Raw genomic sequence first — 72,089 nt, forward strand, 5'->3', positions numbered from 1 at the left:
CTCCTGTCTGTGAGGGCTCGTCTTTTAATTTGTATGAGGGAGACTTGCTCGAGTCACCGACTCAATATTCTTACCATTTTGGTTATGAGATCGAGTGGGGAGTGGGGAACATAACTTCACGAGATGGAATTCACTCCTCCCCGACTTTCGATGAGTAAATGAGTGTTCTCTTAAATGCTGACTCCGAGACTTGAACAAGGGGCCTCACCTTCTCACTAGCCCGAGAGGGGCTTTGAGTTATTGGTTCGATCATATCCGGGTTGTTAATTAGATTAGCAATGGTATTTAAGGAGTAAGATGTAACTCAAGGGTAAAACGATAATTTGACCCATCTTGAGTTACGAGCACTCGTGAAGGGTTGACTTGCCATTAATGGTCGTATATCCGTGGACACAAAAACATTCTGTAGTGAGAAGAGTGCAGCTGCGGGTCTTTAGTGAAGTGACTCGTAGTTAACGAATGTTGATTATCTCGATTAATTAGTTGGACCGATTAATCTCGCATCGTTGGAGCTTCTGATCTATAGGTCCATTAGGTCCCCTTGCTAGCTCACAACGGGTAAAACGAGGATCATGAATTATGAAATATTTTGAAATGTTCAAATTATATAAGGGATTGTATATAATGTATGTTGATACATTATATATAAATATATATTAATTTTGAATAAGTTTTAAAAATTAATACTATATATTATGAGAGATATTTGAATAAGATTCAAATAATAATATAAATTGGATTGATATTAAAACTATAGGTTAAAATTAATGTACATACGATGTACATTAGATCTATAGGTTATACAAGAGGGAATCATTTGAATATGATTTAAATATATGGCTTAATTAAATATGTGATATTTAATTAAATGTTAAATAATTATTTGTTAATTATTTAATATTTATATTTCATTAATTAATTATTAATTAAAATTTATTAATTATTAATTTGATTAACAATTATTTACTAAATTAATTATATTAATTTTAATTGATTAATATTATTAATTATTAACTGCCTTGCATTTAGTAGGGAGTGGGGAGTTGTGACGTGGGTAACTCCCCACGTCATTTGCCAATTAAATGCAGAAGTTGTTCTACAGTCTCTCTTCTTCTTCCCTGCAAAAAGAAAACACAGAATAGTTCTTGTTGCCTTTTCCTCTCTCTCTCAATTCCCTTGGTTTTGGAATTCATAAACGAAAGCTTCCACAAGCGAGATCGTCGTTCCTAGAGGATAGCAGGAAGATCGGTGGTGGTGTTCATTATTAATTAAGGGAGAATCTTGAAGAAAAGTCTTCAAATGTGAGTTATTCTTTCCCTTGTATTTTCCTTTTGTTTAAGGTTTTGTTCATCAAAATTTAAGAACAAAGATCCCTGTTTCCGCTGCGGGATTTACATCCTTTCAAACCATCCCCTTCGTCTTATGGGTTACTTGGGAAAGAGAAAAACAGGGAGCCCCAAAGAAGAAACTGAGGACTGCGGGGTGAAGTAAAGGGTTTGGCCGCCCAAATGACCGCCCAAATCGGGAGGCTTGCTGAGGTCATCTTGAACAACTGGTTTGGAAAGTAAACTCACCTCTTAGGGGAAAACGGAGGCGTCGAGGAAAATATCGATAGCGAACCTCAAGATAAGTTTAGGCTTGACCTGGATGGCAAAAATCCTGCCAAGAAAGTTGAAACCTCAATTGCCACCAAGACCTTTGCGACGGGCTGAATGCCAAGCGTTTAAGCACGCGACTTCGGGTCTAAATGTTGAATCCTAGATGAGCACGGGAACATCTAGTCACCTGAGTGTATCTCACACTAAGGTAGGTGTGGATGACATAGATAGGGTTAAGAAGGAACTCTTCAACCAGATCTGAAACGAGCTCAGAATTGACACTAAGGAACTCGGATCACACTATGAAACGTTCAGGCTAGAGTAGAAGTCTTTCATTGATGATATAATCATGGTTGAGCTCCCAAAGGGTTTAAAAGGACTAAAATAGATAAGTATGACGGGACCGCGGACCTCATCGACCACGCCACATCTTACCTTGACGCCATGAGGGGAGCCGGATATAGCAATGTGGAATAGTGTCACGAGTTCCCAGGGACACTGATTGGACCAGCACGACAGTGGTTCTAGGGCTTGCCCCTACACTCCATTACGACCTTTCGAGACCTAGCACGATAGTTCGTGGACCCGTTCTACTACTCTTACGTCAATTGACGACTTGAGATGCACCTCATGTCCGTGAAAGAATCAAGCAAAGACCTGCGAGCCTACGTAGCTCGGTTTACGACAAATGCCTACACGCGAGGAATTGCAACGACAATATCACCCGTTGGGCACTAACGACTGGGATAAAAGACAAGCGACTAATCCGATCACTGGGGGAGTTTGTGATGAACATCACGACAGAACTCATGTCCTGCATAGAGCCCGATTAGGTTCAAGAAGTATACTCCGATGTGCATTCTACTCCATCAGATATTGGCTTAGATAGATGGAACCCCAGTCGATAACTTGCTGCTGTGGCCCGAGAAAATGAAGCAGGGCTCCCACAAGCGAGACCGCAACAATTATCGTATGTTCCACTAAGATCACGGTCACGAAATAGAAGAATGGCACGACCTAAAAAATCAGGTCGAGTCTCTAATCCAAAGGTGTAACTTGAAGGAAATCGTGAAAGGACGTAAATCCCACAGCGGAAACAGGGATCTTTGTTCTTTAATTTTGAGGAACAAAACCACAAAACAAAAGGAAAATACAGGGGAATTGGGTATTTATTACCTTTGATGAACAGTTCTTTAACTAACCCAATTAACATCATCAAATGATCTTCCTTACTATCCTCTGGGTACCGAGTACTGTTTGTGGGAGCAAAGATTGGAAGCCAAAAAGGGATTAAAGATGGATCCTGAGTAGAGAAAATTACAAGCTTTTTTATTGTTTTCTTCTGTTTTTTATGTAGAACCTTTATGCAAAAACCAACTTGACGTGGGGAGTTACCCCACGTCAACATAAAACCACCCACTCCCAAGTAAGGGAGTGATTAATATTAATTTTAATTAATATTAATAATTAATAATTAATATATATATATAATTAATTATATATATATATTAATTAAATAAATAAATAATTAACACTTAATTATTCATTTCCAAAATAGTATCATATTCTAAAGCATTCTCTCATATAACCTATAGTTTTAATGTACATTTTATGTACATTAGTTTTAACCTATAGTTTTAATATGAATCCTATTCATATTGATTCTTATTTGAATCTCATTCAAATAATTTCTCTCATAATATATAGTTTCAATTTAGAATGAACCATATATTATAATGTATCAATATACACATAATCCCTTGAGGAATTTGAACATTTCAAAATTTTCCAAAAACTTGATCCTCATTTTACCCGTTCTGAGCTAGAAAGGGGACCTAATTGACATGCAGATCAGAAGCTCCAACGATGCGATATTAATCGGTCAAACCCATTGACTGAGTTAATCAACATTTGTTAACTACGGGTCACTCCACTAAAGACCCGTAGTTGAACTTTTCTCACTGCAGAATATTTTCGTGTCTAAGGATATACGACCATTAATGGCAAGTTAATCCTTCATGAGTGCTCGTAACTCAAGTTGGATCAAATTACCGTTTTACCCCTGAGTTACATCTTACTCCTTAAATACCACTGCTTCTCTAATGAAAAACTCGGTTATGGTCCGACCAATAACCGGAAGTCTCTCTCAGGCCAGTGAGAGAGTGGGGCCCCTTGTTCAAGTCCTGGAGTAAGCACTAAAGGGAACACTTATCTACTCCCCTAAATTCGGGGAGAAGCGAATTCCATCTTGTGTAGTTATGTTTCCAACTCCCTACTCGGTATTGCCCCCAAAATGGTGGGAATGTTGAGTCGGCAACTCAGGCCACTCTAACCCATACAGATCAAAGAACGAGCCCTCATGGGCAGGAGTCCAAAACTCACTCAAGATTGAAAATGAGTTACCTGGTCATCCTATGAAACAACCATCTGTTAGTCAACGACGTTACATCTAAAGATCGGCTATTTCGTGGTCTGGTCTTATACAAACTCATTGTATAGGATACCTCCACTCGCATGTCTCCACACGAACGACCTGGATTGGGTGTCTGTAACATTTACAAAGTGGGCCATATCCATAGTGTTGCCAAGATAAGGTACCCAACCTTATCCATATATTATAGACCCTTTAGGTTATTCCCGAGACATTATCCACTTGAATATCGATGGTATATCAAATATATATACCCGTATATATACTGTACCGGTTACATGACAATAACCTTAGATTTTTAGTTTATTGGATTTAGGCAATGCATTGCTATGAATTCAACAACAAATTGACTGAATAAAACTTTATTGAATATAAATTTGTTTTTACATAAATACAAACAACATGTTTAGGGCAACACACCAAAAAAAATCGTAGGTCAGGGGACCACCTTAGGTCGGAGAACTAAACGATACAACGAAAAGAGCAACCAAAAGCTGAAGTCTCCAAAGAAAGACGACCATCCACAAGCCACCCTAACGATATGTGGAGGACCGTTTGGGGGTTACTTGGGTAATAAAAGGAAAGCCCTTGCTAAAAATGCTAGGCATGGGCCAACCACTCGAGTGGTCCTTCTCGTGGGAGCAAGTGAGTCGAGCCCCCTAATGACCTTCTCAGACATAGAAGCTGCCTCGCAGCATTAACCACATAATGACGTCCTTGTCATTATAGTTAACATCGATCACGTCCCAACTCACCGGGCCTGGTCTGTAAAGGCCCAGATTTCTGGTTCGTTTCACGAAGTAACGGTCCTATAATGCTAACTGAACCCTCCCATTTAAAGTGACGAAAAAGTAATGTTCTTCTAATGCAACATACAAAATGGAGGTACACAATAATAGAATATCCAGGAGATAATACCCGCCTCAGTGGTCAGGAATCCAATCAAGAATATAATCATTTTGTCTCGTAATCCCAAACACATCAGTAATTCGAATAGTAAAAACAAATACCCATAAAGCAATAAGAGAAAGTGTTATTGGCATTAGCCCAATGTCTAATTCCCCTTTTTATTTCATAGTAGTGAGATTTTAACGATGTCCGCATTGCACGACATCATTCCCTAGCCTAACCGACACAGCTAGTGATCCCGCCTCAGTCAGACCTCCTCCACGTCATCACCACGGTTGGCCCGATTCACACCTGAAACAATAAGGTAGATGAGGGGGTGAGTACATAAATACTTCGTAAGTAGCCAACCCTAACTAAACATCACAACATGCTCGTAATCACAACCACATCAAAAGAACAATAGCAGAACAAACAGATAGGCAGCACGGGATAATAATAATGGATTAACAATTACATACAAGCAACCCAACGCCAAGACTTCCGAGACCCCAACCACACGACCCACTAGCATTGCCCATACTTGAACTAACACACTCACTCCCACACTATGTTAGTACTCCAAGTCTAACTTTTCGAGGCGTAACGGCTCTTGACATTTATTCCCAAGATACCGACCTTCCTCTACAACGCTTGGTGTTCGACCCTGCCATTTATCCCCAAGGTCTATAACTGTTACTCTTAAGCACCCCTTTACGTTAGTCCTCCGAGTCTAATTCCTCGAGTCGTTTTGGCCCTTGACATTTATTCCCAAGGCCCCAATACTTCTCTTCAGCAACTTTGAGGTTCGACCTTGCCATTATTCCCAAGGTCTAGAACTGTGCACCAATCCTTGACATTTATTCCCAAGGTACCGATGACTACTCGGCGTATTGGTTCTTGACATTTATTCCCAAGACCCCAATACTCCTCCATAGAAACTTGACGTTCGGCCTTGCCATTTATTCCCAAGGCACCCCACTCAAAGCTTTGAATAACCATACGACTAGTAAGCATTTTCAGTTCAGACACCCGACAGATTAACGAACCACTAACCCGACCCATCGCTCGTGACAATTCCCACTAATCTTCCAAAGACAACCTATAAATAAGTCTTCCACATTTCAATTCACAGCTCAATTTTACCAGCATGCTTTCCTTCGTACCAAACAATACACTAACTCAGCAGCTTCCAATAAAATAATATAAAAACTATATGACATGCTATCAACATATGCATTTCGTCTCCGACACGTTTACAACGTCATGGTTTAGCTACTTCCAACTACAATAATCAAGACCGACCAAACACAACCAACAACAAGAAATCATGCATTCTCATAATGTCTAGCAATGAATCAACAACACACGTAACACAACGATAATTACTGAGAGTTCACAACCACGACTAACAATTTTCCTAATGCACGAAATAAACTATTCTAATTAAAAATCATCATCAAAACCATTCAACTAATTAAAAATCAGCACCAAAACCATACAACTAAATAAAAATTAGCACGAAACCCATTCAACTAATTAAAAATCAGCACCAAACCATTTCGTTAACACAAAGTAACCCACGCACTCGCCCCCTGGTGCTACTTACACACTGCTATGCTCCTATATCCTGTGTCAACTCACCACCTAAACAACAATAGACAATGAAGTAATTAATACAAAATTTCCAGCCGTCTAAATTCATTCTAAGGGATATTACAATGTTCATTACCGCAAAAATCGACTTCGTCTAGGTGTGGGTAACTCAGGCCTAACTCGAATGGTTGTAGGTTGCGTAAATCGAGCCTCTAATAGTTATGGGTAGGTGCCGGGATCGGAAACTGCTGTTGTCCAGACTATTTTAGCAGTAAAAATTCACCAAAACGATGCTCACGACGCTGCGTGCCGCAAGAACCCGCGCCACGACCCGCTGCTATCGGATTTCGCGCACCACCCTGCTGCTGCCCCGACGCGCCGTGCACCTCCACCTCCGCCTTTGCCTACGACCCCTCGCACGGCTCTGCTACCGTGCTCCGCGTTTTCCGCGAATTGCTTGCTGCCCGTCACCCCCTCGCCGACACCTGTCTCGTTGCTGCCCGACGCCGCTGCCTGGAGTCTTCCGCCCTCCCTGCCTGCCGTTGCCTTCCGCTGCCTCGCCTCCGCTTCTACCTACAAAACGTCGGTGGTCGCCGTCCGTCGAGTGTTTTTCGGGGGGTTGATGCGCAGGTAGAAGAAAGAAAACGAAAACTAAAATGGGGGAGGGAGAGAAGAGATTCGCGAATGGGAGAGATTGTTGGGGGCTAGGGTTTTCTCTTACCTTCCTTTTGTTTTTACAAGAAGGGGCCCACTTGGGCTAGGTCCTTCTCTTCCCCTTTGTTTTAAAACAAGAAAGGCCCACTTACTTAGATACTTAATTTGGGCCCAACGGACCAGAACAATTATAGAGAAAACAATTTCCTCGTTCACACAAAATTGGATACGTAAGTACACTTCAACATTCATAACAATTACCACAGCAGCTTGAAATAAAATGAAATGAACAATGAAATTAAATAAATAAAAAAAAGAATTTCTAAGAAAAGAGGCCAGGGGACTCGAGATAAACTAATCTGAGTAACGCGGGGCGTTACATGGTCATGGAAGAAGCTCGACGAACGTCCCGTCTTTATGAGTATTAATTGACGTTGGGGTGGGATTCGACGAATTTGAGGAGATGCCTCACATCTGTTAAGAACCCTTGAGAGTTAGATCTAAAAACTTGCTAACAAACAAGACCCATAGAACTCAATCTAAAAAACATCGAAAAACGATTAAGGATCAACCCAAGGAAAGTAAAAAAATCGGATTACCTTGTTGATAAAATATCTCAAGGCAAGAAAACTTGTTCTTTGTTTGAGATCCAAATCACTCCACAAACAAAACAGATCAAGTCTCACTTGAATGATCCTAAACATGCAAGCTATCACTAGATTGCAAACTACATTAGCTCTTCTCTAAAAGAAAGGATACCCTAGCTTAGGGCAGCACCTGAGATTTGTATGGATGTGGTTAAAGTCTAAGCATAGAAAAGTTATTGTGTTGCCTTAAGATGCTGGAGGGCTCCAACATAGTGACTTTGGCACAACTCCAGCATCCCTACCGCAATCTTCTGCAGCACTTCGACACAACATCTTCATATCTGCAAAAGCATTCCAGAATAGTAGAGATTTAGCTAGAACTTGCCCAACATTAGTACACTAAGGATTTTGTACAGTATAAATGAATTATTCACTCAACTCCTCACTTTACATGCTATTTTGACAGTGACCCTCACAATCGATGTAGCTACACCTGTTCCTGCATCTGTGCCTACCCCACAACCAGAAGAGAAAGCCGAACCAAAGTTCATATGAGAATGGTAAGAAAGCCGACAAAGGTAAACAAGTAGAGCTTGCACTATTTCGCAAGTAGGTAATTTTAAAGTTCCTCCAACTTTTCCTCAAAGGTTATTTAAAAAGAATAAGGATAGTCACGTTGAAAAATTCTTTGAAATATTGAAAGAGTTGCATATAAACATCCTGTTGATAGATGCTTTATAACAAATGCCTAATTACACTAAGTTTTTAAAAGATATCATTTCTCGAAGTAAGAAATTAGGTGAGCATGAAACAGTGGCCTTAAAAAACTGCAGTAGTGATGCTCTAGGAAATCCATTGCATGTCAAATATAAGAACTAAGGTAGTTTCACTATCCCTTGTTCAATAGGTGGTAAGAATTTACGAAGAGCATTGTGTGACTTAGGAGCTAGTATAAATCTTAGGCCTCTTTTTGTTTTTAAAGAGTTAAACATAGGAGAAGCTCACCCCACTACTGTAACTTTGCAATTAGTTGGTAGGTCCATAAAGAAACCAGAGGGAAAATAGAGGATGTTCTTGTTAAAGTTGGTCAATTTATTTATCCTATGTATTTTATTATTTTGGATTGTGAAGCAGATATTGAGGTGTCGATCTCGTATCGTTGGAGCTTCTGATTTGTAGGTCAGTTAGGTCCCCTTGCTAGCTCATAAGGATAGTTAAGAACATTTAGTCCTGAAAATAATTTGAATTGTTCAAATTCGTTAAAGAGAATTTAAGTTAATTGTATGAGATGCAATTAATATAATGTATGTTGATACATTATGATATAAAGTTAATTTTGAATTGGATTCAAAATTAAACTATATGTTATGAAACAGATGGATATTTGAATTTGATTTTAATATGGTTCATTAATTTAAGTTTAATTTAATTAAATATAAGTTAATTAAAGAAATGAGTTATATTAATTGGTTAAATTAAATTAGATTAGATTAAATTAAATTAAATTAATTTTTTTTGTAATGAATTAAATTTGATATAATTATCTCTTTATTTAATTAAATTGTTTTAATTAAATTAATTGTTTAATTGAATTGTTAAATTAAATAAAGTGGGGAAGCTGTAACTTCCCCTTCACCATTTCTTCCTTTCAAGGGGAGGTTTTCTCTTTTTGTTTTTTTTTTGGTTGAATGAGTTTTTAAACCTCAAACACAAAACCTCTTCTCAATCTCTTAATCTCCCTCTTAAGAAGGTTCCCACAAATCATGTTCTTAACATCCAGAGGATAGTAAGGAAGACGTTTTGGTAGCGTTGATCTACGGTGAAGAACGATCTTCAAAGGTAGATTATCCTTCTTTGCAGTGCTTATGTTTTTTCTTTGTTGAATTTCTAAAACAAAATCGAATCACAAGCATTATTGCGCTTCCACTGCTGGATTCGATACTTCCAATTGGTATCAGAGCAAATTTTTGCTTCCGATATTGTTTTGAATTAAAAAGAAAAGTATGGTGGGTATTTTTCTCTACATTTGATGTATGGAGTTTTCGAAATAGATGTTTTTGATTTTTGGCATTAGATTACAGTTTTCCGTTGATTCGACCAATGTAAGGGCCCATTTTGGGTATTTAAATATATAAATCGAGTCTGTAAGTCCGTGTTGTTCGTGGCAAGAAGTTGTTGTGAAAGAGTATCAGAAAAATTAAGCAAAACTGAAGCTGCACGTTGATGACTCTCCATAAGAGAGTGTTTTGTGGTATAATTTGGGCAATTTTGATGCGTAAATGTGAGAGTCCTTATCAAAAGACCATGAAAAATAGAAAAAAATCATTTAGTTACGTCACTGAGCTATTAGAATTCTCAATTCCCTAATTTTGAATGAATTATGCTTAATTATGGATGTTTTGTATAGGAATTGGAGAATTTGTTAAGGACAAGCCAAGTGCTTCAAAGGCTGTGAAATTGTTGCTGGAACATGGCAAGAAGATGCATTTATGCTGGAGCCTGAAGCCACTCAGGATGCTCTAGAGCGTGTGACTGCGCAGTAATTGATTTGCACTAGTTTTACATGTCCGTACAACCTCCTAGTGGTGCCCTAATTTTTAAAGACCCGATATAAATAGAAGAACAGTGCCCAGTCGCCACAGAGAGCCTCAGAATAGAAAATCCATTTGAGCATCGATAGTAGAGAACATTCCTCACCCATTTCGAGGAGAAGCCGACGCTAGGCTGCGAAAATCTTCACTGCTGCTGAAGATTCCTTACTCAATGTGCTACATTTCTTCTCTACCCATTCTTCTTTTTCTTTTGTTATGAACTAAACCCCACCTTCGGGGGGATGAACTACTGTAGTTCTTGTTTATTTATGTTTTAGTAACTCATATATATTTATGCTGATTTAATAGAGGTGTTTTTATTCTTTCATCGTACTGATTTCGTTTGGCCAACATTATTTGAAAGCTATGCTCACTTAAGGCTTAAGAAAGTCCTTGTTTGCGTGTTTGCCTCTATTGCATAAGATTTTCTCTCTTTGAAGTAGAATGGTGAGTACTTAGGGATGACACTCACCCTTTCATGCCTATAAATTGTTCGTATTGCTTGTTCAGTCTACAACAGGAGTTGGGGTTAAACAAGCTTGGGTATCTCGGGAGAGAGCCATGTCGGTTTTGGCATTCAACATTTGGGTTTACTAGAGCATATCTAGACGTGAGTGAGAGCATTAGAGTGACTCCCCCTCGATTTACCTTCATTTCGCATTATTTCGCATTTTCTATCTGTTTACTATTTTCATATGCTCTAGAACAGAATCGTAGAATATTTATATGTTTCTTCATTTACTGTTTTTATCATTTACGGTTACAGCATCCAGACCACTCTAAACAAATTATTTTTCTTTTTCTTTTTGGTGTTTTAATTTGCTATTTCTAGTAAAACTGTAGTCCCTATGGAGACGACCTTGTTTTCATACTACAACGAATAGTTTCGGTGTATACTTGTACCAATTTGATCCTAGTTGTGAGGAAGCGAACAAGACTTTGATGTTCAACTCGTAAGGACAGCGCCTAACCGCTGCCAGAATCCGAGAGGTCCCGAGAAGAATAAGGTACAGTGCCTAGACGTTGAGAAAGAGTCTGCTGCAGAGGAGCCACACCTAGGCACTGATCAGCGGCGCTTAGGCATTGGGCACGGGCATCTAGGCGCTGAGCTTCGGTGCTGAGGCGTCGAGAAACTGTATATTATGAGACATTATTTGAACGAGATTCAAATAACAATAAATATGAATAGGATTCAAATTAAAACTACAGGTTAAAATAATGTGCATAAGCTGTACATTAAAACTATAGGTTATACGAAAAAATGCTTTAGAAGAATATGATCTATTTTGGTAATGAATAATTCCGTGTTAATTATTTATTTAATATATATATGTATAATTAACTAATTGTTAATTATATTAATATAATTAATTTTAATTTTAATAATATTAATATAAACACTCCCCTACTTAATTGCAGGGGCGTGGGAGTTTAGTTATGAGTGGGGTATGCTTTGTTTTAGTTTATAGAATGGTTTTGTAAACATAAGAGAAGCACTCCCCCTGCATTTATTTTTTTAAAAAAAAGGATCGCTCTCTCTCAAATATTTCCTTTTGTTTTTCCAAATCAAAGTTCCCACAAGTAAGTTCTTCGTTCCCATAGGATAGACAGAAGATCGATGGTGGTATTGAACGATATCATTGCTGTGATTTCTTGAAGAAAGTCTACAAAAGTGAATTTTTTCCTCTGTTTTTCCTCTTTAACGTGGTGTGTTTTTTCTCCTTAAAATTTAAGAACATGTTTGTCATTTTCGCTGTGGGATTAACGTCCCTTCAATTGGTATTAGAGCAAAGTTTATGTTCTGAATTTTTTTTTGGATTAAAATGATACATTTTGGTGGGTAATTCTACATTTTTGGAATGTGGGTATTGTGAGTTGGATGTTTTCGGATTTGGCACATAAATAGTGTTTTTCTTGTTGATTCGATCATGTAAGGACCCGTTGTTTTGGACATTTTTTTCTGTAGCGAGTCTGTAAGTTCGGATCGCTCGAAAGGTGTTCATGGCTTCAGATTGGGCGATTCTCTGTAGAAAATGACGAAGAAGACAAAGCAGTCCGCGACGGTAGCACCATGCCGTTGCGTAAAAAAAAACCAGAAAGCATCGCGCGTTGTGCTGCAGTTTCTACTTTTTGCTATAGCAGTGCCGTGGCGCTTCCCGAGTGTTTTCGAGTTGTTGGTTCACGGTTCAATGGATGTTTCAGGCATTTTTCAGTTTTTTTATTTTTGCTTTTTTAGGATGCCAAAATTCTGTCCAACTTTGCTAATTAATTCTTTTATGCATTTTGAATGTATATTTGAATTAAATGTATATTGCATATTGTATGCCATATAGTTTTAAAATCCCACCTTAGGATACATGCATCATATGTTTATTTTATATATTATATGTATGTATGTTCATGCATCATATTGTTATAATTGTTATAATGTATGGATGCTTGTTTCAATTTTCATAATAGATTAATATAAGTGTTATATTAATGAGATGAAAATAAAGTTGCATTGAGCATGACAATACTTTAGTTAATATAATTGTTATATTAAAGTATGTCGTCAATGCATGATTATAGGTTTAATTTCTTGAATTTTGTAAGAGTTATAACATTTTGGTAGATAGAAATTAAAATCTATAATACAGAGTTGCATGCAAACATAGGGTCTAAGTTGATTAATTTTAAATAGGTTCAAAATTAATTAGACCTTAAGTTGTATCTTCTAATATGATTAGAGGTAGTCTTTTATTTTGTTTTAAGTTTAAAATGAAAATAATAAAAGACTAAATATAAAATATTTCCTATAAGGAAACCATGTATAAGGAAGGTTCTTGATAGGTTGAGGTATTTAAGCTGACCATAAGGGAACACCTCTACCTGGGAACCGACGTGGGCGATTGAATTAGTCAATATTTTATAAGCATGTAATAATGTCATTAGTTGATTAAACTAAAACCTTAGTGTACAACTACCAATATAAATAGTTATATTGGGCCGACTAAAAATTCACTTAGCTGAAATTTACCTAAGTAATATACCATAGTCTTAGAATACTAAGTGGTAGCAAAAGAAAATGTGTAATATACTACGTATATTTTTTATATACAAGGTATACATAATATATTTTTTCCCTTCACGTTTCTCTTTAATGCTCACATTGTGAGTTCCATGGTTGGCCTAGTGTCGCCCTGGGTGCGGCCTCCCTACGGAAGGTGTTTGTGGTTCAATATTGAGGTCAATGGAGATAGTATTCATAGTAAGTGGGAGAAGAACGTGTGACAACCCATCCCACGGTCTCCACCATTAGTTTGCATCGTGAGATTTCATACATCACCTATGGGTCGTCCTGGAGCGATCATCCCTACGGATGGTCCATTGTATGGAATCAAAACCAAGGCAAAGTCTAGAAATGGATAATGATTTCTTAGGTTTTGTTCCAATATTTTCCTTCCCTACTACGGAATTATTGGAGCGAACCTTCGAGGTCTGAAAATTGTAGGTCACACTGATGGAAATTGTTAAGCTAGTTAACAATTTTCTGACCAAATAAACGATGACTAATGACTAGAAAAATAAGAGTTAATCCGGTGTAAGATTTAGTTGACAACATCTCACTTCAGTGAAGAAGTAGCTGTCTATCCTACAGTAGTTGTTGTTTTAAATCACTGAAATGTTGTTGCAAAAACAATTTTGTTAGGGTGCTTGATTACTTTTGCTAAAATTTTTTTGGGTTTAAAGGATAATGCATGAAACTGATAAATGTTTGTTTTATTTTCAGCATGTCAACTTACATTATTGCACTTTTAGCTGCTAAAAAACTTAACAACGCGAATGACAAACAATGAAAATCAAACCTAAACAATATACTTGTGATAGATGATCTTAAGTTTGTCTTGCAAGAGGATTGTTCTCCAGCTCTTGTGCCTAACGCCACTGTGGAGGTGTGCAACGCCTATAATCGGTGGATCAAGGCCAATGATAAGGCCAAGGTCTACATCTCGGTGAGCATATCTGATTGGCTTGCTAAGAAGCACGGGGACATGGTCACTAGCAAGGATATCATGGAATCGTTGCAGAGCATGTTTGGACAACAATCCACATAGGTTCGACATGAAGCCCTTAAGTTCATCTACAACTCCAGCATGAAAAAGGGCTCATCAGTGCAAGAACACGTTTTGAACTCGATGAAGACAAGATGACTAAAAGACCTTTACTAGAAAAGGTTATAGAGCCAAAGTGCCTTTATAACTTATACATTCAGACCTTTGTGGTTCGATGAATGTTAAAGCTCGAGGAGGGTATGAATACTTCATCTCTTTTATAGATGATTATTCAAGGTATGATTATCTATACCTAATGCAACACAAGTCTGAAGCCCTTGAAAAGTTAAAGGAGTATAAGACCAAAGTTGAAAATCAATTACGTAAAACCATTTAAACTCTTCGATCCGATCAGGATGGAGAGTATATGGATTTGAGATTCCAGGATTATATGATAGAACATGGAATCACGTCCCAAATCTCAGCCCCTGGTACACCTCAATAGAACGGTGTATCAGAAAGGAGAAACAGAACCTTGTTAGACATGGTTCGATCAATTGGCTATGCTCAATTGCCTAACTTATTTTGGGGCTACGCAGTCGAGACATTGGTTTATATTTTGAATGTAGTTCCATCAAAGAGTGTTTCTGAAACAACCTTTGAACTATGGAAGCGTCGTAAAGCTAGTTTAAGACACTTTCACATTTGGGGATGTTCGGCACACGTGCTCGTGACTAACCCAAAGAAATTGGAGCCTCGTTCAAAAGTATGCCTATTCGTAGGTTACCCTAAAAAGACGAGATGTTGCCTCTTCTTCGATCCTAAAGAAAACAGAGGGTTTGTATCGACAAACGCCACCTTTTTGGAAGATGACCACATTCGAGATCATAAACCATGAAGTAAGGTAGTGATAAACAAGATTTTCGAAGAGGTTACAAACACGTCAACAAGAGTTGTTGATCAAGCTAACACTTCAACAAGAGTTGTTGATGAAGCCAGTACATAACGTTAGTCACATCCACCTTAAGAATTGAGGGTGCCTCAATGTAGTGAGAATATTGTGTCACAATCTGACCGTTATGTGGATTTAACTAAAACCCAACTTTTCATATCCGATGACGCCATTAAGGATCCATTGACCTACAAACAGATAATGGAAGATGCTGACAAGGACAAATGGGTCAAAGGCACAGACCTTGAAATGGAGTCTATGTACTTCAATTCCGTTTGGGAACTTGTGGATCAACCCGAAGCGGTAAAACCTATAGGGTGCAAATGGATCTATTAAGAGACAATGAGACGCCGAAAGAAAGGTACAGACCTATAAGGCGAGGCTTGTGGCGAAAGGATACACAGAAAGGGAAGGGGTGACTATGAAGAAACCTTATCCCTTGTAGTTATGCTCAAGTTCATAAGAATACTTTTGTCTATTGTCACATATTATGACTATGCGATTTGGCAAATGGATGTCAAGACTACCTTTCCGAATGACATTCTTGAAGAAAGTATTTATATGTCTCTACCCGAATGGTTCATATCACAAGGTCAAGAGCAAAAGGTTTGCAAGCTTAAACGGTCCATATATGAATTGAAACAAGCATCTCGATCTTGAAACATAAGGTTTGATACTATGATCAAATCTTATGGTTTTGACCAAAACATTGATAAGCATTGTGTATACAAGAAGATCGTCAACAACACTGTAGCCTTTTTGGTGTTGTATGTGGATACTATCCTACTCATTGGAAATGATGTAGGATCCCTCACTGACATAAAAAAGTGGCTAGCCACTGAGTTCCAAATGAAGGATTTGGGAGAAGCTCAGTATGTTCTTGGCATCCAAATTCTAAGGGATTGCAAGAACAAAACGTTAGCCCTGTCTCAAGCAACTTATATCGACAAGATGCTTGTTCGATATTAGATGCAGAATTCAAAGAAAGGTTTATTGCCCTTCAGGCATGAAATTCATCTATCTAAGGAACAATGTCCTAAGACACCTCAAGAAGTTGAGGATATGAGACGATACCCTATGCTTCAGCAGTGGACAGTCTGATGTACGCTATGTCGTGCACTAGGCCTGACATTTACTATGCAGTAGGGATAGTCAGTAGGTATCAATCCAACCCAGGATATGATCACTAGACTGTTGTTAAGGGAATCCTCAAGTATATAAGGAGAACGAAGAACTATAAGCTCGTGTATGGCACTAAGGATTTGATCCTTGCAGGATACACTGACTCTAACTTCTAAACAGACAAGGATTCAAGAAAATCAACGTCGGGGTTAGTATTCACTCTTAACGGAGGAGCGGTAGTTTGGCGAAGCATCAAATAAGGATGCATCGCAGACTCCACCATGGAGGCTGAGTATGTTGCAGCTTGTGAAGTAGCAAAAGAGACAGTTTGGCTTAGAAAGTTCTTAACGGATTTGGAAGTCGTTCCAAACAATTGAAGAAAAGTTCTTCAAAGGTAAACATTTTTCCCCTGTATTTTATCTTTGAACCTTTGATTTTGTGTCTCAAAATTGATGAACAAAGACCCGCTTCCTCTCTTGGATTCACATCCCATCAATTACAATCCTAGAAAGTAATTATCAACTCATTTTCATTTATGGGTCGGAGGGCTTATGTCTAGGACCATATTTTATGCGCTTATGTCTAATTCACATCTCATATTGGTTTCGTATTATTTTACCTAACTCACCATTCTCAGAGTAAGCTTTAGTGCATAAATCAATTTTTAGGTTGAAATGGGTTGAGACTCTCTAAACAAACCCTCATTGACTTAGACTCGCGCTTTTGACTTGATTCAAACATGTTGGAAATGACTCCCTTGCCCTTCATTAAGTGAAACGCACGTTTGGAAGACGTTGACAACAAAAAAGGGCCAAGCGCTTTTTCCTGCAAAATATATTTTTATTTTTTTCTTCCAACTTTGATCGCATTTTTCTCACATTTTTCCTAAACTACCATATATTACAAATTATCCATAAATGTTCTATGAATGTTCTATTTTAAGAATACGTAAGTCTTTTTAGCTAATATTTATGGGAAATGGTTCATTTTTATGGTCAAACAGTCCTACTGACACACATTTCTGTAGTAAAAAGTCAATCCTAACAAACAGCAAGGTGTATCTCGTCACGAGATACTTCAACATCCATATGGAAGAGGGTACCTGTTCGCTTCCTCACAAATAAGAGAAAATTAGTGCAAGTATACACTAAATAATCAATTGTAGTATATAAACAAGGTCATTTCCACAAGGATTGCAGCTCTGCTTTGAACTAACTAATCATAATACCAAAAAGCAAAAGTAAAAATAGTTTGATTGGAATATTGTGGGAACAATGAAAATAAATTTATAAATAGTAAATGGACATCTGTAGAAATATTTTGATACAATGCTGGAGCATCCATAATAAAGAGAAGAAATAGATTGTGAAGAATAAACGATTCTAAAGTAATCGAGGAGGATTGCCTAGATGCTTTCACCGTTTGCTAACTATCCTCTAGCAAACCAAAAATACTGAATGTCCAAACCGTCATGGTTTTCTCCCGAGATACCCAAACATGCTTAAACCCAACTCCCATTGTAATGAAAGCAAGCACTAAAAGCATTTTATAGGCGCAATAGGGTGAGTCTCGTCCTTGAATACTCACCATCTTACTTCAAAGAGTGGATTCTAAAGCTAATAGAAGAGAACACAAGATGCAAGGACTCTCCCGAGCCTCAAGCAAGCTAATCACACCAATAAAGTTGGCCAAACAAAATTATTGAGATGGAAAAATTAAAACACTTCTATTAAAATAGTAAGTAAGATAACTCAACCATCGTTAACAAAAATGGCTACACCGAGCTCATCCCCCCCGAAGGTGGGGTTTAGTTCATAACGAAAGAAAGGAAAAGAATGGGTAAACGAGAAATTGGCTTCATCAGTGAAGTAAACAGCTTAGAAATGGAAGCTTCCTCAGCAGCAGAGAAATGGAAGCTTCCTCACAGCAAAATGATGACGTCAAGGAGAATCAGCCCATGTTCTTCAACTTCTTCTTCGAATAGAAAAAGTAGGGAATGTTCTCTAATTTCAATGCCCAAATTGATTCTCCATTCTAGGGCTCTCCCTGGCGGATGGGCACTATTCTTCTATTGATATCGGGCCCTTAAAATTATGACAGCACCTGGAAATTGTATAGACACGATAAAAACTGGTGCAAATCAATTACTGCATAGTCATTTATGCTAAAGCATTCAGCAGACACTAGGTTCCAGCATAGAAACTCTTTGATGCAGGCTCCAGCATCATCAACAGCAGACTTTGCCGCACTCAGCTTAGCCAACCCAAATTCTACAATTCCTGTCCAATTAATCAGAAAATAAGCTCAACTTTATCCAAATTAAGGATATTGAGAAATCTAAACAACTCAGACTCCTACTTAGCTAAATGCTTTTCTTTTCTTACTAATTAACCAATGACCCTTACGTTTACAAACAAAAAATACCCAATTCATGCCACAAAACATTCTCTTATGGGGAGACCCTTAGTGAACTCCCACATTAATGAAGTCACTGATCTGATGAACAAGTTGGAATCGATGAAGATTACATTCTTAGAGGAGGTGAAGGCTATAAAACTACTGTCCTCTTTGCCTGATAGTTAGGATACAATGAAGATGGCGATGTCAAATTCATTGGGGGATAAGAGTCTAAATTTTTCAGATATTTGTAACACTGCAATTGCTGAGGAGGTTCGCAGAAAAAGGAGGAAAGAATGTTGCATCCACTTCCGAAGTGGAGAACAATTTGGAATCAATATTAATAGCTCAAAGCAAGGGCAAAGGGAATATGAGTTATAAGAAAAAGCAGCAGTATAATAGCCAGAGAAGTGGGAGTATTACTGGAGATGTGAAGTGTTTTTACTGCCACAAGAAGGGAGACATTAAGAGGTTTTACAGGAAGCTTAAGGAGGACCAACAGAAGGGTGATTCTGCTAATGTTGCATAAATTTTAGAAAAGTTTCTAGTCTATTGAGAGCGACGCAGTAGATCGATCATCAGAGTGGGTTGTGGACACTACAGCATCAGCACATGTATCTTTAGACAGAAAGTGGTTCACATCTTTTACTAGTCAACACGATGAGGTAAAGATGGGAAACGGGAATGTCTCAAAGATCAGAGGAATTGGGGATCTCCACTTGAAGACCGATAGGGGAAAAATAGTTAGTGTTGCGAACTATCAAGTATGGTCCGAGTTTCAGAATGAATTTGTTATCGGCTGGAAAACTGGATGACAATGGTTGCAGGAGTGAGTTTGCAGAGGGTAGCTAGAAACTTCTGAGGGGATCAAAGGTAGTTGCAACGGGCCACAAAGAAGCTTCAATATATTTGTTGAAATTTGAGGTTGTCAAGGGATCTGAGAGACAGGATGCACAAGGTTGCAGATGCATGGTTTAGGGCGAGACTTGAAAGAATCAGCAGCATTGACAACAAAGATAGAAGATGTAAATCTGCCATAAGTTCAAGTACAATAGCTGGGATGTAAAGGAAGGGAAAGGGGAACAGCTTAATGAGGCGTTCAACAGGTCGTCAGTTTCTTGCCCCAATTGTCGAGCGATTTGGCGAGTTGATGAAGTCACGTAGACCAAAGAGTTCATCGAGGAAACAGACTACAGTTGGTGCTGAGGTCGAGGGCAATATCTCTAAAGTGGCAACAGACTTGGGTGAGAGTGTCAAGTCATCAAATGGGACATTTTTCTTCATGAGTCGTTGGGTGCGAGTGATGAAAGAAGCAATAGGGACCACTTAGATCAAGTGGGAGCATGTAGTTGTGTCTCTACAGACTGGAAGACAAGACCATGTGGAGTTGCTCAGTCTCGAAGCAATCATGTATGGAACTTGGATAGGGTCCAGCAAATGAGAGTCAGTTACTTTTGGTGCTGTCATAACTGAGTTGTGGCAGGGTTGTCAAGATGATGGGCCACTGTTGGTACAATGGGAGGCAAAGAATTGTTCTTTGACTCCACGTGGAAGATTGTTGGGATTGGTGGAGCCAAACCACAATCGGAGGATCGAGGAATTGGATGAAGAAAGAATGAAAAAATGCATGGGAGCTGTATGGGCACGCTGGAAAGGGGACAGCATTGAGACACTACATCAGAGCGTCTCAACGTTGCTGAATAGGGAGGAACACGCTGTAGAAGTCAAAGCATTGAGACGTTGAGGATAGCGTCTTAACGCTACTGTTAGGGAAGCTCGCACGTTGAACGATACGTTCATGCGTTGAGACACCGTCTCAACGCTGCAATGCCGGTCTATAAATAAAGTTCAATTTGTTTAGGGTTCTTCAGCCGTGAAATTACCAATTTTAGCTGAAAATCCAAGGGGATTTATGGCAGTTTGAAGGCAGTCGCTCGAGGATGTTGGCAGAAGATTGGGGAGATCAAGATCGTCTTATTCGGGGTAAATAGTTCTTAATCATATTGTGTGTTTCTCATTCCTTACTTAAGTAATTGTGTTAGATTGCTTAGAAGCTAGAGGGCTTTTGTTGGGACCTTTAGAGGGTGAGTATCTTGGTGAGATATTGAGAGTGTTTTGCTTGTATCCAATTCTGATTATAGTTGAACCCGCATCTGAGCGAAAGACTAGACGTAGCCAATAAATTGTTGGGGTGAGCCAGTATAGATTCATGTGTATTTATCATTTTTCCATTAATCTCTTATTGTGTTGTGTGATTGATTTTGTTTATCTGGATATCTGTGGTAGGGGAAATTGTCATGAGTGCACTAAGTTCCCAACAATTTGGATATAATTTAAGGCACCTATATCCGACTAGGAGGTCGTGAGTTTGAAACTCTACCCTTATATTGTACTAAAAAAAAATATCGATTGGTAATTCAATCATATTTTAAAGTTGTTATATTAGTTTATATATCTTAAGCTTAATTTCAAAGTTGGAGGCCATCAAGTCCACATATTCCTATCGAGTAGTCTTGTTCTGCTCGGACTCATAATAACTAAAGATGTCATTGCTTCCTATCACAACCAAAAACATAGATCTAGAAAGGTGTGCTTGTGCTGCACTAGATCCCATCACTTTTACTAGATATTCATACACTGAAGAATACATCGCTATTTGTTGGCTCATTGTTTAGGATTTTGGAATGAAACTAAATGATAGAACGAGTATTCCGAGTATCGATCCTCATGTACAAATGAAGTATTTTTAATGAAAATTATGTTGATTGGTGACTTTGTAATTGATTCTGAGGTAACAAATAATAAGGATAATGTTGGTTTTGATATTTAAAGACTCAATGCAATAAACCGAGCCCAACTATTTCGAATTAGCTAAAAATACAACAATTTTTTCCAACTAGGCACCAGACGCTTCTCATAAATTGTCTTCGATTTTACTTCACCATCTTCTTATGTCTAAGTGATTTTGAAGATATAAGTCCATTCCTAATATGTCTATTAGAAAAAAGATATTAATTTAATAAAAATCAATCGTAACCTTAGGTCGAGGTCCTATGTCTAGGCTACCCGAGCGAAATCGTTATATCTAAAGTATTTCTCTCCAAAGTTAAATCATTAAAGTTGTGAAAATGTATCAACTCTTTTAGTATTGATGCTTGGTTAAAACACTAATTGGCCAAATCAAGTTTGAACTTATGAAAACAACCTTAAGTGATAAAAGAGCTTTTGCCTTGTTAGATTTTAAAAACTTTAGCTAACTATCCATAACTGGGCTTGAAAAAAATAAATTAAGCTAATGACAATAAAAGAAAAATAGAATTTAATGTTGATGGAAGTAGATGACAGGATTACAAGATGAATAAAATTAAAACAAGCTGAAAATGGTAGAGTTGTAACCCGAATGACCCTAACCCATTCTATTTCAAGATTGGAGAGCAACACTCGATCGATTCCACAAGATTGTGTGATTACAACTTCGTAATGAGAGAGAGAGAGAGATGAATATCAAAGAACTTGCTGGAATCTTAATTGAATAAAATCAAACTTACAATTCAAAAATAACAAGCTGGAAAGTAAATGATGAACTTGAAATAAGCAAAGTTTAAAACAATAACAACTCAAAACATTAAAAAGGAAATCTAAGAAAGCTAAGAGTAAAGTGTCAAATGATGAAATGATTACTTAAGTATGATTATTGAAGTGAGAGGAGCTACTGTATTTATAGAAACTTCAAGGCGGTTAGGAGGTTGAGACATTCATGGAGAGTCATCATCAATGCATGGAAAACACGTGGAGGGGCTTGGAGGAAGCTTCAAAACACACCAAAACTTGCATTTTACATTGCTGGGAAATTTACTTACCAATAATATTTTCCCCTTTCAGAGTTCGTCGGTGAAAAACACAATCAACCACAATAATAGAAGATATAGAGAAAAGAACAGAAACGACACAAGCAATTTATATTGGTTCACTTCAACTATGGGCTACGTTCAGTCTTCCGCGACAACGAGTTCTACTATGATATTGGGATAAATACAATAGACCTCACAAACGCTCTACAAAGCTCTCTAGATGCCACAACAATGGCCACATAGCTTCTAAGCACTACGACAATAACTATCTAGGAAGACAGAATGAAAAACTTCACTAACCTCACGAGAACGGATTGCCGACAATGCTTTACAAGCCAACATTCTTCTTTTCCTTCTCTGCCAAATAGCACCACCGCCGCCACTCCTACTTTTGTGCACCAACAAAAAATAGCCGCCACTCTCATTTTTTTTTGTTTCACTGATGGCTATAAAAACAAAACAAAGGAGGCTTCATTATATATATATATATATATATGGCAAACTTAGGTTTTAGGTTTGGGAATTTTTGTTCAAATTTCTTGACCCAATTACATTCCTTGTTTTGGCTCCAACTATTTTCCCAACAATTTCCCACTTGGAGACAAAACAACAATATCGCCACCCACTGTAACAGCAGTGTCCTTCATGACTCAGTGTTGTCTGCACCAACATATTCTAACTGATCAACATCCTCTTGGCACCAACCAAGACTCAACAATAACCCCTCACGTGCGAAATTATAGAAGATCTCCACTCTCACTGCACCGACAGTTTCACCAACCAAGACTCAACTCTCACTGCACCAACACTTTCTAACTTCTTCTTAGCACCAACTAAGGCTCCATCTGTGATTGCCCTAAGACTGAGCAATCCTACGTGGTCTTGTCTCCCATACGTAAGAGACACAGACACATGCTCCCACTCGAACTAAGTGGTCCCTGACGCTTTCTTCTTCACTCGTACCCAACGACTCTTTAAGGAAAGCTTTTTCTGTAACAACCGAAAAAAATATATAAATATATATATTTAAATATTTGTTTTTTAGTTGTTTTCTCAATGATAAACCTTTTTGTTTTAAAAATTATTTTTAATGATAATTTGTTTTTAGAATTAAAAAAATATATATGAAAGAAAGAGTTCTATTAAATCTTTATTTTTTTATGTTATCCTTTTTTAAAAAAATATTCGTTAGGGTTTGTTATAAAAGCCCTCAAACCCTAGGTTTTATTTTCTTAAACTGCTAGACCTAGTTTTCTCTTCAAGAGAAAAAGAAAAGAAAAGAAGAATAATTTTGGTTTCTCTCAAAGATCGGTAAGTTTTTCTTCCTCATTGTTTAGTTTTATTTTTTTTTATCTGTAGTTCTTTAATTCAGTTTATTGGGAAAAGTTTTGAGGTCTTTATTTTTATAATAAATGATTTTAATTACTTTTTACCCTAAATATTTTCCATAATTTTTTGTTTGAATCTTTTTGTTTATCAGACTGTTTTGGGGCTATTTTGAGACTCTTTTTTAAAAGTTTACCTATTTGTATCATATAAACTATAGTTTATTGTTCTGATTTTTACATGAAAAATAATATGTTTTTACCAAGTTTTAAAGGTTTTCTATACAGTTTTCAGATGTGATGTTTCTATAAAAATTAGTAAATTGTTAGTTGTTTTATGGAAAATTCTTGGAAGTTTTATTTTATAAAACAGAAAACTTTTCAGACTTAAAATCCCCAAATTTACAATTGTTTAGAAGGTTTTAAGCTTGTTTTGTTGAGAAACTTTTTGTAAATTTAGTTCGTATTGATTTATACCGATTCTTGTAATTTTAAAGTTTGTTATTGTTGATTTTAGAGGCTTTTTAACCCAGTTTCCAAATCTGGTTTTGTAGCCCCAAATCCGTACTTTCCTAATTATTTTGCATAAAAAAGTGTTTTGAATGGGAATATTGGGTAGATAAGATGTGGTTAGTAATTGGTTGAATTTTAAATTCTTGGATAGGATTTAAGGATTGATTTTGGATATTGGTTGTTTCTAGGTCTCTAAGTTGACAACTACAAAGGAAGAATTTAATTAGATTCGTAGAATTTCTAAAAGAGGTAAGTGATTTACCATATCACTTCGAAAAGTATTGTAAGTGACTTTTTATATCCCTTCGGAAAGTGTTGGAAGTGATTTACCATATCCCTTCGAAAAGTATTGTAAGTGATTTACCTTCTCGCTTCGAAAAGTATTGTAAGTGATTTACCATATCCCTTCTAAAACTAAAATTTATTTTGGATTTGATATGGAGATTTGAAATTAATTTTTTGCCTATGAAATTGAAGTTTTATTATGGATTTGTAAAGTAATTTGGCAATTGATATTATGTTTATTTGTAAAGTATTTGAAGTATTCTTATATGATTTGATAATGTTTTGTTTAGATTTATTTAAAGGTTTGAAATTGATATTTTGTTTATTTGTGAAATATTTGAAATCATGTTTTGGATGATTGATAAAGTTTGTTTGAAATTACTTAAATGTTTGAAATTAATTTAATATTGAAAGTAAGTATTTGTTTTGCATTTTATTTGAAAGATATTTTGATTGATTTGATAGGGCTGTCCGGATATGCCATATTTTTGTTTTGAGGAAAGTTTTGCTTATTTGGTGCAGTAGCCTAATTTGAAATTGATGGATTTCTATTCTGGCTTATTTGTGGGAAGACACCTTTGTGGTTTGGCATTCCTTGGGAATGAAGATTCCTGTGTGTGTTATTCACTCACATGGCCTCAAACTTAAGTAACTGTTCTGTTTGTTCTGGTCGATATTATTTCGACAACTTTGTTCTGGTCGATATTAATTCGACAACTCTGATAGAAGCTTCTGATTGTTTGCTGTTACCGACGGGTAACCACATATGTTGTGTAGGCTACCCAAATAATGCATAATGAATGTATGATTGTTTTGAATGTTTGAATGATTTAGTTTATTTGAAAGTTTGAAAGTTGTACTAGATGTTTTAGAAGGAATTTTAAAAGTTTTGGTCTGTTTGTGTTTTTGTTACAAATGTTTTGAAAGGAAAAAAAATGAATTTCAATGTTTGACATGAAAATTGCTTATTAAGTATTTTTGTACTCATTTTTCTGTTTACTAAATGTTTTCAGACGAAGGTTCAAGTGATTGCTCAGATAGTGATTGAGGAATAGCGTTCTGGCATGAGGAGTTGAAATATTTAGTATTTTCCATTGTTTTTTTAGCTTATGAGATCTTAGTTAGTTATGGTAGTTATTCTTTGGTTTTATTATAGTGTAGGTGTTTGTTTCAAAGTTGGACTTGTCCTTATCTTTTGGCATAGTATCAAATTAAATAAAGAAGTTTTTCCGTTAATATAGTGTTTATTTGTTTATGCGTCCGCATTTTGTCAGAATGACCGTATTAGAAAATACGGGTTGTTACAGTTGGTATCAAAGCGATGGTTTGAGGTCCTGTAGACTCTAGGATTCTTAAGTGTTTTGTTAGTGCTAAAGTTCATGCTAGAGCATTAGGTTTGATAGTTTTGGAATTTTGAGTTTCGAGAGTGTTTGTTTTCTATGTGATGGTTACTCACTATATCGTTATGATATAGTTATTTTATTTTGTTTTATTTTTTATGCTACTAAGGATTGGTTGACACATGCTTTGTAGAACAATGCCGCCACGAAGGGCTAATAATCGTAGAACTACAACTGTTTGAGGAATCGCAAGATAATATCCCAGGTGTTCCACAAAACCCAAGAACTAACAGGAATGCTCCAGCCACTGATGGAGTCAATCTTGTGGTGCAACAGTTCATAAAGCTCCATTCAGCCTCTTTTGATGGTACAAGCACAAATCCAATTGTTACTGAAGAATGGATCGAGAAAATCGAGAAGGCTTTTGACTTTATTGAATGCAATGATCGTCACAAAGTGGCTTGTGCTACATACATGAAGAGGAGCAAATAAATGATGGAATATAGCTCGCAGGACATGGAATGTCGCTGAAAATCCTATAGGCTAGGATAGGTTAAGGAAATTTTCTTTGAGAAGTTCTTTCCCCCAACTGCTAGACAGAAGAAGGAGGCAGAGTTATCAAGTTAGAGCAAGGAAGACTGCCCCTGATAGAGTATGAAAAGAAGCTCGAGGAGCTTTTTCATGATGCCCCTCATTTTGTGGACACTGATTGGAGGAAAGCAAGACAATTTGAAAGAGGTTTGAGACTAGAATTAAGGAAGCATGTTGCTGCCTTCAGATTGATGACTTATGCCGAGGTGTTGTAAACAGTTCAGATATTGTCACAGGATTTGGACAACACTAAGTCATTTTCCAAGGATGGTGGTTCAAAAAAAAAGTTCCATTGAGGACAAAGTTTGAGTCAACCTCATAAGAGGGTAGGCTCTAGCAGTAGTGGACAGCAGTCCGAGTGTAAGACATGTGGCAAGAACCATACTAAGACATGCTACAAAGCGATAGGAGCCTGCTTTCGTTGTGGAAAGACAGGACATTTCATCAACAATTGTCCACTGAGCCAAAAAGCAGATGACTCGAAAGCACAAGAGAAGAAATCAAGTAAGAAGGGCAAAGTCTTTGCGATCATTAAGTAAGAGGCTAATGATGAGCTTAATATTGTTTCAGGTACCATCCTCATAATTGGAATTACTGCTTTTGTATTGATTGATTCTAGTTCTACAAATTCTTTCATATCGGCTATATTTGTTAGAATGTTTAAATTGATACCTGTAGACTTGAGTTATATACTTAAAGTATCCGCTCCTTCTGGTAATGTGCTGCATACTGATAAAGTAGTTAAATCCTGTCAATTGAGTATTGCTGATCGAAACTTGATTGCTGATTGATAATTTTTGAGATGACTGATTTTGACGCAATTTTGGGTATCGATTGGTTGTCTGCAAATCATGCTAACATTATTTGCCATGAAAAAGAGGTCTTGTTCTCCCGTCCAGATCAACCAAAGTTTCATTTTAAGGGAGTACAAATATATCCTCTTCCAAAGACTATATCTGCACTTAAAGCATCTAAGTTAATTGAGAATGGTTGTTGAGGTTATCTAGCCAGTGTAGTTAACACAGGGAAGACATGTAAGCCAATTGAAGAGTTACCAGTAGTGCACTAGTTCACTGATGTTTTTCCAGAAGATTTTCTATGTTTGCCCCCTGATAGATAGATTGAATTCTCTATTGATTTGGTATCGGGAACTACACCATTGTCCAAAGCACCCTATAGAATGGCCCCTACCGAACTTCGAGAACTCAAGGAACAAATTCAAGAGTTGTTAGACAAAGGTTTTATTCGTCCCAATGTTTCACCTTGGGGTGCTACAGTCCTTTTTGTTAAAAAGAAGAATAGATTTCTTCGTTTGTGCATTGATTATAAGGAGCTCAATCGTGTGACTATAAAGAATAAATACCCACTCCCTGTGATTGAAGATTTATTTGACCAGCTTTAAGGCACTAGTATTTTCTCAAATATTGATTTGAGGTCGGGCTATCACCAGTTGAAGATTAAAGTTTGTGACATCCAAAATATTGCATTTAGAACATGTTATAGCCATTATGAGTTCTTTGTCATGCCTTTCGGATTGACTAATGCTCCAGCTGTCTTTATGGATTTGATGAATAGGGTATTCAATAATTTCTTGGATAAATTTATCATTGTCTTGATTGATGACATCTTAGTCTAATCCAAGACAAAACTCGAGCATGAGTTGCACTTTAGGCAAGTATTAGAAGTATTAAGGGAGAAAAAACTCTATGCTAAATTTAAGAAGTGCGAGTTTTGGCTTAAGAGCATTGCCTTTCTAGGACATGTGGTATCCAAAAAGGGGATCTCAGTGGATCAAAGCAAAATTGAGGTGGTTATAAATTGGCCACGACCCACCAATGTACGGGAAATTTGAAGTTTTCTTGGCTTGGCTGGCTATTATAGAAGGTTTGTAGACGGTTTTTCCAATATTTCATCTCCTTTGACTCATCTAACAAGAAAGAATGCAGATTTTTAGTGGTCAGAAGATTGTGAGCAAAGCTTTCAGGAATTGAAGAAAAGACTTGTTACTGCTCCAGTTTTAACTGTTCCTAGTGAGGACTTAGGTTTTGTGGTTTACAGTGATGTGTCATGAAATGGTCTAGGTTGTGTACTTATGCAAAACGGTAAAGTTATTGCCTATGCTTCACGACAACTCAAGAACCATGAACAAAATTACGTCACTCATGACTTGTAGTTAGTAGCAGTTGTGTTTGCTTTAAAAATTTGGAGGCATTACTTGTATGGTGCTGATTGTGAGATTTTCACCGACCACAAGAGCTTAAAATATTTCTTCACTAAGAAGGAATTGAATATGCGTCAACGATGTTGATTGGAGTTAGTTAAGGATTATATTTGCACTATTAGCTACCTTCCTGGTAAGTCTAATGTGGTGGCAGATGCCTTAAGTAGAAAGTCTTCAGGTTACTCAACAGCCTTACTCACAACTCAAGAGCATTTAATTAAAGATTTTGAGAAGTTGGCAATTGATGTGACTACAGAAAGTGTATCGTCGTTGTTAGCTAGCTTGGTGGTTGAACCATCTTTAATCAGCCGGATCAGGCAAGCTCAACTATCAGATCCAGCTCTGAAGAAAATTGTCGATAATGTTAGCAAATCTAAACGAGTTGACTTTTCAATGTCATGTGATGGAGTTTTATGGTTTAGTGATCGTCTTTTCGTACCAAATGACCTGATTATTAAGAATGAGATCATGCCTGAAGCTCATAATACTTCATACTCGATTCACTCTGGGAGTTCAAAAATGTACTAAGACCTCCGAAGAACTTATTGGTGGACAGGAATGAAGCGAGACATTGTCGACTTTGTTATTCATTGTCCAACATGCCAGCAGGTAAAGATTGAACATCAAAGACCATCAGGACCCCTCCAACCATTGGTTATACCTGAGTGGGAATGGGAGACTATCTCAATGGATTTTGTGACTGGATTACCTAAGACAGAGCATGGTTTTGAGACTGTGTGGGTCATTGTTGATCGTTTAACTAAATCAGCTCACTTTTGACCTGGTAAGTCTACTTACACGGCAAAAAAATGGGCTCAAATTTATGTCAAGGAAATAGTTCGACTGCATGGTATACCGGTCTCTATAGTATCAGATAGAGATCCCAAGTTTACCTCCAAGTTTTGGAGAAGTTTTCATAAGGCTCTAGGTACGAGACTTGACTTTAGTACTACTTTCCACCCGTAGTCTGATGGCCAAACAGAGAGGACAATTCAAACATTGGAAGACATGCTTCGAGCTTGTACGTTGGATTTTCAAGGGAGTTGGGAGAAGCATCTGCATTTAATTGAGTTTTCTTATAATAATAGCTATTAAGCAACCATTGGAATGACACCCTTCGAGGCTATTTATAGACGAAAATGTAGGTCACCGTCAATTGGAGTGAAGTTGGAGAGAAATTAATTTTAGGATCAGAATTAATGCAGAAGACAAACGAGTCAATTAGCTTAATCAAATAGAGAATGGAGACAGCCTAGAGTCGTCAAAAAAGTTATGCTGATGTTAGAAGAAAAGAATTGAACTTTGAGGTTGGAGACATGGTATTTTTCAAAGTTTCACCATTAAAAGGAATTTTAAGATTTGGAAGGAAAGGAAAGCTTAGTCCAAGATTTATTGGACCTTTTGAAATTTTAGAAAAGGTGGGTGTTGTAGCATATCGCTTGGCCTTACCACCTGCCTTAGATCGAATCCACTATACTTTCCATATTTCAATGCTTCGGAAGTATATTGCAGACGCATCACATGTGCTAAGCTACAAACCACTCCAAGTAAAAGAAAATCTAACATATGAAGAGGTTCCAGTTCAAATTTTGGACAAGAAGGATCGAATTTTATGCAATAAAACTATTCCTCTTGTAAAAGTTTTGTGGAGGAATCAATTATTGCAAGAAGCTACTTGGGAAACTGAAAAGGATATGATAGATAGATATCCTGAATTATTCGCTTAGCAATGTATGTAAATTTCGTGGACGAAATTTCTTTTTAGGTGGGGTGTTTGTAACAACCAAAAAAATATATATAAATATATATATATATTTAAATTATTTTTTTCTTAGTTTTTTTTCTCAAAGATAAACCTTTTTGTTTTAAAGATAATTTGTTTTTAGAATTAAAAAAGTATATATATAAAAGAAAGAGTTTTATTAAATCTTTATCTTTTTATGTCATCCTTTTGAAAAAATGATTCATTAGGGTTTGTTATAAAAGCCCTTAAACCCTAGGTTTTATTTTCTTAAATTGTTAGACCTAGTTTTCTCTCCAAGAGAAAAAGAAAAGAAAAGAAAAATAATTTTTGTATCTTCTCTCAAAGATCGGTAAGTTTTTCTTTCTCATTATTTAGTTGTATTTTTCTTGATCTGTAGTTCTTTAATTCAGTTTATTGGGAAAAGTTTTGAGGTTATTGTTTTTATAATAAAAGATTTTAATTACTTTTTACCCTAAATATTTTCCATAATTTTTTGTTTGAATTTTTTTGTTTATGAGACTGTTTTGGGGCTATTTTGAGACTCTTTTTGCATAAAAAGTTTACCTATTTGTATCCTACAAACTATAGTTTATTGTTCTGATTTTTACATGAAAAACTATATGTTTTTACCAAGTTTTACAGGTTTTCTATACAGTTTTCAGATCTGATTTTTCTATAAAAATCAGTAAATTGTTGATTTTTTAATAGAAAATTCTTGGAAGTTTTATTTTATAAAACATAAAATTTTCCAGATTTAAAATCCACAAATTTTCAATTGTTTAGAAGGTTTTTAAGCTTATTTTGTTGAGAAACTTTTTGTAAATTTAGTCCGTATTGATTTCTACCGATTCTTGTAATTTTAAAGTTTGTTATTGTTGATTTTAGAGGCTTTTTAACCCAGTTTTCAGATCTGAGTTTGTAGCCCCAAATCCATACTTTCCTAATTTTTTTTGCATAAAAAAAGAGTTTTGAATGGGAAAATTGGGTAGATAAGATTTGGTTAGTAATTAGTTGAATTTTAAATCCTTGGAAATGATTTAAGGATTGATTTTGGATATTGGTTGTTTCTAGGCCTCGAAGTTGACAACTACCAATGAAGAAGTTAATTAGATTCGTAGGATTTCTAAAAGAGGTAAGTGATTTATCATATCACTTCGAAAAGTATTGTAAGTGAATTTCGATATCCCTTCGAAAAGTGTTGGAAGTGCTTTACCATATCCCTTCGAAAAGTATTGTAAGTGATTTACCATATCCCTTCGAAAACTAAAATTTATTTTGGATTTGATACAGAGGTTTGAAATTGATGTTTTGCCTATGAAATTAAAGTTTTATTATGGATTTGAAAACTAATTTAGCAATTGATATTATGTTTATTTGCAGAGTATTTGAAGTATTCTTATATGGTTTGATAAAATTTTGTTTAGATTTATTTACATGTTTGAAGTTTATATTTTGTTTATTTGTGAAAGATTTGAATTCATGTTTTCAATGATTGATAAAGTTCGTTTGAAATTAGTTAAATGTTTTAAATTAATTTAATATTGAACGTTCTACTTATTTGAGGTAGTAGCCTAATTTGGAATGGATGGATTTCTGTTATGGATTATTTGTGGGAAGACATCTTTGTGGTTTGGCATTCCTTGGGAATGAAGATTCCTCTGTGTGTTATTCACTCACATGGCCTAACACTTAAGTAACTGCTCTATTTGTTCTGGTCGATATTATTTCGGTAACTCTGCTCTGGTCTATATTAATTCGACAACTCTAATAGAAGCTCGTAATTGTTTGGTGTTACCGACGGGTAACCACATATGTTTTGTAGGCTACCCAAATAATGAAACTTCCCACTCTGATTTTGAAAGTATGAATGAATGTAAGATTATTTTGAATATTTGAATGATTTAGTTTATTCGAAAGTTTAAAGTTGTATGAAATGTTTTAGAATGAATTTTAAAAGTTTTGGTCTGTTTGTATTTTTGTTACAAATGTTTTGAAAGGAAAAAAAATGAATTTCAATGTTTGACATGGAAATTGCTTATTAAGTATTTTTGTACTCATTTTTCTGTTTTTTAAATGTTTTCAGATGAACATTCAAGTGATTGCTCAGATAGTGATTGAGGAATAGTGTTCTGGCATGAGAAGTTGAAATCTTTAGTATTTTCCATTGTTTTTTTTAACTTATGAGAACTTAATTAGTTATGGTAGTTATTATTTAGCTTTATTATAGCGTAGGTTTTTGTTTCAAAGTTGGACTTGTCCTTATCTTTTGTCATAGTATCAAATTAAATAAAGAAGTTTTTCCGTTAATATAGTGTTTATTTGTTTACGCTTCCACATTTTGTCAGAATGACCGTATTAAAAAATACGAGTTATTACATTTTCACTAATGACTTAGCACTCCCACCCAAGTCTGTTGCCACCCTAGAGACTTCATCATTAACCTCAGCACCAACTGTAGTCTTTCTCAATGCACCCTTTCGACCATGCGACTTCATCAACTCGCTAATCCGTCTGACAACTCGGGCTCGATATTAACAGTCTGTTGAACACCTCACTGAGCTGTTCCCCTTTCCCTTTCTCTACTTCCCAACTGTTGTACCTGAATTGATGGCAGATTCTCCTGATCTGTCCTGACTGTCAATACTGCTAGTTCTTTCAAGTCTTCCCCTGAACTATCTGTAGTGCTGTTCATAATCTGTTTCTCTAATCCTTTAGCAACATCAAACCTCAACACATACACTGAAGTTTTTTTGTGGCCAACAACCACTACCTTTGATCCCATCATGAGTTTGCATAGGTTCTCTGCAAACTCACTTCTGTAGCTTTCGTCATCTACCTTGCCCGCTGAGATCAAATTCATCATGAAACTGGGTACATACCTCACATCATGCAGTATTAACTCGGTCCCACTATTAGTCCTCAGACAAACATCCCCAAGTCCTTTGATCTTGGAGAGTCCCAGTTCTCATTGTCACAATGCCATGCTTTCCTACAGTAAAGGACGTGAACCAACTCCTGTTTGAAGATACATGCTTCGAAAGTTGCACTGTCCACTACTCACTCTGATGACTGGCCTACAGGTGTTGTGTTACCTTCAATACAAGCTAACACCTTCGCTGTCATGTAATTTAGAGTATCCTCATTTTCCTCATCCTTTTTAAGCTTCCTACAGTGTTTCTTGAAGTGGCCTTTCTTATGGCAGTAAAAAAATACAACTTCGCCACTCCCATTCCTCTGGCTATGTCCCTACTGTTTCCAATATCTCATCTTCCCTTTGCCTTTACTCTGCGATATCGATGCTAACTCTAAATAGTTTTTACCACCAGAAGTGGATGTGGAATTTTTTCCACTTCCTTTCCTATGAATCTCCTCAGCAATTGCAGCGTCATAGATATCTGGAAATTTCAAACTCTTGTCCCCCAACAAACTCGACACCGCCATCTTCATTGTTTCTCAACTGTAAGGCAAATAAGACAATATCTATATAGCCTTCACCTCCTCTGAGAAAGTGATCTCCATCGACTCTAACTGGTTCATCAGTTGAGTGACCTTATTGATGTGGGAGTTCATCGACGTGCCTTCCTTCATGTGAATGTTAAAATATCTCGTGATGAGATACACTTTGCTATAGGCAAAAGCTTTTTCATATCTGTCTGTCAGCGCCTTCATCAATCCCATTGCAGTTTTCTGATTCGCTACGAGACTTGCCACATTCATTGACAAGCACAACCTGATGATCGCTACGGCCTGTTCATCCATCTCCGCCCAAGCTTTATCTGTCATCCCAGCCTGTCGTTCCTTTAAGGTTTTGTGTATCTTCTTTTATGTAAGAAGATCTATCTCTTGCATTTTCCAAAACCTGAAATTTTCCCCATCAAATCTCAAAACTCCCTCGAAGTAGTGATGTGATTTTCCACTAAATCCCATGATATTGCCCCTACAGCTCTGATGCCACTTGTTGGGAAATTTACTTACCAATAATATTTTCCCTTTCCACAGTTCGTTAGTGAAAAACACAATCAACCACAATAATAGAAGATATAGAGAAAAACACAGAACATGTTCTACTTTGATATTGGGATAAATATAATGGACCTCACAAACGCTCTACAAAACTCTCTTTAGATGCCACAACAATGGTCACCTAGCTTCTAAGCACTATGACAATAGCTACTTAGGAATACAAAATGAAAAATTTCACTAACCTCACGAGAACGGGTTGCCGACAATGCTCTACAAGCCAACGTTCTTCTTTTTCTTCTCTGCCAAATAGCACCACTGCCGTCACTCCCAATTTTGTGCACAAACACAAAATAGCCGCCACTCTCCTTTTCTTTTTTTTCTTTTTTTTTGTTTCATTGACGGCTAGAAAAACAAAACAAAGAAGGCTTCACAATATGTATATATATGGCAAACTTGGGTTTTAGGTTTAGGCCTATTTGTTCAAATTTCTTGACCCAATTACATTCCTTGTTTTGGCTTCAACTATTTTCCCAACATACATTAAGGGCAATCTCGGGATTGGGGAAGGCGCCAGACGCCTAGCTTTGTATTTTTTTGCACAAAATTGTAATTTCAGTTAGAAATCAACTCTAAAGTATGTAAAAATATTCTATATGCATGTATAACCTAAGATAACTTCAAATGAAAGGTTTTAGACACTATAATATGCTTAAAACACGGTATTTGAATGTAAAACGGTAGAAAACAACATCAATTTAGCTTCTTTTTACCCTTGTAAACAAGGCAAACCACTCATCGACATTGGGTAATTTTGCTCTACCTCTACCTTTTTTCCTTTTTTTTTTCGAAATAAATTATTATTTAGTTAGTTTTTTTTTTCTTGCTTCAAATAATTCATGGAAAATATATAGAAACAGATCATACATTATTGTACTTACATAATCTAGTTCTGTTTCGTTCAAAATTCAAGATGACCTCCTGAGGCAAAGCTAACCCCGATTATAAACGATATCACATTTGTTACTGTTCCATTTTCTTCATCTATAAGGGAGAGATATCACCTCCACAGCTATTCACAAATTCATTTGTTAAGTTCAATTAAAAATTTTGAGAAAGGACAAAAATCATGCGAAGAGAGATTTTTTTTTAATAAAAATATATAACTATCAAATTTTTAACGTGGGTAGTAGGTAAGTATTATTTATAAGTAGAATGGATGGTACCGAGAACATCGGGAATGATTTTGCCATTAGAGAATATACTGGTGTGCTGTCGATTTATAAAGTCAACACCGTTGTGAGGAAATTTGGCTTTGGCAAATACATTTAAGGGCCGTTTGTTTCGTGGGAATCCAAGATTCCCATGGGACGGGGATCTGATTCCCACGTTTGTTTTGTGGTAATATAAGATACCCAGGTATCTCGAGATGTCTGGGCATCCTAGGATGCCCATTTGGGAAAGGCATCAAAGTCGATTTGGATGCCCTTTTGAAACATGTGTTTCCATGATTCCTATGTCGAGAGCATTCTATGTTCACATTTTTACCCTTTCGTTATTTTTTCATATATTTTCTTTTATCAAATTTCTTTGGTTTCATTTGTAATTTTATAGTTTAAATAAAGGGGATTTGTTCTCGGTGATTGTTGTGTCTTCGGAGATAATATCTTTGAAACTTTCCGTTTTTTCATAGACAACACTTTTGGCGTTGGTTTTCTTGTCTTTTGGGATGAACGACATCAACATTTTTTACGATGTTTTTTTATTTTATTTTTTGTGTTTGTACCATTGCTTTTATCTAAAAAAAATTATTTCATATATTAGTAGTATATCAGAAAACATATGTTAGAGGTAATATGTTCGAAATAATTGGTAGATATCATAGTTATATCAAAAGTAAATTAATTTCAGATCATATGTATATCAAACATATATCAAGAGTATATATGTCAATCATAGTTATATCAGAAGTAAATCAATAGTATATCAAAAGTCAATCATTTCTATATCACCTATAGTAGTAGATATCATAGTTATATCAGAAGTAAATCAATTTCATATCATATGTATATCAAACATATATCACATATATATCAGGAGTATATCTGTCACTCATAGTTATATCATAAGTAAATTAATAGTATATCAAAAGTCAATCAGTTTTATATCACCTATAGTAGTATATATCATAGTTATATCATAAATAAATCAATTTCATATCAAATATATATGAAACATATATCACATATATATCACGAGTATATCTGTCAATCATAGTTATATCATAAATAAATCAATAATATATCAGAAGTCAATCAATTCTATGTCACATATAGTAGTAGATACCATAGTTATATCAGAAGTAAATCAATTTCATACCATATGTATATCAAACATATATCACATATATATCAGAAGTATATCTGTCAATCATTATAAATTCATAAGTCAATCAGAAGTAATTTAATGTTGGTTCGGGCCTGCAGGGTATACTTGTAATTTAGAACGTGGGCCTCCGTTTTTTTTGCAAAAAAATGCTCTATTTGAAAAACTCAAACCTTGTTGCTATTTTGCTTATTTTCTTAACTTTTTTTTGTCATATCTCAAGTTGCCCCTTAAATAAATTAATATACTCATTGATTAATAAGCAATTAAGTATATTTATGTATTACACGTACATATAAAAAAAACTTCAATACATTATACATAATTAATATAAAAAAACATAAAATATTATATTAATTTTAAGAAAATCTATTATATAAATGCAAATTATATTAGATTAATATATAAATTATATGAATATTCTTAAGGGCATTTTTGGAAAATTATATAAATTTAGAACATTCCAATGAATAAATCCTGCAAATCAAACGTGGTTATCCAGATATTCCTGAACATCCTTATATATTTTCCTATGAAACAAACATGGCCATCCAAAGATGCCAGAGATCTAAAATTCCAAACATCTGAAATTTCAGGCATCTGAAGATGTCGGGTGTCACAACCATACTAGTAGAGAGTAGGTTGTGACGTCCACGTAGTGTGCAACTGTCAGCGACAAGCATATGTCGCCCATCGGGCCATGACGAGGGCCGAGAGAGAAGTGTCGTGATGCGACCAAGGAGAATGGTGCATCACCTATCACACCATATGGTTGTGCTTAAGAATGCCTAGAGAAGGCGTATGCAGAATGCAAGGCGAAGGCGATGTCAGTGATGTTGGTGACAAGCTCAGCGGGGACCAGTTGAGGTCCCGGGCCATGACCCTAGAAGTCGGGATTCCGTCGAGAGTTTGGACGAGCGGCTTTAGAGTTAGATGCATATTAGTGAGATATATAAGCACGCCAAGTTTTGTGTCAATCGGAGTTCAGACGTGCGCTCTACGTTGGCGAGTGACTCCTCGCCACTTTCGACGTACATGTCTGCCAGACCAAGTTTGCTTTAAAATGTACCTTAGAGGGAGGCATGGTGTTGGCTCTCCACCACCCCTGGGCCATGTCAGGGCCTAAGCGAGCCACCCCATGGCACATGGGTGTGTCATGGCGAGGGCAAGTATCTACAAGACGAGTGTCTTGGGCGACTTCTATCAAGGATAGCAAACTCGAGGACAGTGTCGGGTGGCACGGGTGTGCCGGCATTGCGCCTCGGTCCATTTGTCGGAGGTTGCACCACGAGGCTCCCTATGCGGTACGATATGCTCGAACGACACGGCACGAGCGCAAGAGTCGTCGTGCCACGATAGTGTCCGGATGGCTGGATGTCCGGAAGGTCCCGATCATTAAGACAAGCACATGGATCGGTTCTCGGTATGCGTGCCCAAATGAGCTGCGAAGCCCAATGACATCTCGATGCTCGGGGTGACATTCTAAAGTACCGATGGGCACCCGGTAAGTGAGAAAAAGCTAGTCTTGGCTCGGTAAGCGGCAAGACTCATCTCGGTTGCCAAGTTTAATCATTCTTTGTTCGAAAGTCGGCAAGAATCATCCCATCAGTACCCGGTAAGGTCGTTTAGTCCGTTATTGTCTAGTTTCTCTGCAGGAATGGTCTTAGGGGCGTCCGTTGGGCCCAATAAGCTAGTTTTGACATAGTTAAGAGGCAGGAATCTCCCGGTTGTACCCGGTTGGCGTTTTAAGTGTGTTTTGGCCCCGTTATGGGTCAGAACTCATCCCGGTAAGGTCCTTGCTCATCGTAGGAGCGGGACGGTCGAGTGGCAGAGAAACAAGATGGTTGAAATCAAGTTGCAACGTCGCGTTTAGAAGACCTTGGCCTAGAGTAGATGCAAGGTAGAGCCGTGGGGCTTGGCCTAGCATAGAGGCAAGTCGGCTAGAGTCGCGCTAGAGTTTAAATGCACGTATGGACGACGTGCATTGCCGAGACAAGTTATAATTCCGCTGCAAGTGAAGCTCGGTCGAGAAAGAAAGAACCTCACCTAAGGTCCAACGAAGCCACTAAAGGGCGCAAAAAGTGGATTGGAGCTAGAGTTCCTCGTAAGGTTGGCCATGGTCGAGCTTAGAACATGGCGCCGCACGGTTGAAAAATGTATGACCGTGACACCGGGCACCGCATTCCCAAAAAACAAACGACCCCTTAAGAAGTTGTTTCCAATGTTGACCCAAGAATCTCCGAACACGTAGATGGCAGGAACTAATGGAGAACTTTCGACCATAGAGAAACAAAGAACAAGAAGAAGATGAAGCTGAAGTTGAGGGATGAAGGAAGGAAAACCGTTGCTAACTTTTTTGGATGTTGATTCAAATGGAAATGGAAGACAATTTATAGATAGAGGAATATTTTTGTCAACTTTTAAAGGGTCATTACTATATATATCAATCAGTTTTTTGCACGTTTTTCTGCTGGAATCAAATCTTATCTTAATTATCAATAGAAAAAAGTCAATTTATTATTTTTTAGAAAATAATTTAGGTATTGATGGGTGATGATAAATCTCACTTCCACTAAAAATTGACAGCTAATCTTTTATTTATCATTGTTAAGGATCCCACATTGAAAAGATTAGTGACCTAACAAGGGTTTATGATAGACATGAATTACTCATCTCATTGTCAATTGGTCTTGAGATGGAACAACCATGAATATATTTGATATGCTACCAGATCCAAAACGTTCAAATGAGAATTCGCATTCAGTTAATAAATTTCTCTATCTAAATTGTCAAATATTTAATGGTGGTGATGAGTGAGTGCAATACCTACAATAACTTAAGTATTCCCTTTATTTTTATGGGGACATAAAATATATAGAGTACAATATGTGTGGGTGGGGATCGAATTCTCAACTTCATGGTTTGAGGTATATGCCAATTATCGTTGAGTTATGCTCGATTTGACGGGACATAAAATATTTTTATGTTAGGTGTTGGTTAGAGAGTTTTATATATTGGTTCATCTGCTACAAAAAAAAAAAAGCAAAAGTATCTTTATTTTTTTTATGTAGTTCTCCTTGTTCCAATTTTTTTTTAAGTTATAAGTTCGATTCTTAAACTTTGAAGATTATACCTAATAGGTCACTAAATTTTTAGAACCATGTGATAGATCATTAAATTCGTAACGATGTATCTAGTTGGTCCTCAACTTTAAAAGGTATAATAACTTTGTGAACCTTTAATTGTATATCTAATAAGTCTTTGAAACTTTAAAAAATGTTAGGTTAGACACAATATTTGAAATCTAGAGACCTGTCTATTAGATATATACATTTGAGAATTCATGAATCTATTAGACTTTTTTTTTTCATATATTAGGTGTTTTTTAAGATTTTCAGTGATCTATTACACACTGTTCTAAAGTTAAAAGACCAAATTTATAATTTCTTTTTATTTTTTATTTAGAAAGGATGTAAAAGATTTATTTTTCTAACACTTTGATTCATGACTTAAATATGATATAAAAATATATACTTCTATATGTGTGTGGTGAATATATAAATTTAGAAGCAATTAATTATTAATACTAAAATCAAGTTTTATTAATAAGAACAAGATTTTATAATTAATTTCGTAAAAGTTTAGCGCCAAATGGAGCATAACTTAGTGGTAATTGACATATATGTCCAATTAAGAGGTTGCGATCAAAGTTTGGCAATAAAAAAAGTTCGGTTCCGCTATAAATATAGAACTTTTTAAAAATTGTCCTTTAACCCTTTCATCTCAATTATTGTCAACAACTACCTGCTTTATTCAACTTTTAACAACAAAAATAATAAGTGGTGCCACGATATCAGGGGAGAGTATTTTAAAGCCATGATGCCACGAATTGGATTTTTTTTTAAATAATGCTAATCGTTAAAGTATTTACGAAAATATGCCACTTCTCAAACTATTTACCAAAATAATGCTTTGGAAATAGCAGGTCGTCTCTTGAAGAGATGCCAAGTCCGCTTTTAAACAGCGTTGCCCGCCACGCTGTTTCCTTTTTTTTAAATTACTCAACATGTCGTCTCTTATTGTGCGGGGTTTTTTGAAATCCTGCATGGAAGACGACCAATTCGGTTTTTTTTTTTAATTACATGGTGACCATGTCCCTTTTTTTTAATTACATGGATTGGTCATCTCTTCAAGAGACAACCAAGTCCATTTTTTTTGTTTAAATTACACGGCTCGACTTTTTTTTACTAAGTCTGATTAGTATATTTTTTTTCTCTTCTTCTTTAAGTTATTTGTTATATTTATATTATAATTTGATTTTAATATATTGAATATTTAAAAGTTTAATTTTGTTAATACCATACTGTAATTAGAAAATAATATTCTTAATTTATCAATATTAGAGAATTATAGTTAATTTTATCAATACTAGATTATAAAATAATATTCAAGACATGAATAAAATATTAATTAATATCTAAAAGGTACAACTGCATAACCAAAATTAAGCGTTATAGTCTATGAATCTATCTAATGTGTGCCACATGAGGGAGGTCGTCGATGACGATGTGGCTGTCGACGACGAGCTTTTGGTGCCACTGGTGTCTGTTGATCCTCGTTAGGGTTGATGTATTGTCCATACTCTCCACGTCCACGTCCATGACCCTCATAATTATATTGTAGTGGTGTGTGAACCTGGCTCGAACTAGCAGTCGGTATCATAACCATAGGTGTGGATGGGCCGGCATCATCCTGTGTCTGTGTGAAAGGTGGAGCATCATTGACATTATGATACATAACTTCAGGTTCAGGAATGTCAGGCTCGTTTGGAGCATCCTGCTCTATTTGATGATGTCCTCTACGCTTGGGGCCGTGAGTAGGTGTATTTACTCTATACAACTAGTGAAGCCTTTGAAGATATCTCCCACCAGTGGTACACAAGCTATTAATATCTTCTGACAATGAGAGGATACTAATTTGTTCAAAACATGCCGCCTGCATAGAAAATGAATTAAGATGAATATATAAAATTCAAATAATTTGTAAAGCAAAATTGAAAAACATTGAAAAACATACAGTAGCACCAAACGCTGCTCCTTCTTGAGTGATATAACGTCTAGTAATTGATAAATACCAACTCATGTAACCGAGATCGCAATTACCATCATCTTCCACCGGATCACTAATAGCGATATAATCTCTACGCATGCACCACCTAGCGCCACAAAAGGTGTTACATGGTCCTGCCATCCCCAGTGTCGAAGGTCTATATCATGTATCTTCGGGTCCCGACTAGGAACATCTAGAATTGATTGTTTCATCCCGAACTGCTTAGTAACTCTATCTGGATGATGTCACTCAACAACATGAAAACAAATGAGTGGACTTACTGTGCACCATATTTCATGTCCATTGCTGCAGTAATCAGGTAGGGATGCAAATTCCTTATTATATGGTTCCCGAATCATCAGAAATATTTAGACAAAAATATCATGTCAAAAGTCAACCAAGTTATATATATAATTTTAAATATTTAAACACATATCGATCCTGGTGTCAGAAGATCCAACATGTATATATACTGAATTAATACATGTGTCGATAATTCTGTGACACAAAATTGATCTCTCCACCTACAATAATATTCTAAGTTTGTAAAGTTGTATATATATTAAAAAAATTAATATTATGTCACAATGAAATAGTTAGATAAGCATACCGTGCAGCTAATGGTCGTCTCACTAGCTCATGTTCCGCAATGTCGCGACGAGCTGGAGTCATGCTTGGGAACCAATCCCAAGCCCATACTTGAAGGAGTATGATCGGACCAGCAATGTCTCGTGAATCAGATCGACATGCCTTACATAAATGTCGATACAACCATGCCAAACATGCTCCTCCCCAACTAAATCGTCCAGCCATTTCAAAATCAGCCAACAACGGAAGGAACGTCAAGTTGACCAAATTATTAGACTTATCTGCAAATAGGCTACCACTGATAAGTTGCAAAATGTAAGCACGAGCATATATAGCTATGGTGTTCTCGTCAGAATTGTCATTTAAGTTGCGGAACTGTGAAGCCAACCATGGTAAACTAAGTCTAGATCCTCTAATATGGGAATCGTCTGGAGTCACACAAAGAAATAATTGACATGTGGCTTTCCAATCATAATGTACTGGTTCTGTTACTGGCTCACCATCTACCGGTAACCCGAGTTGCACCGCTACATCCTGAAGAGTTATCGTGCATTCACCCTCAGGCATGTGAAAAGTGTGAGTCTTTGGCCTCCAACGCTCCACAAGCGCAGTGATCAAGTGCCAATCTAATTGAATAAATCCAACTTTGGCAAATCCATAAAAATCGGAAGCACGAAGTGCTGGCTCAATCAAAGGATGTAATGGAATGGTGCGATCAAATACTGTCTCTCTACGCCTGCAGTGCAACTCCTCGTTACACTGACCTTCCCAAACTAGTTCTGAACGATGGCGCGTTTGACCATACAACACTGATTGATCTATCGGGTTTGGATTTAGCTCCATAATCTATTATCATAAAATATGTCATGATGCATAATAAGAATCATGATATGAAATCACTAAAAATTTAAATCATAATGTAATCATTAACTATTTAAATAAATAATGTCAGCATTGAAAATTTCCACAAAAAGAAATCATAATGTTATCACTCAAAATTAAACAAAAAGGTAAAAGAATACAATGACAAAAATAAATCATAAGTAAAAGCTGCTATGAGGGTGCTTCCCTCTGTCTAAAAGGACAACTTCTTCGGTTGTGCCCAAGTTGGCTACATAACCCGCATCGTTGTTGGATACTAGGTTCTCTCCAATCCATCTCATTATGAATACATGAACTTCTTGGTCTACCAGGCTGTCTCAATAATTCTGGATCGGGATGCAGGATAGGCATATTTCGAGGGGCAATCCAGTAATCTTCATGTGGAACTGGTTCAAATTGATGAGCGAAACATGCAACATACTTTGTAAGTTTGTAACAATCACTGACATAATCTTCGTAGTTTAAGTTTATGTGGGAGCAAACTGCCATGACATGAGAGCATGGGATGTCAAATGATTGCCACTTGTTGCATGTACATGAACGTTCATTTGCATTGAACCTCACTATTTGTGTGTTTCCTCCATTTGAATTGTAGTAGTGAATTCTCGTCTTCACGTGAAACACACCAACAACTCTATCATAATTCACTACTGTGTGTTTGCTAGACTTCATTGCCCATTTAAGAAGTTTATCATAAGCATACCTGTTTGAATATATATCATCATAAGCATACTCATTTAAGCAGCATATTGAAAGTATTAACAATGAACTACAGATTACCTTGTATACTTTTCATTTCTCGCTAAAGCATTTCTTGCTTCTTCCCTTCTCTTCTCAAAGTACTTAACAAATCTGTAAAATGTAAGGTCCGCCAATGCAGTGATAGGTAACATACGAGCTCTCTTCAACACCCCATTAATGCACTCTGAAAGATTGGTAGTCATCCATCCATATCTATACCCACCATCATGTGATTGGGTCCACTTTTCAATAATGTTGCGAAAGAAATCCATGCAAGTGATATTCATTTGATTAACCTCTTCAACACACTTATTGTACTTTCGAATCTGAGATTGAGAACTAGCACGATATACCAGATTTTTCAATTTCTTACTTTTGTATTTTTTATTGAAGTTACTCACAACATGTCGTAAGCAAAATCTGTGATAAGATTTAGGTCATGTCCAACCATTATCTGGATTATTAACGGCTAATATAATACCCCCGTGTCGGTCAGATATCAAACATGTTTCTTCGTGCATAACAATCTTTCGTAGGTTTTTTAAAAACCAGCCCCAAGTCTCTCGACTCTTCTCGTCAACAATGGCAAAAGCAAGTGACAACAAATGTCCATTGGAATCAACTGATGTTGCAATCAAAAGTTTCCCTCTATACTTTCCATAAAGGTGAGTTCCATCAATTTGAAGTACGGGGCGAAACGTTTTAAAAGCTGCAACACAAGGACCGAATGCCCAAAAAACGGAATGAAGAATGGCATGACCTGGCGTCCCGTAATTCTTGAGTTTCCACTCAATAATCGTTCCTGGATTAGTGTGTTTCATCATGTACATCCACCACGATAAACGCTGATATGACTCATCCCAATCACCAAATACTCGAGCCAATGCCTTTGTTTTTCCATCCCAAACTCTTCTGTAAGAAACATGATATCCAAACTTCTCTTTTATCAAACCTTGAAGTGTCACTATTTTTATGCAAGGGTTATCTTTCACCACATCACAGATTTCGATACTAATCATATTTGAATCCAATTGAAGATGATTTTGATTGAGTTCAGAGTAAACACAAGAATGTGGATCTTCGTACTTCGTGATTTCCCAAAGGTTATAACATTTGTTTAGGATCGCACGGAGTCGCCACTTGCATCCATCTTCCCACTTCTTGCATCTAATTACCCACTTTGGTGGTTCCGACTCCACAACTTCATATGAGTTGTGACTTTTAATAGCAAACCGTTTCACAATATGTTGCATTGTTTGTTTATCTTTACATGTGAACCTCTTGTACAACAGATCATGTTCCACAGCGACTGGTTCAACGATCAGATCATGTTCTGTAGTACTATTCATGATGTCCATTCCCAAGTCGTTGAACATGTTTGAAGGGATATTATGTTCATAACCCTCGAAATCCAACAGATCAAACTCATCATCTGTTTCAGTTCTCAATTCTACAAAACTATTTTTAGCAGTTAAGTCCATATCATCATCTAGATCATCAGTTTGGGGAACAATTGGTTGATCATCAGTTTAGGGAACATTTGGTTGATCATCAGTTTGGGGAACATTTGGTTCAGGCTCAGGGTCAAGCATTGGCTCTCGTTGAGACATTGGCTAGGTATGTCATTAACTATGTTTCTAATACACACAAATAATTCCACCATGTCTGGGGAGGGCACTGCAATAGAGAACATCAACTCTAACGCATAGTGATTCGAAATAGGAATAGGAATGTACTTAGTTGATCATGAAGGTGTGAGAGTAGGATGTCTATAAATTATTTCTAATAAACTGCCGCTCACATCTATGTTCAATGATAATCCAACCATTTTAACAAAATGTCCAAAATCAATACCACTATTAACAGTGAAACCTCCACATGGCGGTTGATTATATTCAACTCCATTCACACCTTCCACCATACAACCATTCATATACAAAACAATTGCCAAACATTTAGCTGTCATATTCTATCCTAGAACATAACAAACAAAAGTTAAATTTGGTAACTAAATTTAATTATACAAATTAATAAAAGATAAATTAAAAAGTTTTAGTTAACTAACTAATTAATAATAATCAACAATTAGTTACATTACTTACAATATCTAAATCTAACTTTGTTAACATTACTTAAACTAGTTAATTCTAAATTTATTAATATTATTGAATTCATTTATCAATTTAATATAATAATAAAAAAAACATAAAACTAGTCAAAAAACTGAAAATCATAACATAAACATAAAACGACAAAATCATTGTAGTATTGCTATACTACAAAACAATAATAATCATGATATGAATCGAAAAAAAACATGAATCATAAATAAATACAAAAGAGAAAAAACTAACGTTTTTCTATGACAAGTGGTCCCAAAAAAATTGTAATTGATGCAAGTGGTCCTGTAATCATGTTGTAAAACTAAAATTATTAAAAAAAAGAAAAAAAAAACAAAAGAAAAAACAAAAATGGAAACAAAAAGAATAAAATAAAAGAACATCTCATCACCCATTTACTTACCAAAGGCGACGACGGCTGGACGAAACGGTGATCGGCGGCGGCGACTAGACGGAGCGGTGATCGGCGGCAGCCTGGACGGAGAGATGTTGGCGGCAATTTGGGGGAGAGAAGGTTGGAGCGGTGGTGGGCAGCTATGTTAGGGGTTTTAAAATAAAACCCTAACTTAGGTCGTCTCTTGAAGAGACGACCAAGGCGCCAGGTGGCGCCCATGCGAAATTGGTCGTCTCTTGAAGAGACGACCAAGCGGGATTTCAAAAAATCTCGCGTAACATGTCGTCTCTTGAAGAGACCACATGTTGAGTAATTAAAAAAAAAAAAACAGCGTGGCAGGCCACACTGTTTAAAAGCGGACTTGGTCGTCTCTTCAAGAGACGACAAGCGTTTATTTAAAAAAAAAAATTAAAGCGCCACGTTTGCTGATCGTCTACCAATTGTTGCCACTTCACAGGTCGTAGACGACCTGCTATTTCAAAAGCATTATTTTAATAAATAGTGTGACAAGTGGCATATTTTCGTAAATACTTTAAAAGATTAGCATTATTTAAAAAAAAAATCCGCCACGAATCTGGGTAAACATTCCTATCAAGATTGAACCGGTGGGGAAGAATATCTTCCTTTGCAAATTCAAGTTTCAACGGGATAAAAATCAAAATAATAAACAATAGTCTATGGTTCTTCGACAAAGCATTGATGATTATGGAGGAGCCAAAAGGCAACTACAGTTTCCACGAATTGGAATTTTGGTACACATCCTTTCGGCTACATTTTTCATGAACTACCTTATGCTTGTTTTTCTAAGAAAACGGAAACTGCAATTGTTAATATGATAAGGAAATTTGAGAAATTAGAAACAGACGGATGGAGTATGCCGGGGACCAACATTAAGAGTTAGGATCCGTTTGGATGTCCGAAAGGCTCTAAGGTGGGGGGTGATGATCAAGGTGGGGGCAATGGCAGATGAACGGTGGATTCCTATAACTTAGGAAAAGCTTCCAGATTTCTGTTATGGATGTGGTATAATTGGCCACGTTCTAAAGGATTGTGAGTCGACTAAGGATGCAGAAGAGGAGAATCGGCAAATACGGTGCGTGGATGAGAGGACCTAATCAAGCTCGAAGGCCAGGCAAAGGGAAAGGTGATGGAAGACGAGATGAGGACAGGAGACGGGGGAGAGGAAGAGGAAATCATACAAACTCTCAGTGGGTAGTTAATGAGTATGACGAGGAAGATGAAGATGATAGTAGAGGAGACTGGAGGAATACAAGCGGCTGGAAAAAGACTAGTTTGTCGCCGGAAAAACTAGCAAGTTGGAAAGTGGAACCCGGACCCGATGGTGGAACCGTTTTGGAAAGGACTGAGGAGTTGAGTGGCATTAAATTGGTCATTAATGGAGGCAATCAAAAAACAGAAGATTTCGGGCAAAACCAAACGGTAAACACAGGAATTGGGGGTTGTATTAATAAAGGAAAGTTGAAAATTGATACTGATATAGAGCAGGTTAAGAAGGTAAGTGAGGCAAGTGTGGATAATCAAACGGCTGAATGGCTGAGAATAATTCAAATAATACACAGCATATTTGCAAAAAAAGTGGGTCCAGTCATGGCCTAGCAGAACCAACTTCAGCGAATATGGATACAATCACTGCGCAGACTTTTTGTTAAACAAGTGGGCCCAACTGTGGTCCAATAGAATTAAAAGGGGCCGATCCACTGACAGATCCGGCTCCTAAAAACATAGGACTTGGAAGCGACAAACAAAAACAGAAAAGGGAGCGGGTTTTGATAATGGATCACAGGCAAACCATGCACAATTGATGGCTGGACACAGGCACCAATTGGATAGCGGGAAAAAGGACAGGCAGGCAAAGAGACAGTGTGATTGTAACGCCCCAGGCCCAGGATTCGAAATCCGGTTTCGGCAACTCTCTGCCCTGGCATTCACTTAGAAGCATGCTTTGTCCTCACTTACATGAAAAGGAAGGTGCACCTTGTTTGTATAGGTAGTAACTATTAATTCTTTTAAGCCTTTCTTGACCATTCTTGGATCCCTCTCATTCGGATGTGGTATCGGTTCATTCATGTACTCCTCCTCTCGGACGTCACAGTGATGGTGCATCTTATATTGTTTGTAGTCAATCGATGGAGGCTGTGGAACAGCCCAACCGAACGCAATAAAATTTTAAATTGGAATGTTCGAGGGTTGGGAACCCTCTTGAGAGGCCTATGTCACGTTGTGAGTAGGAATAATCCTCACCTGGTGTTTTTAATGGAAACTAAAGCCGGTAAGAAGATGGAGGAAAAGTGAAATAGTTGATTAATTTTGATTGTTGTATTGAAATTTCAAGTAATGGCAACAGCGGTGGTTAATTTAATACTTTTGTGGGGAAGGGAGACTGATGTTTCAATAATGTCTTACTCCTCTGGACACATTGACGTGTTTGTAACAGAAAATGGTTGGCATTGGAGATTCACTTAAATCTATGGGCAACCAAATCCGGAAAGAATGGGGGAGATATGGGAGTTAATTAAGCGACTGCACAGTATTTCCTAAATTCCTTGTATTTTGGGGGGAGATTTCAATGAAATGAAGGTAGATTCTGAGAAACTTGGTGGGGGCCAGCCAGACCACTGAAGCTTATGGAAGATTTTAGAGAGGTTATTGATGTTTGTAGCCTAATAGACCTGGGTGAAGATAATGATAAATTCACTTGGTTCAAGAATTTGCAACGTCAAGTTATCTGGGAACGTCTTTATCGTTTCTTATTAAATATCGAGCTTGCTAATATGTGCTCTAGTTTTAAAGTTCATCATTTGAACTTTTGGCTTCTGAACATAGGCTAATCCTTGCTTCTTGGGAATGGTGGCTTTCACCTCTGTTGTCTACGAATTATGTTACCAATTTATATATGTGAAAGTATACACAATCGTCGCAGCAAGTAATAAAAAATTCGAATCCATAGAGACTAAGTACCAAACACTCAATATTCACCTAAGAAAACAGTACTTTAAACTAACAATTTTTCTTCTGAATATATGCTAAAATAAACAGTAATGAAGGAGGTTTAGATGTATTTATAAACACACTGAATATTCGCTAAAACTACCAAACATGAATAACCAACGAGTAACTTCTTATGAAAAATAAGGATGCATGGGGGAGAGAATCGTGACTCTTTCTGGGTTACTCTAACGATGCTGCAGCATTAATGAAGTGAAGCAGTGGTCAAACAAACAATATACTTTTCCAAACACCCCAGATTTTCTGCCATTAGGGTTCTTAGACAAACATTAACAGCATATATTAACAGTTTATAACCAAGCTAGGTGGTGCTTATCCCTAAATTACCACACTCTAACTCAAGTAGAATCTAGCTCGAGATGAAGTTTTTCTCTACCTAATCCATTTTTCGAAAACTTAATAAGCATATATTCCAACATGGTGATCAAGCACATTGAAAATAGAATGATAAAACAACTTCAACTCAAAACACATTATCATTAATGCAGAACAACAAAGTTACAGCCCTTGAAATGAGTTCACAACATCTTTCCCTTACACAAGGTGTTTAGCTAGACAATGTCATAAGGGGAATCGAAAATATAGGAATAAAAACAATACAAAGAGCTTAAAAGATGAAGAGAGGGAGCTGAAGATCAGCTCCCAACAAGAGTTATCGGCTTCTTTTTCAGCTACAGTTGTCTCGTCTTCTTCTCCTTTTGACTTCTTTGAACGGTTAGAGAGGTTTTCTTGAAGTGAAGGTTGAGTGATTGCAAGAATGAGATGAAATAGTCTTGTGTGTTGTATAGAGGCTTGTCTTTCTTGTGGCCTTTATACTGCCCTCCAATTTTAGGGCAACAAAACAAGCCCTGTGGGACACATCTCTCACTCCCACGTGAAACCTTCAGTTACTATGGTAAATTTCGTTGAGAAGTTTTTCACTGTTAGCTTACTGCTTTTTTCTCTTTTTGGACCCGATGCTGTAGCATTATCAAAGCTGCAATAAAATTTTTAAAATTAGATGATTTAGATAAATGGTAGCATTATACAGGAGAATCTTGATTTCTTCGCTAATAAGGCACAACTTAGTGAATATGCGGACTAGATGAGGCTATCTTTAGCTATCTTATACGAATTTTAGACACAAATAACTCTCTTTAGGAGAGTTATCACACCCCCAAACTTAGCGTAATCCTTGTCTAACTCTTCTCTTCTAAAAGCATAGAAGTTGCTAGCCATGCGTCCCAACTATTCTCCTATCTACCTAAAATTCATTTCATTAATGTGGTAAGTGTTTCTCAGATTGCTCATGCATTAGCTCACCAAGGAAACAAACAGCTCTTGTACTAGAACTAAAGCGCTTTATTCATATTTAACAACCTTGTCTCACCTTCTCTCTTGGCCACTTGCGAAAAATCCCCTCAACCTATTTTTAAAGGCACTGACTTCCCTCCTAACTGTTGGCTAACTAAAGTCCTCTAAGACAGCTATGAGCTACTAGCCATTCTGAACCTTGCAACTCTTTGGAATGTGTTTTTTTTTTTTTCAATTGAGAGCTGAATTACAAGGCCAAAAATTTTCATAGCTTTACAAGATAGATCTTAGCAAAGGGATTACTGTATGATGCTACTATTAGAAATGAGAATCCCTCACCCCCAAACTTAAAAAGAAGCATGGTCCTTAATGCTTAATGAGAAAATAAGAACAAGGCTGCCCCAAACTTAGATTGAACATATGAAAGATGAAACTGGTGATTTGAAGAATTTCCTATTGTAAGCGGTTATAAAGGGGTGAAATGGTTGCTTATTTTCTAAGGGCAGTGGCTACTAGGGGAAAAGGATACTCAACATTGAAATTCAGCTGTGGGTTAGATTCCAGAGTGAGCAGGGGATACTTAGCAAGGCAAGACCACCACCTAAAAACACCTTAGAGAGAGGGCAACAACTAGATTTATCATTTTAGATTTCAACAGATCAATCATCCTTTAGATTTCAACAGATCAGCCATATTAGACAAAAAAAAAAAAAAAAAACGAAACAGTCAGACATGCATAAGCTAAACAACTCCAGCTACCTATCCTTTTCATTCTTTTTCTAAATGTCAACAGGCTGACAAAAATCTAACTGAAAATAAAATTGAATAATGGAAAAACACCTACAACTATTTTCTAACAGTGCACTAATGAAAACATTTAAAATGCAGAAAAAATAAACTAAATTAACGAAATTGAAAATACAGGAAGGTAAAATTGACAGGTATAATTGAAATTTGATCAAGTAGGGGAAATCAACTCCCCTGTTACTTTTCTTCTTCTTCATTGGAGCCGCCTGCGGACTGAGATGCTCTAGCACCCTCTTCTTCTTCAACGACAAACTTGTCCTCTGGGAATTTTGGGAAAGACGGAAATCGACAAGAGAAATTGCGCACAAGGGCCTTGCGAATCACAATGTCTCTTTCCTTGGCATAGCTCTTGTTGGGTGTGTTGCCCTAAACTCGTAGTTTGTATTTTGTAAAAACAAATGTCTATTTAATAAAGTTTTATTCAATAAATTTGTTGTTGAATCATAGCTTTGCATTGTCCAAAATTCAATAAACTAAACATCCAAGGTTATTTTTGATGTAATCTGGACAGTATATATACTGGGTATACAGTTGATATACGGGGTATATATTTGATATACCCCTGATATATGAATGGATAATGTCCCGTGAATAACCTAAAGGGTCTATTGTATATGGATAAGGTTGGGTACCTTATCCTGGCAACACTATGGATACAGCCCACTCTGTAAAGGTTACAGACGACTCAATCCAGGTCGTTCGTGTGGAGACATGCGAGTGGGGGTATTCTATACAATGAGTTTGTATAAGACCGGACCACGAAATAGGCAATCTTTAGATGTAACATCGTTGACTAATAGGTTGCTATTTCTTAGGATGATTAGGCAACTCATTCTCAATCTTGAGTGAGTTATGGACTCCTGCCCGTGAGGGCTCGTCCTTTGATCTGTATGGGTGAGAGTGGCCCGAGTCGCCGACTCAACATTCCTACCATTTTGGGGACGAGACCGAGTGGGGAGCTGGGAACATAACTTCACAAGATGGAATTTACTCCTCCCCGATTTTAGGGGAGTAGATGAGTGTTCCCTTAAATGCTGACTCTGGAACTTGAACAAGGGGCCCCACCCTCTCATTGGCCGAGAGGGACTTCCGATCATTGGTTGGACCATAACCAGGTTGTTCATTAGAGGAGCAGTGGTGTTTAAGGATAAAGATGTAACTCAGGGGTAAAACGGTAATTTGACACAACTTGAGTTACGAACACTCGTGAAGGATTGACTCTTCATTAATGGTCGTATATCCATGGACACGAAAACATTCTACAGTGAGAAGAGTGCAACTACGGGTCTTTAGTGGAATGACCCGTAGTTAACGAATCTAGATTAACTCGGTCAATGAGTTTGACCGATTAATCTTGCATCGTTGGAACTTCGGATTTGTAGGTCCAATAGGTCCCCTTGCTAGCTCATAACGGGTAAAACGAGGATCAAGGTTTTGGAAGAATTTGAATTGTTCAAATTACTTAAGGGATTATATGTATATTAATACATTATAATGTATAGTTAATTGTAAATTAAAACTATATATTATGAGAGATATTATTTGAATGAGATTCAAATAAAATTAATATGAATAAGATTCATATTAAAATTATAGGTTAAAAATAATGTGCATAAGATGTACATTAAAACTATAGGTTATACGAGAGAAATGTTTTAGAATATGATTCTAATTTTATAAATAATTAAGTGTTAATTATTTATGTATATATATATTTATTAATTATTAATTAGATTAATAATTAATTATATTTATTTATTAATTAATTTGATTAATTAATTATATATATATATATATATTAATTATGATATATATATATTTATATATATATATTATATATTATTATTTATTATTATTATTATTATTAATATTATTATTATTATTATTAATATTATTATTTGCACGTCACCCTTCTTCTTCTCCAAGTGTTGGAGAATGCAAGAGGAAGTGTTACAGATGAAGAAAAAAAAATCTCTCATCCAATTTCTCTCAAAACTCTCTCAATCTCTCCCTCTCTTCGATCAAGGTGCTACCATAAACACGATCCCGAGACCCAAGAGGATAGCGAGGAAGACGTAGTGGTGGTGTTCGTGGGAAACTGTAGAAGAAAAGTTCGTCAAAGGTATTTGGTTTCCCCTGTATTTTCCTTCTTTCTATTTCGGTTTTGTGTCCCAAAAATCAGCAACGAAGATCTGCTTCCGCTCCGGGATTCACATCCCTTTAGCTCTCAGATAGGCTTGCTGACTTCGCTCTATGGCTGCCACAACTCCTGCAATGGAGCTGAGTTGCTGCAGTAGGCTAGCTTGCGTATGAGAGACTTCTTTGAGCGCAAAAACTATATTCCCTCATCACTTGTTGTGGTCTATGGCCTTTAACTACTCAATCGCCGGTTCATTGATCATTCCTTTGTCCTTCAGCGTTTGGTCTGTGTCTTCCATCTTGACCCCCAATAAAATGTAAAGCTCTGTGATCGGATTTGGGAAATATAGATTGCCCTGCTTTCTCTTCTCAACCCCTGCAATTTCCCTCTCAATAAGCTGTCCCACATCGATGCTAAGCAGTTCCATAATGCAGAGCATGAGGAGCATCCTTTCCTTCGTGATGGAGGTATCATGCGTTGTGGGCATGAGCTTACTCTTCAACAGATGATTCCAGAAATTGGCTTCAGGCTTAAGGTAGACTGGAAGAAATGTGTGTGATACTCTTGTTGATAGCTGCCCCCTTGAGCCTTCCACTTCAATGCATCTGATTGCCCTATTTAGTTGCTCCTTAGAGGGAGCAACCTCATCTCATTAAAAGTAGCGTGATAGTAGTTAGGGAGACTTTCGAACCTTTCTGATGCTGCATCATCAACAAATCAGACGAACTCTGATGGTTCTGCAGCAACTTTCACTTTTCCTTTTTTCTTCGCTTGCATGTCAACCTTCTGCTTTTGCTTCTTCCCTTTCTCAAATTCTGCAATTGGAGAGAGCTTCCTCTTTCTCTGTGATTTTCTTGGAAGCACAGGGGCAACTTCTTCCTCTTCTTCCCTTTCTGTCTCGTCTTGCTCTTCTTCAGCCAGAGCCCCTTCTTCACTCTCCTTTTCATGGGTTGCATTGCCTTCTCTCAAGCACTCTTCATCACTGTCCACTCCTTCATTTTGACTGTCCACTTGAGAAAGCTCTTTTATAAATTCAGCAACTCTGCGTCTAGTCTCAAACAAAAGTTCTTCCTCTCCTTCCATTTCTAAAATGACAGGAGGGACTTCTTCGATCTGAGCATGTTGGGCTTCCTCAGATGTTTTTTTTCCTGATCACGCTGCTCTGCACTTCTGTTTCAACTGGTAGCCTCTTGCTTTTCGCTGTTTTCTTCCTCTTTTGGCTGCCAGTTTCTTCTTAGGCGGGGAAGGGATTTCTTTTTCTGGGTCGGTTTCTTCGGGTAACGTGTCAGGTTGGGGGGAGACTTCTCTAGAGCTTTTTCTGGTGATTTTTTCGGCGAAAGGGATGGTGTCAGGTCTTGGGGGGATAGTTTTCTTACCCTTCCTTGCTTTCGCTTTAACCCGAGGCATATTGGGATGACAATGCTAACGAATTGTCGATGCTGCAGGGAGCCTAGGGCTGAGATGAAGGAAAAAGACAGGGCGCTAAAAGGAAAAGGGAGAGAGGGGAAAGAATGTTAGCGCATAATTAGGGTTTCAACTTGTGGGCGATGATGAATTTCTCCAAAATCGATTTTCTTAAATACCCACACCAAAAAATCTTCTAATTAATGCACAAATAATGCCCAACTACCCTCTTAATCACTTTCCCTTCTTTTTTAGAGTTTTTGAATTTTAAAAACTCCCACCCGTTTTATCTTTCCTAAAAAAGGGCGCCCCATTACTTCCCAAAAATGGGTGGAAAATAATGTCCTAAAGAAAATTTTGGTTTTATAACCTGATTTCTTTTCTGACGGATTTACTTGCTGCGAGCAATGATTACTTTTCTCTTTCCTCCAACTCCTCTTCGTCTTTTAAATCCAACTTTATTTTTCATAACCCCTTATTTATGCTCCAGAATCAACAAAGTTGATCGCATTTTTCTCAACTTCATCCTTTCTGCACTTATATTTTTAGTTGCTAAATAGGAGTGTCTTTCCTTTGCTTGATATAAAAAAATCAAACAAAACTACCTCAAGTTAAAACCTTCGTAACTGCTACTAAGAACTTTTAAATCTACTTAACAAGAATTAAACTAAAAGAGAGGGAAAAACAAATAGTCAAGAATTCTTCCCCTTTTTATTTTCATCTGGTACATCCTTTAAGTTGACCTCAGTTAGTGGGAATCCATCTTCCTCACCACCTCTCTTCCCCAGTAGTGCTTCAATCTTTGCTCATTCACTATGAATTCCCTTTTTGTGTCTTCTTCGTTGACAATTACAGCTCCATAGGGGTAGACCTTCACCACTGTAAACGGGCCTGACCACCTTGATATTAGCTTTCCAGGAAACAATTTCAACCTTGAGTTGAATAACAATACTTTTTGTCCTGCCTCAAATGTTCTTTGTTTTATCCTTCTGTAATGCCAAACTTTGGTCTTCTCTTTATAAGCCTTCGTATTCTCATAGGCATCTCTTCTAAATTCATCCAATTCTAGTAGTTGAAACTTCCTTACTTCTCCCACTACTGATAGATCTATATTTAGCCTTTTGACAACCCAAAATACATTTTGTTCCAGTTCAAGTGGTAGATGGCAGCCTTCCCAAAGACTAGTTTATATGGGGAGGTTCCTATTGGAGTCTTGTAGGCTGTCCTATATGCCCATAGTGTGTCGTCCAACTTGAAAGGCCAATATTTTCTGCTGCTATGTACCATTTTCTCTAAAATTCCCTTAATTTCTCTGTTTGATATCTCTGCTTGGCCGTTTGTTTGAGGGTGGTATGCGGTGGACACTTTATGCTTTATATTGTATTTCACCAACAGGGAACTCATGGCCTTTTTAACAAAATGGGATCCTTCATCACTGATAAGTGCCCTGGGAGTTCCAAATCTTGTAAATATATTCTTGTGCATAAATTTTAAAACAGACTTTGCATCACATGTCACCCAAGCAATGACTTCCACCCATTTAGAGACATAGTCTACAACCAGAAGGATGTAGAGGTTACCATTTGATACGGGGAAAGGTCCCATAAAGTCTATTCCCCAGACATTAAAGAGCTCTACTTCAAGGATAAAATTTAGAGGCATTTCTGACTTATTTGAGATGTTTCCTACCCTTTGGCATTTGTCACAGTTCTTCACATATGAGTGTGAATCTTGGAAGACCATTCGCCAATAATAGCCACTTTGAAAAATTTTGGCTGCAGTTCACTGTCCTCCAAAATGTCTACCATAAGGAGCAGAGTGACAATGCTCCAGCACTATCGATGCTTCAGCACTATTGATGCTTCAGCACTATCAACACATCTCCGCATAATTTGGTCTTTGTATAGCTTGTACAGATAAGGGTCATTTCAGTAGTAAAACTTACTGTCATGAATGAACTGTTTTAGTTGTTGCTTCCTCATGTCTAGTGTTAAAATTCCACTAGCCACATAGTTGGCCATGTTAGCAAACCATGGTTCCAAGTCTTTCTTATTTTCTATCACCACTAACAGCTGTTCATCAGGGAATGCATCTCGTATAGCAGTCTGCCCTTCCACTGTTCCCTCAAGCTCTACCCTTGATAAATGGTCTGCAACTTGGTTCTCCAAACCTTTCTTATCTCTGATCTCCAATTTGAATTCCTACAGAAGCAACACCCATCTAATTAGCCTTGGCTTGGCATCTTGGCTAACAAATACTTGATGCTACGTGGTATGTGTATACAACTACCTTCATTCTAATAAGGTAAGCTCTGAATTTTTCAAACGCAAAGACCACTGCTAGCAGCTTTTTCTCAATGGTAGTGTAATTGAGTTGATCTTCCACCAATGTTCTGCTGGCATAATAAATTGGGTGAATCAGCTTCTCTTTCCTTTGTCCTACTACAGATCCTACCGGATAATCACTAGCATCACACATGACCTTGAAAGGTTCATTCCAATTTGGGGCTGTCATGATGGGAGTCTAGATAGGAGCTGCTTTTAAAGTAGTGAAAGCCTGCAAATAATTAGAAGAAAAGTCAAAATTCGTTCATTTTCTAATAGAGAGCATACAGGTTTAGAAAATTTTGAGAAGTCCTTGATGAATCTCCTGTAAAACCCAGCATGCCCAAGGAAACTTCTAACTCCTCTGACTAAGGTGGGCGATGGCAGCTTCTCTATTATTTTAATCTTGGCTCTGTCCACTTCTATTCCCTTCTTGGATATTTTGTGGCCCAACACTATTACTTACTTCACCATAAAGCGGCATTTTTTCCAGTTGAGCACCAAATTGGTATCCTCGCACCTCTTCAACACTTGCTCCAAATTGCTCAAACATTCGCTAAAGTCTCTTCCAAAGACTGAGAAATCGTCCATGAAGACCTCAACCACACTTTCTATTAAGTCCGAGAAGATTGTCATCATACATCTCTGGAATGTTGCTGGAGCATTGCACAATCCAAAGGGCATCCTCCTAAATGCAAACGTACCATATGGGTAAGTGAATGTAGTCTTTTGCTGGTCTTGAGTGGCTATGGTAATTTGGTTGTAACCACTGTATCCGTCCAAGAAACAATATTATTCTTGTCCAGCCAAACGATCTAACATCTAATCAATGAATGGTAGTGAGAAGTGGTCCTTCTTGGTTGCCTTGTTCATATTTCTATAATCCATACAAATGTGCCAACATGTTGTGGTCCTTTGTGGGAATCAGCTCGTTGTTGTCATTTGGCACCACTGTAATCCTTCATTTCTTGGATACACATTGGACTGGGCTGACCCAATCACTGTTTGCTATTGGGTAAATTAACCCAGTATCAAGCCACTTGAAGATTTCTTTCTTGACTACTTTCTTCATAGTAGGGTTCAGCCTTCTCTAGTGCTTAATTGAGTTCTTGCAGTCCTATTCCAGATTGATTTTATGCATGCAATAGCTTGGACTGATCCCCTTTATGTCTGCTATAGTCCAACCAACGGCCCTTTTGTGATTCTTCAGCATTTCTATCAGCTGAAACTCTTTCTCTTCAGCCAAGTCAGCTGCAATTATTATTGGCAATGTCTCAGCTTCTCCAAGATAAGTGTATTTAAGATGTGTTGGCAAAACCTTCAGCTCCAACTTGGGGGCTTTCTCCACAGATGGCTGTAATGGCGCGCTCTGTCCTTCAATTCTAGCGATTCAAATGTTTTCTTGTAGACTCTATTGGATGGGGCTTCATTTGGTTTGCCTTGGATCAAATTGGCTTCTTTTTCCTTTTCTTCGAAAATTTTGGTTACCTCCTCCTCCAGCTGGTCTAGCAGCTCTGCCGTTTACATTTCTTCACTCAGTAAATCATCTAGAAGCCTTAACAAATAACATTTTTCTACATCAGTAGGAAATTTAATGTTATTAAAAACAGAAAATGTCACCTGCTGGTCATTAACTCTCACGGTCAGCTCTCCATTATGTACATCTGTTAAGGCTCTACCCGTGGATAAGAACGGTCTTCCTAAAATAATTGGGATTTCCTTGTCAGCTTCATAGTCCAGTATGATGAAGTCTACTGGAAAGATAAATTTTTCCACCTACACCAAAACGAACTCAATCTTACCTCCAGGGTGTGTAATGGACCTATCTGCCAACTGCAAGGTAACGGTCATGGGTCTTACTTCACAATTCTCTATCTTTTGATACACCGATAGGGGCATAAGGTTGATGCTAGCTCCCAAGTCACACAGAGCATGCCCTACATTCTTTCCTCCTATAGACACAGGAATGGTGAAATTCCCTTGGTCACCCATTTTCTGAGGAAACTTTCCTATGAGGATTGCACTACATTCCTTTTTCAAAGCCACTATTTCAAATTCTCATAGTCTTCTTTTCTTTGTCAATATGTCATTGGGAAATTTAACGTAGTTTGGCATTTGCTCCAGTGCTTCCACCAAGGGTATGTTAATATGGGGCTGCTTCAGCATCTCTAAAAAACAGTAAAATGTAAGTCTGGGCTTTTCTTTTGCAATCTCTGAGGGTAAAGAGGAGGTGCTTTGTGCTCCACTGGAATTTTTACTTTCTTTTGCATTGGAGTTTCCATTGAGACTTTTTCAACTGGTCTTGTTTCTGCTGCCTTCTTTCCTGCTACCCTATTTCCTTTGTTGTCTCGTTTGCTCAGCTGATGCTCCAGCATTGTTCACTATGTTCTCTTCAATGGTCATATTCTCTACTACACTTTCAATTATCTTTTCTGTCTGTGGTTCCTCTTACTGAATTACATTATCCTCTTGCATCAGAGACGGGTATGGGTGTGGTAATGCCTTTCCACTGTGAAGAGTCAATGCTTGACATTGCTCATTCCCTTCCTTCTTAGGATTCTCAATATCACATGGTAAGCGTTGTGGCCTGTTTTTCAATTCAATAGCCATCTGTCCCAGTTGAACTTCCATATTTCTTAAAGTAGCAGCTTGGCTTTGAATCAAAGCATCATTCTTGGTCATATAATCTCTCATCAGAGCTTCCATAGAATTTGAGGGGTGTTGCGTCCACACAACTGTGTTGACAATACGTGCAAGTATACACGATTCGTCAGTTGTAGTACGGAACGAGGTCGTATCCACAAGGATTTTTTGTTGTATTTTAACGATAAAAGCAGATACCAACAAATAAAAATATACAAAGTTGAGTGTGTATATTATCTAGGAGAAAATAAAACAAAGTAATAATAAAACGACAGAAACTTGCAAGAGACAATAGTTTCAAAGCTGTCAACACAAGAAAGCAGTAGCACAGAAAGCGAGAACAGGGGAATAACAGATATGGAAAAGGCGGGGGAGATTCAGCATACTGTCACAAGTTATCAACCTACCCTTTAGCGTAGCTAACATTTATTAGTGCCCAGCTCGACTCGGTTCCCTTCCGAGACACCCCAAATATGAGAAAGTACAACATCCGTTGCTAAATACCCAAGCAATAAACCCAAGCTATAGGCATGATTAGGGGACCCCATTCCTGAGTATCCCTATAGCTATAAAAAAGCACTAATCACAAGCAAAACAAATCAGCACCCATAAGCCCTTCCAGGTCAATACAGAAGGTAGCATACACGAAACAGCGGCCAACAGTAACGCGAAGATTAAGAAATAAAATCAGATTTGCTTAAAAAGAAATGTAGCAACTAGAGGTTCGGTCTAAAGTCAGTTACAGCATGTAAATCTCCCCAAAATGGGGTTTAGCTCATAATGGGTAAAGAAAACAAAATGGAAGAAGAAGAAATACAAACCATAGCAAAAAAAATAACTAAATGACAGAGAAGAAGAAGTAGACAGCTCGTTCCTGCAGGCGAGCTTCCCCTTTCTAGCGTCAGCTCTCCTCCCGAAAATGGGTATATCTCCTACTCTTGTCTTTTCAGCTCTCAAACTTTGTCTCCCTTGGGCTTTGTGTGTTTGTCGGCTAGGGCAACATTCCTTTTAAATATCGGGTCCCATTTTTAGGGCACCCAGCTGGAGATTGTACGGACATAAGTGAATCCCGTGTTTTTTAATTAACTGTACGGACACTCATGCTCTGGCATCACTATACTCCAGCTCTTATATGCTCTGACTTGAAAATGCTTTGATTTTTCTTCTCTGGTTTAGCACTTCCTTCTCTTCTTAACTCTTTTTTAAAAACATATGCAAAAGAACCACAAATACGAGAGTTTATGCTGTTTTCGGTCAAAGTTCTCAAGACTAAGGATATTTAGCTAAAAATTTGCATTTGAACACTATTCATGCTAATTATGACCTAAATCCGACACACTTTGACATTTTAATTAACATTTTCACCAGAATAACTCTCTTTTAGAGAGTTATCAAGGGGCTAGCTACTGGCCTTGCTCATTGCTGTTGATCAGGCATCAGTAATCCTGGTTGCTTTCCATGACCACCCTGATTTCCTCCCCAGCTAAAATTTGGATATTGCCTCCACCCTGGGTTATAAGTATTTGAGTATGAGTTCTTTCTACTAGGATTGCCCAAATAATGCACTGATGCTGGGTTTCCTGGGCAAGAGTCGTACGAATGATCACCTTCACAGTAAGAACAAGAGATTACCACTACATTGCTTGATCTAGGGGTAGTAAATGATGTTGTAGCATCACTCATGTTCTTCACCATGTTGGTTAAGTTTGCAATTTGATCTTTTAGGGAGGCCATCTCATTAGTGCTCGTGGTCCCATAGTTTCCTCTATCATTTATAGCTTTGGAATCTGACCAATGGTAGTTGTTGGACGAAATTCTTTCCAATATGTCCATTACTTCTTTGTAAGATTTAGACAACAGGACTCCATTAGCAGATGCATCAACAACCATTATGGTTGCTTCGTTCAGTCCATTGTAAAATGTTTCTATTTGGATACACTTTGGCAAGCCATGGTGCGGACATCTTCTTAGCAGCTCCTTAAACCTTTCCCATGACTCACTCACGAATTCTCCTCCTATTTGTTGGAAGTTGTTGATGTCCCCTTAAATTTCGCGTTCTTGCTTGGGGGAAAGTATTTTATCAAAAATTTCTCGGCGAGGTCATTCCAAGAGGTAATGGATTCTGCTGGCATAGAGTTCAACCAGTCTCTTGCTTTGTCCCTCAATGAGTAAGGGAACAATTTTAAACACAATGCTTCTTTTGATACTCCTTGCATTTCAAAAGGATCACTCACTTCCAAGAAGTATCTTAAATGAAGATGTGGGTCTTCAAATGGGTTGCCATAAAACTGGCCCACTGTTTGAAGCATTTGGAACATAACAGGTTTTAGCTCAAATCATTCAGCTTCTACCTCTGGCCCTACTATAACTGGATGAAAACCGTGGAGTACAGGTGCAACATAAGCCCTGATAACTCTATCTCCATCGTCTACAAACAGAATGGCCTTAAGAAGAGACACAGCTGCTGGTTCAGCCATCTCTCCTCTGTTGTGTTCCTCAACTGGTGGGTTAGGGAGCCTCGGTGGGTGATCCATTGGGTTAATTTCCACTCGCTGTCTGTGCTGTTCTCTCCTTCTCTGATGAAATGTGCGCTCAATTTCGTTGTCAAGCAGATAATCTAACCCTTGAAATCGGGCATTCACCTTCAAAGTTCATCAACACAGTAGTCAAAGATCTAGGACAAATTTCTTAAAGCAAAATACGGAGTGTTAAGCAATTTAGTCCTCAACAACAGAGCCAAAAACTTGTTGTCTATGGATTATGTTACCAATTTATATATGTGCAAGTATACACAATCGTTGCAGCAAGTAATAACAACCAACGAGTAACTTCTAATGAAAAATAAGGATCAAAGGGGGCGAGAATCGTGACTCTTTACGATGCTGCAACATTAATGAAGGGAAGCAGTGGTCAAACAAACAAGATGCTTTTTCAAACACCCCAGATTTTCTGCCGTTAAGGTTCTTATACAAACAATAACAACATATATGAACAGTTTATAACCAAGCTAGCTGGTGCATATCCCTAAGTTACAACGCTCTAACTCAAGTAGAGTCTAGCTCGAGATGAAGTTTTTCGCTTCCTTATACATTTTACGAAAAGCTAATAAGGAGATATTCCAACATGGTGATCCAGCACATTGAAAATAGAATGATAAAATAACTTGAACTCACAACACATTATCATTCATGCAGAACAACAAAGTTACAACCCTTCAAATGAGTTCACAACATCTCCCCCTTACACAAGGTGTTTATCTAGACAATGCCATTAGGGGAATAAAAAAATATAGGAATAAAAACAATACAAAGGGCTTAAAGATGAAGAGAGGGAGCTGAAGATCAGCTCCCAACAAAAGTTATCGGCTTCTTTTTCAACTACAGTTGTCTGGTCTTCTTCTCCTCTTGATTTCCTCGACCGTCTAGAGAGGTTTTCTTGAAGTAAGTGTTAGTGATTGCAAGAATGAGATGGAACAGTCTTGTGTGTTGTATGGAGGCTTATCTTTCTTGTGGCCTTTATACTGCCCTCCGATTTTAGGGCAACAAAACAAGCCCTGTGGGACCCATCTCTCACTCCCACGTGAAACCTTCAGTTACTATGGTAAATTTCGTTGAGAAGCTTTTCACTGCCAGCTTACTGCTTTTTTCTCTTTTTGGACCCGATGCTGTAGCATTATCAAAGCTGCAATAAAATTTTTAAAATTAGATGATTTAGATAAATGGTAGCATTATACAGGAGAATCTTGATTTCTTCGCTAATAAGGCACAACTCAGTGAATATGAGGACTAGATGAGACTATCTTTAGCTATTTTATGCGAATTTTAGACACAAATAGCTCTCTTTAGGAGAGTTATCAACCTCTGAAAAGGAGCATGAGAGGAGGGACAATGAAATTTGAGTAAGGTTGGGCTAGAATTGTAGAATGTAGAGAGCTGCTTGCTAAAAGTTGGTCTACCTTAATGAATCTGAATGCGGAGGTTTTGTCAAAGAATCTGAACTACTGCATGAAGGAATTTTATAGATGGAATAAAGAAAGACTGCGGGGGTCGCTTAAGGGTGCCATTGCGTTAAAATAGGAGGAAATAAAGATGGCCAGGGTTGGTGGAGGTTCAAATTGGCGGCTAACTACTTTGGAGGCAACAAAAGACCCTAAACGGCTGCTCGAAGAGGAAGAAATATATTGGAAACAACAGGCTAGGGACGACTGGATTTAATGGGGATATCGCAATACAAAGTGGTTTCGTCTCAAAGCTAGCCAAAGGAGGAAAACGAACAGAGTAAAAGGGTTGGAAAGTGCTACTGAAAGGTGGACGGATGATGATTTTGAAATGAGCACAATTTCTACATTTTATTTTGTTGAGCTGTTCAAACAAATGAAATCACCAAATAATGATTCAGCTAGGATTTTGGACTCAATTCCAACAAATATAACGGAACAAGATAATGCTAAGTGCTTCAGTCTTTTTCCAAGGAGGAGATTGAAGTGGCCCTTAAAAGTATACCTCCAATGAAAGCTCCAGGTCCTGATGGATTTCATGCGTTATTTTACCAAAAGTATTGGGACTTAGTGGGTGCGGATACAATTCAAGTATGCTTGAAATTTTTAAATGGGAAGATTGAGTTGGGATCACTGAATAACACTTTTATTGCCATAATACCTAAGAAAAAAATCCTTCCAGAATGCACGATTTCAGGCCTATTAGCCTTTGTAATGTGGTCTACAAAGTCATTGCAAAGGTTCTTGCAAATAGACTAAAGAAAGTCCTTGACAAAGTAATTTGCCCAACGCAATATGCTTTTATTCCTGGTTGATCTATCACTGACAATGCAGTGATTCGTTTTGAATGTTTACATTCATTGAACAACAAGCAAACGGGCAAAGATGGAATAGTGGCTATGAAGTTGGACATGAGCAAGACTTATGATAGGGTGGAATGACACTTTTTAAAGAGGGTTAGGGAAAAAATAGGTGTTGCTCGCCCCTGGATACAATTAATAATGTGATGTGTTGAAACTATCAGATTATCAGTTCTTTTAAATGGTTGTCCTAGAGAGGAGTTTCACCCTGGCCAGAGGCATCAATAAGGGGACCCACGTTCTCCATATTTGTTTCTCCTGTGCGTTGAGGGATTCTCAAGTCTTCTAAATAGAGGGGAGTATTTACGACATTTTTCAGGTTTGCGTATTAACAAACACTGTCCTTCCATAACACATTTATTTTCTGCAGATGACAGCTTGCTTTTCTTCAAAGCCACTCCCAGTGACTGCGAGACTATTAAGGGTATTCTATCCCCTTACGAGAAAGCTTCAGGCCAACTTATCAATTATGAGAAGTCCCATTTCATGGTCAGTAAGAACACTAGCGAAGATATGATTGATCACATTAAAAAGGAATTATCCATATCACATACAAACTTATTGGGCCAATACTTAGGGTTGCCTTCCCAAATTTTGAGAAATAAATGTCAATCCTTTAATTCTAAAAAGGAAAGGATATGGAGGGTGCTTCAAGGTTGGAAGGAAAAGCTTTAGTTTTCAGTGGGAGGTAAAGAGGTATTGATAAAGGCATTTGCGCAAGCTATCCCAAATTATACGATGAGTTGTTTCAAGCTTCCGTTGAAATTGTGTAAAGAGATTAATGCTCTATGTGCAAACTTTTGGTCAAAACCCTCAGAGTCGAGCAAGAAAATTCACTAGAAAAGATGGTGAACATTGTGTGGGAGTAAAGAACAGGAAGGTATGGGCTTCAAAGAACTTAGTTTGTTCAACCAAGCAATGTTAGCTAAGCAGATCTGTCGGCTTTTGACGATGCCAGATAGCATTCTTACGAGGATCTTGAAGGGAAAATACTACCAACATGTGAACTATATGAGAGCAGAATTGGGGAAAACACCATCATACGTTTGGAGAAGTTTGATGTGGGGAAAGAAGCTTTTCAATAGGGGTTGCAGATGGAGAATTGGAAATGGGGCTGCGGTTTCCATTGGCCATGATCTTTGGATCCAAGAGAAGGATATTGCTTTTTCTGTTCATGTTAATGCAGGAACCATAGACAATTTTGTGGCTTGGCTCGTGCAACAAGAAGGGTTGATTCGAGAGACTTTTTGTCAGGAAGAAGCTGAGTTGATATTGAACATCCCAATGTCGAGATCTAGCCGTGAAGATGCAGTTATGCGGCACGTGGATAAACGAGGGGTTTTTACAGTTAAAAGTGCCTATCGATTAGGTCTTATGTTGGAAGATGCTAAGGATTGCTCAACTTCTTCAATTGTACCACAAAGACAGTGGTGGAAGAGATTCTGAAGAACACCACTGATGCCCAAAGTCAAAATTCATTGGTGGAAGAACTTTCATGACATTTTGCCTACCATAAATAATCTTTTTAAAAAGGGTGTAATCTCAAATCTACCTTGTATTTTTCTGCAAAAGAAGGGAGAAGTCCATTCAACATGTAATTTGGGAGGATTGCCTCATGAAATTGCAATAGAGCTTTTCAAAGAAATTTCTACTTCGTAGTCTAATTCAACAACATTTTGCTTCGAACATACGAGTTGCTAAGAGTAAATTCCGTGAAAAATAACCCATTGTATGGGAAATACTTCAGGAAGTTATGTAGGGGCATCCCGTATTGCTAAATAGAGCGCCTACTCTGCGTAGATTAGGCATCCAAGCCTTCCAACCTATTTTAGTGGAAGGACGTGCTATTTTTTTACATCCATTAGTTTGTAAGGATTCAATGCAGACTTTGATGGGGATCAAATGGCTAAGGGAGTTCGACAACTTTGGCAATTTCTTTCGATGCCTAATGTTAACTTTGTTTCTATGGACAGAGAAAGATGGACCAGCAAAGACTTGGACCTGGGCATTTCAGGAAATAAGTGAAGAGGAGACAACTCAAATAATGACAGTTACATGAAAAATTTGGGAAGCACGAAATAGAGCAATTTTTCGTGGAGAAAAGCTAGACATTGCTGATGTAATATACAAAATTGAATCTACCAGAGACCAAGGTTCAACTTCATGCAAAATTTCGACAACATCTCAAGAAATGCAAGTTCAAACGAGTAATACACTAATGCGTACAACTACACACATGGCTCGGCAGGGGAATGAAGCTTACCTCGGTAGACGTAATGAGGATACATCAGATGGTAGATGGAGACCTCCCTCAAGTAACCATTGGAGGCTTAATACTGATGCGGCACGGCATGCAGAAAATGGAACAGAAGGGCTCGGGTGGGTCTATCGAGATGAAAGAGGGAAAGTGATTAGGGCTGGGTGCACACCAATTTTCAGAGACTATGGAGTTACTTACTTGGAGCTAATGGCAATCTGTGATGGGCTAGACGCATTGGTGAACAAAGGCACTGAACCGATTCATCTAGAGACGGATTCCATGAAGGATGTTCAATTTCTTCAGGGCAAAATGGATGTCTTCACAGAAATTTCTTGGCTTCTGGAGGATATCAGAAATTATGAAGGAGGAAGAAGAATTGGATCAATCCAACATGTTAAGAGGACCTCAAATTCGGTAACTCATGAGATTGCTCGATTTTTGATGGAAGAGGGGGCAGAGATGGAGTGGTCTTCAGACCTTCCACGTTGGTTATTGAGTCTTGTAGACTCTGATTTTTCTTAGTTTTGTTTCGTTCTATGCATTATTAAAAAATATAAAATAAAAAAATAATAAGTGACAGACGAGCTGATGTACGACAATTAGGAGACTTGCAAAATAGAGTGACACTCAAGTCAGTAACTAGCTGATCTTGACTCGAATGAGAATATAATTTCACGTACTTGAAAATGAGGCGAGAGACCTCTATTTACAGGCGGACCTTCCGACAAGGTGTCTGACAAGCTTCCAACAGCTATTTGGCATTATAGAAATCACGGCGTGTTGCCGTGGAATGTCCTTTATTCGGCGCGGCTAGCAACTTAGGTGGTTGATGAGAAGAATGTTAGTTCGGCTCAACTTACATTTCAGGCGATCGAGCTATTAGATAGGTCGGCTCGGCCTCGTTAATGAAGTCCGAGGCAATAGTTCTTGCACAAATGATATTGATATTGTGACTTATCATTATGGTCAGTGAGAAATCACCTCTAACAAGTGTCTTTATCTATTGATCTATATTCTAATCGACATATATCAACAACTCTCATATTTGTAAGATGTTAGATAGTAGTCTTAAGGCCAGTGTGATTTTAACAAAAATATATTTAGGGCATGTTTAAGAGTTATTTTGACATGTCTAGAATCAGTTTTACTTATACCAAAATCACCCACATTTTAAAATTAGAATGTTGCACCCACATTTTAAAATTAGAATGTTAGGCAAATATTTGGAAGTGATTCTAGAAATCCAAAATCACTTTAAGTGGTTCTCAGTCAATCACTTCAAGGGTGATTCTCCAAGTGATTTTTTATCAAAAAAAATTAATATAAATTGTTTTTTTTTAATGTTCATGGTTTTAATTAGAAAATTGTCTTTCGATTCACATTATTTTCACCTTAAATTTTGAGATTTTTTTTTCTCTTTTCTAAATTTTTTATTATTCCCTAACGTGGTTTATCTTTAATTTTATTTATTGTCTCTAATTATTTTCTCTAAAATTTTTGTAACCTCTATGAAATTTTATTTCTTATCTTTTTCTAGTTTATTTCTGTGTATAAATTGTCACACTCCCAAAAATTTCTATTTTTGTTTCCCTTCCCAAATTTTATTAAATTCTCCCTTTACATCATTTGAAATTATATAAAAATCACTTAAAAATGTGTAATCAAACATTAAAATAATTATATAAAAATTGATTGTGTGTTAAAAATTATTGAAAAAATGTGCAATCAAACGTTAAAATAATTATATAAAAATCAATTTCACAAAATCAATTGTCATTGAATCTCTTTTACTAATCACTCATTCTAAAATCATTCCTAAGCAAGCCCTTAATAATAATTGATTTTGTGAAAATGGTTTTTATATAGTAATTTTAAAACGTTTGATTACACCAGTTTTTTAGTGATTTATATATCATTAAATTTGATTTTAAATGATTAATATTATAAGGTTGAAGAGAGAGTTTGATCAAATTTCTAGAGAGAGGAACCAAAATCGTAGAGAGACAAATTTTAGAGTGTGAGAGAAATTTTTTTATAGAAAAATACACACAGGAAATATATAGAAACTAAAAATTGAGAGTGATATTACAAAAACTTGAAAAAAATTAGCGAGAATAAACAAGATTAAAGATAAATCAAAGTTAGACAGTGACAACAATTTTCGATTTATAAGGTAAAAATAAGGTGAAATAAAAAGACAAATTTGAAATTTAAAACAGTAACTATTTTAAATTGTCGCCTTAATTATTTTGACAAAAAATTACTTGAAAATCACCTCTCAAATGATTGAGAGATAATAACTTTTTCCAAACTCACTTGAGAGTTAATGTCAAACATGTAATTTAAAATTGTTTATGTAAAAGTCTACCCAAGTGTTGTGGAGCGATCTGTACTGAACTCTAGCAAGCTAGGGGCGAGCGAGCTACGGATAAGAGGTTTATCTAGCGAGCTGTGAGCGAGCGAGCTCAGAATAAGAGGTTTCCCTATTGTATTGAAGTGTAGCGAACTCGAGAGGGAAGACCTCTCGATCGAGCTGATGCGAAGCGAGCTGAGGAGGAGGCCTGCAAAAACAGGTAGAGCAATCTGATGCTCAAGTTAGTATAATTCGAGCTAGGCAAATCAACTTTAGACAGATTTGCATACTTGATTGAATGGAGTGAAGATGTATTTATATAGGTTGAGGGTAGTTACCCATCTCATCAACTGTAGAACTGTTTTCCAGGTGGGTGAACTACTATTTACTGCTAATAGAACTGCATGACGTCAGAGTTTGTCCCTAAAGAGCTCGGCGGTAGATGAGCTTAGGAGCTCGGCGGTGGAAGAGCTTAGGAGATATTCCATAGATGAGCTTAAAACTCTTCCAAAGATGAGCTAAGGAGTTGAACGGTAAATGAGCTTAGAAGCCCTTCTGTAGATGAGCTTAGGAACTCTTCCGTAGATGAGCTTAGGAACTCTTTCATATATGAGCTTAAAAGCTCTTCCACCAATGAACTTAGGATCTCAGTGGTAGATGAGTTTAAGAGCTCTTCTGTGGATGAGCTCAGGAGCTGAGCGGTAGATGAGCTTGGGAGCTCCTCCGTAGATGAGCTTAGGAGCTCTTCCGTAGATGAGCATATGAACTTTTTCACAGATGAGCTTAGAAACTCGGCCGTAGATGAGCTTATGACTTAGGAACTCTTCCGTAGATGAACTTTAGGAGCTTGGTGTTCGGAATCCTCACAACTAGGAGAAAATTATTGCAAGTATACACTATTCTTGCCAATTGTAGTATAAACAAGGTCGTCTCCTCAAGGAAATTGTCTATAGATGCTTTGATTCAGTCTTGTTATATTTAAATAAACATAAAAACAAAAAGCAATAACTGGGGATACAGCAGATGATTTTCTAGATAACACTCTGGAGCATCCACACAGAAAACATAGGAGTAATACGAAGAAACGGTTTAAAATTAAATGGGTGGGGGGGTGAATCTTGCTCACTGCTTTTCTCAATGCTGGTTCTCCTCGTCTTCAGAGCCATTGCTCTTCTGCGCTTCTTCATCTGCATAACTAGAGCTACGCTCCAGCAATTAGTCGACTGTGTGGTGCTATATAGATGAGGTCGGAGCATCCCACTTCGCCAGACGGTCCAGGAGGCTCTTGAGTTCTGTGTCACGAGTAGTGATTTGCTCAGCTAATGCTGCAACCATGGACTTCAACTCAACTAGCTCTGCTGAAATTCACGTATGGTGGCATAAGATCCAACTGAATGAATGGAGGCATCAGATCCAATTGGAAGCCTTTTTCAAAGAAAAAGTCTCTCTTACTCAGCCGCTCATATGCTTCAACTGCTTATTGAGAATGGAATCTCTGGAATGTAGTATCTTGAGGAGTAACAACATGGGCCTTCTTTTGAACGGCGACATCAGCATGTCGAACGACGGTGCAGTGAACGACATCAGCGGTGTAGCAGTGTTGATTCTTCGAACCTAGCTGGCTCACACGTGTCCCCTTCGGCTTGTAGTGTTGCATTTTCCAGCGTCTCCTTGATGTAGGCTTACGTGCGGTGTTCCTCCTACGTGCCCGATCAGTAGTAACAATGGACGTGCATCCCTCCTCCGGTGGTTTCTACAATAAGACTCGGGGCGGATGTTTTCGTGTTCCTGCGCGACAACTGCAATGTGTTCTACAATGTCCACGGCTCCCTTTAGTGACCCTCGACAGCGACGTCCTTCAGTAGTAGCAGAGTTGATGTGCCGACGCGATTAGCAGCAACCCGGTGACTTTCGACGTGGACCTACACCTGTTCAAAGTTGGAGTTGGGTTACCCACATCCAAACGAAGTTGATTTCGTGGTGCCAACCTCCTTTGACACCTTTTTGGCGCTTACCCACACCTTGTCTGCATTAGATTTACAAGCCCGAACGTGTTCGTCATCATACAACGAGGTTCAGTGTGTA

At 37.4% G+C, this 72,089-nt stretch overlaps 3 protein-coding genes and 2 pseudogenes across 3 annotated transcripts; 2 read left to right on the forward strand and 3 right to left on the reverse strand.

Annotated features, from left to right (window-relative positions):
• Positions 1-28,587: 28,587 nt before the first annotated feature.
• Positions 28,588-29,501, forward strand: LOC148208530 (uncharacterized). Its single transcript, XM_088119097.1, has 3 exons — positions 28,588-28,636; positions 28,834-28,921; positions 29,096-29,501. The coding sequence occupies exons 1-3, from the start codon at positions 28,588-28,590 to the stop codon at positions 29,499-29,501; spliced, it is 543 nt and encodes a 180-aa protein (XP_087975223.1).
• A 12,699-nt stretch (positions 29,502-42,200) lies between these two features.
• On the reverse strand, positions 42,201-43,602 carry LOC148208531 (serine/threonine-protein phosphatase 7 long form homolog pseudogene; annotated as a pseudogene).
• Positions 43,603-43,812: 210 nt separating this feature from the next.
• Positions 43,813-45,863, reverse strand: LOC148208532 (uncharacterized). The gene is made up of 3 exons (XM_088119098.1): positions 44,932-45,863; positions 44,422-44,721; positions 43,813-44,344 (listed from the first exon to the last, which is right to left on the reverse strand). Exons 1-3 carry the CDS (start codon positions 45,861-45,863, stop codon positions 43,813-43,815), a joined length of 1,764 nt encoding a protein of 587 aa, XP_087975224.1.
• Positions 45,864-61,950: 16,087 nt separating this feature from the next.
• LOC148208533 (uncharacterized) lies at positions 61,951-64,207 on the reverse strand (annotated as a pseudogene).
• Positions 64,208-67,627: 3,420 nt separating this feature from the next.
• Positions 67,628-68,173, forward strand: LOC148208534 (uncharacterized). Its single transcript, XM_088119099.1, has one exon. The coding sequence runs from the start codon at positions 67,628-67,630 to the stop codon at positions 68,171-68,173; it is 546 nt and encodes a 181-aa protein (XP_087975225.1).
• Positions 68,174-72,089: the final 3,916 nt, after the last annotated feature.

The sequence above is a fragment of the Momordica charantia genome, assembly GCF_013281855.1.
Source record: "Momordica charantia cultivar OHB3-1 chromosome 10 unlocalized genomic scaffold, Mcharantia_2.0 BLBB01000010.1, whole genome shotgun sequence".
NCBI classification, from domain to species: Eukaryota; Viridiplantae; Streptophyta; class Magnoliopsida; order Cucurbitales; family Cucurbitaceae; genus Momordica; species Momordica charantia.

Bases quoted from the DNA above. Each gene is read 5' to 3' on its own strand.
- LOC148208534 (XM_088119099.1), top strand. From the start codon at position 67,628: ATGGCTCGGCAGGGGAATGAAGCTTACCTCGGTAGACGTAATGAGGAT.
- LOC148208530 (XM_088119097.1), top strand. From the start codon at position 28,588: ATGTACGGGAAATTTGAAGTTTTCTTGGCTTGGCTGGCTATTATAGAA. The intron at 28,637-28,833 runs GTTTGTAGACGG...GAAATGGTCTAG, and splicing joins TTGGCTGGCTATTATAGAAG to GTTGTGTACTTATGCAAAAC. The intron at 28,922-29,095 runs GTAGTTAGTAGC...TTGCACTATTAG, and splicing joins AATTACGTCACTCATGACTT to CTACCTTCCTGGTAAGTCTA.
- LOC148208532 (XM_088119098.1), bottom strand. From the start codon at position 45,863: ATGGACTTAACTGCTAAAAATAGTTTTGTAGAATTGAGAACTGAAACA. The intron at 44,722-44,931 runs GTTTTTAAAAAA...ATATCGTGCTAG, and splicing joins AGTCGAGAGACTTGGGGCTG to TTCTCAATCTCAGATTCGAA. The intron at 44,345-44,421 runs GTAATCTGTAGT...ATATTCAAACAG, and splicing joins AGAAATGAAAAGTATACAAG to GTATGCTTATGATAAACTTC.